This window comes from Empidonax traillii, unplaced genomic scaffold (genome assembly GCF_003031625.1).
Source record: "Empidonax traillii isolate 1590-97213 ecotype Southwest subspecies unplaced genomic scaffold, ASM303162v1 scaffold110:size1153230, whole genome shotgun sequence".
Classification (NCBI taxonomy): domain Eukaryota; kingdom Metazoa; phylum Chordata; class Aves; order Passeriformes; family Tyrannidae; genus Empidonax; species Empidonax traillii.
The window spans coordinates 707,931-780,019 of NW_020955303.1; the positions used below are offsets into that span (position 1 = coordinate 707,931).

Here is a 72,089-nt window from a genome sequence, read left to right on the forward strand (position 1 = left end):
GTACTGTCCAGTAGTCAAATACCCTTTCTCCATGATCTTAATGTAAGTGTTTGACTTTTGCACTTTCACATATTTAGGATACCTAGAGTTACCTCATTAAAACTGTCAAATGTAGTATAAATATATATAAATCCAATCACACAGTATGAAACAGACTGTATGGCTTTGTAGCCTCCTCTGTCACACAAAGACTACATCAACTCCTGCATCAGAGCATCTAATTTCTTGCTTGGTTTTCAAACTACCCCTCCATATGCTTTAGATGAAAAACAAAAACTTCCTTTTCCCATCTTTGCCAGTGTGTACCTTTTTTCTTTATAATTTGAGTAAAAGTAAACTTCTGTTAATAAGAGTTAATGTAGACACTCTGGGCTACAACTGCACTCCCTATAAATGGCTAATGTTTAAGAAATGCAGGAAGATAATGTCAGAGGCAGTTTATCTTATTCATATGGCAGAAAAAAATAATGACTGAAGACTTGATGAGGAAGTCTGTCATGAAATTACCATGTCTTCAAAGTCACTGCATGTATCATAGAATCACAGAATGGTTTGGATTGAAAGGGGCCTTCAATTTGATCTAGTACTGACCCTTTGCTGTGGGCAGGGACATCTTTCACTAAACCAGGTTGCTCAAAGTCCCATCCAGCCTGGCCTTGAACACTTCCAGTGCATCCAAGACTTCTCTGGGTAACCTGTTCCAGTGCCTTATCATCCTCAGTATAAAAATTATTTTCTTATATCTATGTCTTATTAAAAAACAATAATAAAATAGAAAATAAATGCAGACATTTTTTTTTTTTTTTATGCAGAGCATGAATCACAGAATGAATGAATGGCCAGTCTTCGCGAACAAAGAACCGGGGAAGGTCTTTACACCTTCCAGCCTGCGCATTGGATTTTTTAGGTGAGACACAGTGTGCGCGGAACTGAGCCCACCCTTTAATCCTGAGGTTCATCTGCCGGGGCCAAGCATGCTTGGACAGTGGCAGCGAGGTCCTCAGGATGTAGATGGATTGCCTTACAGGGCTAACGAGCTCCATCTGCCCGGGGAGTGGTTCAAATCCTGGTCGGGGCCACTCCCCGGGCAGATGGAGAGAGCCCCTGGTGGTCTAGGGGAAAGGCGCTGCGCTGTCATCGCAGAGACCCGGCAATCACAGAATATGCTGAGTTGGAATGCACCCACAAGGATCATTGAGTCCAACCTTTAGCCTGCACACAATATTCAAGGCAAGGTCCCATCAGTGCAGAGCGGAGCAGGACAATCATCTCCCTTGACCGGCTGGTGATGCTTTGCCTGATGCCCCCCAGACGTGGTTGGCCCTCCTGGTTGCCAGGGCACACAGCCTTTAGTCTGTTCTCCTGATACCCAGAGCTGAGGTTGCATTACAGGTTTGAATTCTTTTAGTCATTATATTTCTCTTCAGCAGATTTATTATTCATTTCATTTTTAATTACAAATGACATTGATATTGCTTTTTCTACCCTTACATTAAGGATTATTTTTTATTTTTGTTCCCTTACGCACAATTTTATCCACTTTTTGTTTGCTTTCATATGTAGCTTTTTGAAATATTTGTCATACAGATGAAGATTATTCATATTTTATCTCTTTTAAAAGAAGAGTCATTTATGTCTTAGTGGCTGTATAACATAAGAAACATTTCACCAAGACTTCTTTTTTCAGAAAATACTTGTTAAAGAGAAATAATTTCTTTTTCTGTTGTTTGGTTGGTTGGTTGGTTTAGGGGATTTTTGTTATTGTTTTGTGGGTTTTTTTTTCTTTTTATGTGTGTGTGTGCAAGAATCTATCTCCCTTGGTGAATATATCAATTACTCAGGACTGAATTTTTACATAAATCATAGTCAATGGTGAAATGCTTAAGGTGTCAATATAGCTTCAAGACCATTCTTTTTTAAAAATAACTAAAATAACCTGAGGATATGTAAAAACCTCAAAACTTCTATGGCATAAAAAAAATTGTCTAGGAACTCAGAAATAAAAGTACCCTGAGTATTGTCAGTGTTTATACAAGAGGAAGAAAAATAAAATAAAGAATTTGCTGCCCACTAATTTAGTGTCAATGTGCCAGAATGAGCAAGAAAATAATCTTCTTAATAGACATACAGTTGCATTACATACACCAGTAAGTGCAGTAAAGCAGACTTAAAAAGGACAGAATGGTTTCAGGAGATTTTTTTTTTCTCTCAAATTTTTCAAAACCCAAATAATTTGTGAGGAAAGATTTATCTTTGTGAAATTTCCATTTCAAGTTTGTTCTTAAATTAGTTGTGAAAGGCTGAAGCATCGCATCTTATCTGTTTGACAAACTGTGATATAGAAACAGTTTTGGTTTTAGATCATATAACTATTTAAAATTATACATTATTTTTAGTGAAGATGGAAAAAATTGAAAGCAATTAATTTACTTTGAAATTAATAAAGTAAATGTTTTCACCTCTCAGAGGGGAAGAGGGAAGCTGTTCCACAAAAAGGTGGAATTGAATAATGACTTGAACCATACTCATTCTATGATGAACAAGATTAAGATTTACTGCTTTAGCTTTAGATTAGACCTAGAGAGTGGAGAACTAAAACAATCTGCAATTCAATAAGCCGATTTCTTTGTGTATTGATATACTGATGTTTTTTAAAAGGGGTAAATGAGAGAAGGTCACAGTTCACTATATACAAGAAATCCATGAGCCATGTAAATACTGACTGAGATGTACACATGCAATTTTTCTTTGTGTGGCTGTTCACCTTGCTCTAGTTATTACTTTTAAACACCTTTTCCACATAGATTTGTACAAACCATATACAAGTTTCCAGGACTTAAGCTTTCTAGCATCTGGATAAATTGTTACAACTGGCAAGTAGAGTAGGAGAAAAAGGACAATGAAATTCCTTACTTAGATTTTTAACAACTGGATATCTGCAACTGAACTAGGCATCTTCATGGTCAAAGAGGAAAAAGCTTGAGTTTCAGGAGGGACATCTCTCTTCTGAAAAGAGATCTCAAAGAGCCATTTAAAAAGTTGTTTTTCTCTCTATTAATTGTTGAAGGAAAACAAACAGCTAATTAATTTTAAAAGTCTCAGATATCTAAAGTTAAGTGAAATTACTATTAACCTAAGAAACCTGAAGTCAAAGTTAGTTATGAAAATTTGGTCCTGACTACAGAGAATAAACTAGTTAACTATATTTAAAAGTTTTCACAGCTACTTCTTTTGTATCTGTTCATATTACCTACCTATTCATACAGTTATAATTACCTCCTTCATATTTTTCGAATATGTTCAGGCTGACCTACCTGAACTCAATTCCAGTGCGCCAGTGAAAATGATACTGGCAAAAATGTGTTCTCTTTGACTACATCTCATATTTTAGTCTTCTGTTGAGGGAAAATAGTTGATACCACATTTATCTAGTTCAAATGCAAGATGCTTTGACCCCAGTGAAAATTTTTCTCAGAAGTGTTCATGAAAGGTAAAATTAGTTACAATACTTCCATAGTTTAATCAGAGATCTTTGTGAGGATACGCAGCTCTTTGGGGGAGGAATGATGAAGGGGAAGCAATACAGTTGATAACAAAAGAATTTCAGAGTAAATGCAATAAAACCAAAACAGTCACAGTTGAAAAATATTTTTGAGAATCACAAAATGCTTACTAAATTTTAACGTAAGAATTACAGATAGTATTTTGTGTTTGGTTTTTTTTTGCACATGTGTTAACTTATTCATTTTTTTCTATAATATTCCTTCACTACTTTGTGATATCTCTCAATATGTCACTGAGTAAATTTTATTTATATATATATAAATAAACAAAAAGAAATAATAGATAGCAGCTCCTGCTCAGTAATGGTTTTTAATATCCTAGGTTTCCTACATCATACAGTTTTTACTGTTTGATATAATGAAACAGTTTCATTATAACAAACAAGAAATAATATCTTTGTTTTATCTAATTACCATATTTTTCATAGAACAAGCTGAAATTTGTTTGAGATAGGAAAGATATTTAAGTTTCTATTCACTAATAGTTCTTCTTTCATTATTTTATAAGACTTATGTTTGAGCAAATATGTATTCCCATACAGTTTGGAGTATTATAAATTATTTCTATGAATAAGTGTGCTGGCTTCAGTTGGCATAGAGTTAATTTTCTTCACTGTGGCTAATATGGGGCTATGTTTTGGATTTGTGCTAAACATATGCTTGATAATACAGAGATGTTTTTGTTATTACTCAGCAGTGCCTATGCAGAGCCAAGGTCTTTTCTGCTTTTCATGCTGCCACACTGGTAGGGAAGTTGGGGTTGCATGGGAGGCTGAGAGGACACAGCCAGGACAGGTGATCCAACTGACCAAAGGGATATTCCATACCGTATTATATCGTGCTCAGTATATAAAGTAGGGGTGAGGAGGAGGAAGGGGGGGATGTTTTAAGTGAGAATCAGGTATGAAATAGTGTAAAAGTAAGAATGCCACACAAATGTAAGAACACAACATTCAACTTCAATTAAAACACAAAATAATATTTTAAAAATGAAGAAACCACATAATTAAGTTATTTGAAATTGTCGTGCCATAGGAAACTTGGCAGGTATCAGTTATGACCCTTGAAAAGAAGACAAATAAATTTTGAAATATCAATATTGTCCATGAAATGAAGACCATGTGTAAAGATTCTCCAGTTGTATACTTCTACTTGGAAACTTGGAAACACTCTAGCATTTTTCATCAGTAAAAAGAGGTGAATTAAAAATATGTAATGGAAGACATGACTGTGGTGATTAATCCCCAAAAGTCTTTCACTCTTATCTGTTTTTTTCCACACATTTTGAACAAATAGAAAATATTCAATTATCTGCTGATAGTCTTGTCATAAGATATCAGAAGGTTAATTTGCATCTAAATGTTTAACAGGATATTCATTGAAAACTGAGTTTCCATATCCACTGGGTCAGCCTTACCAGAAAGTGGGAAGTATGATTTCAGTTTCAGCCAGAAAAATGATAGAAAACAGTTTTACTCTGATCTATGCCGTGTAATTTATAACTTCAGCTTAACTGAAGGGCTAACTTTATAGCACAATAGCTTGAAATTTCTGTATTTCTGATAAAGAAATGGGTGCTGCATGTAACCTACTAGCTGAAACACTCCTTGGAGAGGCTGGCTTTCTCCAAAAGCTCTCTGGGAACTTAAGGATTCATCTAGCACCTAGGATTTAATCTCCGTAGCTAAGTGTTTTACAGTTATATGTGAGGGAAACAGAATGCCATTTCCTCTTTCTACACTGCTTTTTTTGTTTTTAATAATCCACAATTAAACATCACATATTAAAAAAAACCTTTTACTTTTACTTTTTTTAATTAAGAAGTACGAATCATCATGAGCTTATGTGATGGAATGGAAATGAGAAAGAGATATTATAGGAAATATTAGAACAGCTGGAAGCATCAATATAGCATCCGTTCTTGCTATGTTGCTTAAATTAGTTACTACCCACTGTTGAATCAAATCTGAACCAAGTAGTAAGAATGACTAGGGAATTATCACTGAACTAAGATATACTGAACTTACTCCTAATCAAAAGGCCAAGGAAGACACTTCTTTAAGTGAAAGAAAACCAGATGTATTTATAAACTCACATATGAATTCTTCATTTTTTTATTTTTTATTTTTTCTTTTTCCCAGTGGACTTAACAAGCAAATAGAATCAAGAAGTCTACACACATTCCCAAATGATTTTCAAAAAGAAGGCATTTTACCAGAAGGACATTTGGATGCTTACCAAACTAACCAGCAGCTTTTTGTTTTGGCATCCTTCACAAAATGTGGTAAACAATGTCTTTCAAGGATTTTATAACAAGTGTCTGCACCAAATGCGTTAGCAACAGGAATAAAATCAAAACACTCAGACACAAAGCACAAAGCATAAGCCAGGCATTTCTAGGTTTTTTTCAAATACTCCTAAATAAAAGTGGTTTTACATTAGTATCTACTTAGCTTAAAAAAAAAATCAGAATAATGTAAAATTTCAATCTGGCCATTAATTAGGCCCAAATCTAACCATGAAAGATATTACTATGGTCATCATGCCTTATTTGCATGTTCTAATGGCCACGCAAAGTAAAACATTAATTTAACTGCAATAGCAGCTATGTCTGTAAATGATATCATAAATTACAGTTGTCTGCATTTAGAAAGCCTAACTTGATGCATCTTTTTGCACTTGTCGGGAACATGGAGACAGTTTAATTGTTAAGGTTACCATGAAGAAAAGCTGTATTCTCAAGCAGTCATCATATTTTTCTGCATAATTTCTGAAGACTTGTGAATTTTATTAGTCATCTCAACTTTGTGCAAGTCGAGACTTCTTAATTTTCTGCAAGGTGCTAGTCCAGCAACATACCTTGCTTGTCAAGTAAAGATTGTCATGGTCTTCATAGCAGTTTTTGTAAAAAACTAATATCTTCTTATCATATTGTGTACCTCCCTGATGGTAATATTGTTACCATTAAAATACAGCCAGTGAAGATATTGTCCAAAGGAAGAAACAGAATTGTCCTAAAGGAAATTCTATGCCAAACCATGCATAAATCAAATATCATCACATAATTCTGAAAAAATGTATATACCTGTAATACACACCTATATCCCAGAAAACAGACTTAAAAGATGACAATACAACTAAAAAAAAAAAAATCTCTAAAGACTGAAGATAGTTTTTAACAGGAGGGAATTTCTCTTTTGCAACTACATTTCACCAGATCCACATAAAAGGCATGACCACATGGTAAACAACAATGAAATCCATTTTATAGGCTACTATTCCAGTGCATTGCTTTACAATTTAGTTAATAAGATCATCAAAATACACTTTATACACTTCAAAATACGTCAATGAGTGATTCAAACAGGCTATTTACAGGAGCATTCATTCAAGTAAGTTTGTAGTGCCCCAAAAGTAGGTAATAAGAACACTGATTTTCATATAAGATATATGAAATATGAATGTATCCCTATCAGGGAGGAGAAACACTTTTATTTTACTAATTAAAAAGGCGTATTTTGAAAGTTGAAAAGAAGTTAAACTTTTTTTAAAACTCTCCATATGTCAGAGTGCTCCTCAGTTGCAGCATGGAAGTATTTCCTACAGAATATTCTCAAAGGGTTTTTTAAGCAGAGGGAGAAATTAGTAACTTTGTTTTAGGTCTGTAATGGGGAGTGGTACACTTGGAGAGTGGTTTTGAAGCAACCAATATTGTCATTGCCTATGGCCCTGAAGTGAAAACACTGGCCAAATGCATTGATAGAAGAAGAGAGGTAAAGACAAATAGGTCAGGGGAAACGGAGTAGGCAGAACTGTGGTTTTCAAAAGAACTTTATTGGCTTCCCATGGAGTTATCCTTCAGGTGCTTTCTTTTACCTCTGTGTATACTAACCGTGTATCACCAAGGAGTTGCCTTGAAAAGCTGCAGCTACTGGGTAATTTGAGACCCTTCTCTGGCTTATTTGAACCACGGGATTGGTGAGCAGAGCCAGAACTAAGCAGTTGGCTCCAGTTTCTGATTTTCAGCTCAGCTTTCTTGCAGTTCATCAAATCCTCATCTCAGACTTGAACTCAAATTGCAAATATTATAAAAGTCTAAAAGGACAAATGAATTGTAGTTGACTTGTGGTTTTTTTCCTATTTTTTCTTCTTTCTTTGAAGAACAGCAGGGATGTTCACTGTTGTAAAAAAGTTGTATGAAGCCATTAAAAATGCCATTGCTGAAAATTAAATTATTTTTCCATATATTGCTGTATTTAGAGTATATAAATGCTAAACACATTCTTAATTCTGGTTTCTCTGGGCAAGCAGAACCTCAATTATTCTCCATTTTTGAGGTATAGTAAAAGAACTAGATGGAAATCAGCATTTAGCTTTTTTTCAGATGTAGAAGAGATATTGTGACTTGCTGTTCAAGAACTTAGCTGCTTTACCATTTATCGTGCTAATTATCTGAGCCACCTAATACAGGTTTAGCTGTGGAAGTCAGAAATCTAGCAGGTTTGTGCATAGACAAGGAAGCAAAAACAGGAGGTAGACATGTATTTGTTCAGGATGGGGGACCACAGTTCCTTTTTGAGCTCCACTCACTCAGAAACCAAAATACCGTGACACTGATAAAGTAGCAGATGATTAAAGTGTGTTTTCTCTTCTCCTCCCTACCCCTTAATCCCATTGTGAATGAATTATGCCTCATAGGGAGGAGATTCAGATTTAAATCAAGATTTTATTTGCTTGCATATATTTTAATCTTCAGTGAGATGGTCTGACATGTTTTTATTCTAAAAAGCTTATATAAGTTGTACAACACTAATTTATTTTTTCATAAATGTTTTCCCAGGGTGGTTCAGGAACCCATCCAGGTAGATAGGGAGTGTTGCACTAAGCATTACGTAAAAATGACAAGACCTTGATGCCTGAGTCTCTCTGGGCTGAAAACATCTATTACTGTGGCAAAGGCTTTCTAGATCAAGATATGTCAGGTGAAGCAGAAACCATTCAAAATGATTTACTGTCATCTGAAAAGCCAGTTTTCGGATCTAAGCTACTCTTCTATAAGTTCCTTTGAGGGATGAAGGGAAAATGTGTTTCTAAACCTATTTTACCCACTCAAAGAAAGCAAAATCTGTAGCATCATAGTCAGCACAGCTCTGTGCGATGGTGAGGCCTGCAGTTTATCAGCTCTGCTCACATGAATAAGTATCACTTCAGTCAATGGGAATTTTTATAAAGGCAATCTGCAGGTTTGGAGATAAATCAAGCAGCTAAAAGAGGCATTAAAAATCTGCAAGGATGGCACAAGGATACAAGCAGTTTAGAACATATTTAACTAGTTTATAAAAGAACAGAGCTTGAAGTTGGCATGGTTTTAATGTGATGAATGCTACAAGCCTCTCTCTTATACTATCACCTCAGAGAGATGGACAGGGAGATTTAAAAAATGGAGTTGAAAATGAAAAGCTTTAGATTTTTTTATTTGGTTTTTAAGTCTGCTCTTGTCATTTATGAGATGGCAGGCAAAGCATAGGGGGTTATTAAAATATAAGCAAGTCTCTTGTTCTTTTGAAATGGAGTCAGATTTTGACAGCAGTGTCACTGTTGGAAACGAATAAGAACTGTGATATTTTTACAGGTATAAACAGCAAAAATAAAGCACCCAAAATAAAACCAATGAGTCACTGTTTATTCCAGTGAAAATATTTAAAATTATATTTAATTGTAATGTGCCACATGAGTACCAAATCTGCACCAGTTTTTATGTGCACAGTTTATTTAATATTATGATTTCTGGTTTGTTTAGCAAAAAAAGGAGCTGATCAAAGGAGTTATTCTCAGCATGTTCTTACATTTTAACTAGAAAGAAAATATAAATCTTGAAGGTGAGTGGAACTTTATTTTCCACATTAAACTTCATCTGGTTGGGAACTGTGACCAGAGCCAAAGTGTAGCAATTGAGTAGACCACAGGGAGTTTTAGGGGTGAGTCTCTTTCCAAAGCTTGATGGTGTAAATGTTCCAACTGCCTAAAGGCATTAGAGAATGCTGGCATGAAGAGCAGTTAACCACAATTATTGTTTAGTATTGCACACCTGACAGCTTTGTTAAATGTAGTAGAGCAATAAAATAGGCTAGTGAGCCAAGTAAATTCCCAGTGCAGCTCTGCAGCCTTTTGACAATTGAACCATGATTATATTCTCCCAGTTGCCATATTAAAAAAAATTAAAATATATATATATATTTAAAAGGAAGCTTCTAAAAAGTTAGCTATGAACTATGCTGGTAAGCCATGTCTAAAAAATCTCAGAACTGATTTCCAAACAGTTCCAAACAGCAAAAAAACCCCACAGCAGTTTAGACAGATGAGCAATTCACAGTGTGAGCAGTGAATGTTGTTTAATTTGCCATTAGTGAGCCTTTCCACACTGTCTTCCTCATGGACAAACTGATGTGAAGATTAGGTAAGCAAAAAGTGCAGTTGACTGAAAGGTGGTTGAACAACTGGACTTAAAGGGCTGTGACTGGTGGCACAAAGTTAGAGGTCAGTCACTAGTTGCATAACCAGGGATCCATACTGAGATCACTGTTGAATAACACCTTCATTAATTACCTAGGTGCTGCTACAGGGTGCACCTTCAGCAATTTTGCAAATGAAACAAAACTGAAAGGAGTGGTTAATACATGAGAGGGTTCAGAAGGACCTCAGCAGGCTGGAGAACTGATATGACAGGAGCTTTATGAAGTTCAACATGTGGAAAAACCTAGTCCTGAACCCAGGGAGGATTAATCCAGTGCACTAGTATAGGCTGGGAGTGGAAAGGAGCTCTGCAATTAAGGACCTGAAGATCCTGGTAGACAAGGGGTTGAACATGAGCCAGAACTACAAGGAGAAGTTGAGAGAACTGGGATTGTTCAGCCTGGAAAAGAGAAGGCTTCAGGATGACCTGATTGTGTCCTTCCAGTACCTACGGGAGCCTATAGACACATGGAAAGGGACTATTTACAAGAGCATGTAGTCACAGGACAAGGAGGAATGGCTTCAAACTGACAGTAGGTTTAGATTAAATTCAGGAAGAATTTCTTTACTGTGAGAGTGGTGAGGCACTGGAACAAGTTGCCCACAGAAGTTGTGGATGTCCCATACCTGGAAGTGTTCAAGGCCAAGTTGTATGGGAGTCTAAGCAACCTGGTCTAATGAAAAGTGTTCCTACCCATGGCAGGAGTGTTGGAACTAGATGATCTCTGAGATCCCTTTCGATCCAAACCATTCTATGATACTATGATGCTATGAATTACGTTGTCAAGGCAAAGGCCAGCAATATTTTCCAGTGCACCGGAAAGAGTGTTGGCAGCAGGTCAGAGGAGGTGATCCTTCCCATCTGCTTGAGAGTTTGCTCAGAGAATCTTGGGAGTCTGCATCTTTGGAAATATTAAAACTACGGATATGGTCTTGAAAAACCTGCTCTACGTGACCCTGCTTTTAACAAAGGGTCAAAGCAGAGAATCTCCAGAGGTCCTTGCTAACCTCAACATTTCTGTGATCATGTGTCCAGTGACAGACAAACCCTTTATTCTAGCACATTTTTCCCCTGTAACCAGCATGCCTTTAAATATGTTTACAGTATGTTCAGGTCAGAGGGTTTTTTTTCAGTATTCATAGGGTTTTTTCAACCACAATGGCTCAGTCTTCACCAAGACTTTTGAAGAATAATAAGCACTGTAAAATTAGTCTTTTAAAAGGTATGGATGAGTATTTCCTTTTGGTATTAGTATTAAGTGTTGTCTAGGAATTGGAAACATCACTATTCTACTCCTTTATAGTACAGCTCTAGTTAACAGATGCATGTCCAGACTTAAAAGCCCAGGGGTTATTCTTGCACAGAATATTGTGCAATCACATTGAATAGGACAATAAAGAGGTAAGATTCCTCACAAATGCTGTCAGATTTCAGAGACAGTATTTTCTGTCTTTGATATCCTGCAAGGAATCAATTCAGATCAGGTTTGCTGAGGACAAATTCCAGATAGGTGATAGAAATTAGTGAAGAACCAATAAAAGGATGAAGAGGTGTTGAGTGTTATTTCAGAAGTATTACTCTAAGGCAAATGGATTTACTTGAGAAGATGTGAAGTTTTCTGTTCCTACAATCATCAGATAAAATAAAACCTGAAGAATCTATATACTCTTTGATTCTTGTGCTTGAGAAAGCAAAATAAAATCCCTCATAAATGTTAATTTATTTAAAAAAAAAACCCACTTTTACTGGTTTAGATAATTTAGTTTCTCCATGCGTGGTCCAAAGTTGAATATGTAAGTATTTTTTCTACAATAAAGCCAGTCACAAAGGAAAGAAAGATGTAAAATATTTTATGTCATTATAGTATGGATATTTTTGTATGTGTCTGTGGGCAAATATGGTGTTTCTGAGTCATATATGTATTATTTCAGATTTTCTATGCCTACCTGATAGAAAGATAAACATCTGGTTATATAGACTCCTTACTTTAGCACAAAATAAATTATTGTGATGCTTTAAAAATACTGTAAAATTAATTTTTGGAAATTTAGGTATTCATTAAAACACTGGAAAACAAGAAACATTTCCCTTGATATTAGATAATATTTATCCTACGAAAATTTAAAAAAATAAAATTGGATTCTATAATACTCTATTGTTAAGTCTGGGACCTTATTTTACATAAAGTGAGAACATATAAGGATTCAAATCTTTTTCCAGAATAAATTGAAGTAAAACTTCAGTCAAAAATATGTATAACCTGACTGGCTGCTTCAAGAATTTTATGAAAATTGGGATGATCATTAGTGCCCCTAGGTTATAAGTTATGTGTAACAAAACAAATTAATTGTCTTGAGGGACTGACAGAGAAAAGAAAGCTAAATTTACAGGAGCTATTCCCTGCACATCATAGAAATTGGATTCTGTGGGATTACTAGACAAATAATTGATAAAAGATGAAAGCAGTTGTCAGACACACATGACAACAAGGCATTTAAATAAGAGCCTAGGCTTCTATTTGGACCATGTTTTCTTCTCTCCTCTAAAATGAATTATGACATATACCGGGAATATTCCGTTAGTTAAGTGGGCTGCTTGTCTTATGTCATAGTATGAAGGAAAACAAAAGATTTATTTCATTTCTACCCCTTTCATTTCAAGTTTGGTCAGTGACTGCCAAAATAACAGATTTGTGCTCTCAAGAAAATCGGACATGTTCGGAAGTGCAGCTATTCTTTATTATCTTTCATCTTCTATATTACCTCTTCCCATTCCCAAATTTCCTACTTTTCTTCCTTGTGTTCACAGCTTGACCCAAGTAACTTGTCCTGGGTTACACAAAAATTCTGGTATTCACTGTTCTTTTTCTTTTTTTTTTTTTTTCTCCAAATATAGCTTTTTGACTTTTTGGTGTTTTGCCTTCTTGTCTTCATCCTGTGAGTGGGGATTGGGAAGTTTCTCCTCATCAGTTACTTTAACCCAGTTTTATCAGTATTGTTACCAGCATTCTTCTTGGTAAAGAGTTATTTTTTCACCTACACCTGGACATATTTTGTCTCTTTCTCTGTATTGAAGAAACACGGGGTATTAAATTCAAGGGGAGAGACTTCTGTCTGAGGTCTCTGCCCCTCCAGATTGTCTCAAACCAAGACAAAACTGCAGCCTTTGCCTACTCCTTCCACCACATTAAATTTCAGTAACAGCATGCATGAGGTACACGACATTATATTTCTAAAAGTGGTGAGAATAAATACTGCCTAGGTATATATACTCTCTTATTTTTCAGGTTCTCCTCCCCATCCCCACACTATCTGTATTTCTTTCCTTCCCTCAGAGAAGAGGTATTAGTGATAATAGTTATTATTTTAATCTTTCACAGTAACAAGAGGGAGGATCATATCCACAACTGTTACAATACTAGGAAGCTCTTGGTCAGGAAAGCTCCAGAGGTCTGAGCAGCAGGTCCCAGGAACCTTTCCTGTTCCTCAGCTGTGTTTTCCTCTCAGGGAAACAGAGAACTCCCTAGGAGACTACATTTCATATTGGAGGTAGTGTCAGAAGTTAATGCCAAGGTTTTCTCTTCCTCCGCCATCATTTTTGGATGCTGCAGTCTTTAAGCTGCATGAAATCCCTGTTCAGTTTTATATCTCTCACAACACAGCTCAGTGTGGACATTATTGCATAAAGGAATGGTAGGAACAGACAGATGTGCCCTAAATTTTCACATAGTCACCAACACTCAGAAATGCCTATACTGCTCTGAGTCAGATGAAATCTGAGGAATGTCCTCCCCTTTCTTCCTCCCCACAGCTGCTTCTGGCCTTCAGGGAATGGCATGTAAGCCTCATTCAGGCTCCTTTCCAGCAGCCACTCAGCTGCTGCTTCCCCTGCTCCCTAATGAATGTTTTTCTCAGTTTCTACAGCAGCCAATTCCAATCTCATCCCTGAACAGCTGAGTGAAAGTCACAACAGGGAAAAGCTGGCCAGCAGCTGCTGGCACCAAGGCCATCCAGGCAATAGGACATGGAGAAAGACGGAAAATACTCTCTCGGTTCAGGGCAGCTGCTCCTTGCTGGCATGAAGCATAGTAGGACCAGGGCATGTTGTACACTCTGTGATGGTTCTGGGAAGCTGGTTCTTTCCAAGCCAAACTAATCCTTTTATAGATGTTAACAGTGTTGAAGTTTGGGTTTTTTTCAGTCTGTGAATAAAGTTGAAGGATGTTGACTTTATTCCAGCATTCAAGACTGTGTTTCAGTCATCTAGAAGCAAAACCTCCAACCTCTTTACAATGGAAAAATCATTCTTTAATGAACTCCCAACCCTATAACTCCCTATCCCCATATTCTAACTTATTTGTTGCATGTATTCCAAATATTGTGATAAACATCTTAAAACCTCCCCCTTGAGCAGGGTCGGCCTATATTCTCAGTTTTTATGTTAGAGCCAGATGTTCTAATCAAAAAATCTTCTGTCAGGGCTGTTAGACTCGGGCAGTTTCTGAGTTATTCCTTATCTTGTTTGCATACACTTTTGCACATCTATATGGGGATAAAAATCATTTCAATGTAACCATTTGGTCAAAATGGAAAACATTTTGAAAAGGAAAGTAAAATCCTTTATATATATACAGCTATTCAATATTCATGTAACAATGTAAAACAAGGTAAAAGAAATACTAGAAAATCACAGAATGGTTGGGGCTGAAAGGGACCTCTGGAGATCATCTAGTCCAATCCCTGCTTCTAAAACAGATCTGCCTGGAACAGATTGAACAAGTTCATATCCAGGCAGGTTTTGAGTATCTCCAGAGAAGGAGATTCCGCCACCTCTCTGGGCAGCCTAGGTTCTGTCACCATCAAAATAAAGTTTTTCCTCCTATTCAGATAGATCCTTCTGTGTTTCAGTTTGTACCCAATGTCCCTTGTTCTGCCATTGGTCACCACTGAAAAGAGCCTGGCTCCATCATCTTGACACTTGCCCTGAAAATATTTGTATGCATTGAACTTGCTGTCCACCATCACTTGTCTATAAGGACTCTGTAGTCCTGCTCCACAGAGCTGCTTTTCCAGCAGATCAACCCCTAACCTGTGCTGGTGTTAAGGGTTATTCTTCTCAGGTGCAGGACCCTGCATTTGCCTTTGTTGAACTTCTTTGCACCTCTCTGCCCAACTGTCCAGCCTGTCCAGGTCTGTCTGAATGGCAGCACAGTCTTTTGGTCTATCAGCCACTTCTCCCAGTATTGCATCATCAGCAAACTGGCTGAAGGTCTACTTCATCCCGGTCATCAATGAATAAGCTGGACAAGACTGGACCCAATACTGACCCTGGGGAACACCACTGGCAACAGACCTCCAACTAGACTCTGCACCAGTGATCACAACTCTCTGAGCTCTGCCATTCAGCCAGTTCTCCATCCACCTCACTGTCCACTCATCCAACCCACACTCCCTGAGCTTGCCTGTGAAGATGTTATGGGAGAGTGCCAACTGCAGTGCATGTGGTGGGAGAAGCTCTGAGGATCAGTCCAAAGCCTTGTTTGACATCTCCATCAGTGACTGCTGAGAGGGAGAATCAAATCAAATAATAATAAATTAATGGACAACACTGAATAGGGAGTTTTGAATACCAATGAAGGGAGAAAGGCACACAAAAAAAAGAGTGTTGTTGGTACTGTGCTGTGAATTCTGCTGGCTCTGAGGCAAAATGTGCCTTGCTCAGCCTTGGTTTTTCCTGCAAAATGTTGCACAGAGAAGGTGTGAAAGAGGACAAAAAAGCTATAAGAAATAATATAGAAAGGGACAACTACATACAAAAAAAGGCAGTATATATTGAAGGGAAACAGTTCATAGACAAAATCTTAAAAAGTAAAAAATCCTCTGAACAGCTCAGGTGCAAGATCTCTTGATTGGATGTGGAGGAATGGGTGAAAGTTGTGTATTAATATATTTTGCCCTCTCTCTCTCTCACTCCACTATCCATCAGGTGAAATGGAGGTCACTGATCATGAAAGTGTCTTCAGAGAAATACAAATAAATAATAATTAGTTTTTCTGTATTGTTGATTATGGATAATACAGGAGGTAGGAGAGTGATAAAGGGATGGGCACATAATGGTTGTGTAAGAAATCTTAGATGGCTACATCATACGAGAGTGTGTCTTGGTTTAAAGACAAATATTAGGGCAGGAACTCCAATAAAATGAACTTCCTTCCCTTTTATTCTCCCCCTAATATAGAGAGACTAAGAAAATGCCAGGAAGTTAACAGTGAAACACTAACAATTTACTGCCATGGAAAAATAGTAGTGAAAACAACAATACTAACAGAACAGTTCAAATAACAACAGAGAGAGAGAAACGCTTCTTGTCTCCTCATCCCTCCAATCCCTGGGGCAAAACAAGAAACAAAATAGTGGAGGCTCCTACTCTGGACCACACATTTGGGGAGAACAAAGGAGATGACAAACAAATTTCCATGGTCATATGCCCTCCCCCCAGAGGCTCCAAGCTGCAGTGAGGCCATGGCAGTGGCTGGAGTTTGGGTGATCCCCCGGGCTGCTTCACTGCCAGCACGGTGTGGTGAGGCAGAGGATCCCAGCTTTGCTGCTGTTCCGGAGAGACAGGAATGGTTACTCGTGGCACCTGAGACCCCGGAGCAACTCCAAGCTGTGGCAAACCCCTCCATACAACCCCCTGCAACAGGTGGGTGGAGCGGCCCCTTCAGATGTCATAATGGTGTGAATATTCATCCCTATAGCTCCTTCCCTTTGCTTGTAGCCATAATAGACTGGGACCTGCACTGGCAGGAACCTAAATAAACTGTGAATTACAAAAGCATATTGATTACAAATCAGCAGTGTATTCACTGCAATTTAGGACAGCATTGGCTTTGTTTCTCCCTACTGCAGCCAAACTCAACAGGACTAGTACCATCTGATTTGTTAGGGCTTAATCAATGCCTGCGTAGTCAATTGGAGTCAGCAACTTTCAGCAACTTTGGAGGAAGTCATTTAATGAAGTCACAAGCAGAGAAAACTGAGCCTCCAGACAAAAATTCCTTATCCATTGAATGCTATACAACTCCCCCTTGTACATAGATAATTTCCCTCATATTTGTGCTAAGAATGTGGCAGTTTTCACATTTATCAGCCAGCCTAGTTTGCCTTTCCATGGTAATATCATAATGTCAACTACTTTATCAGTCTATAAGATTATGAAGTTATCTACCTCTGAAGTCATTGCACTAAGGCACCTAAGAAAAGGGTCAGTTTTAATTCCTCTATAATTTCCCATATTGTAATTGTGATCATAACCATAGTAATCACTCCTCATTTCTTTTAATATAAAAGTTTTTACATTCATTGTAACTTGATTCCATAACTAAATTCTTCTATAAAAACAAAGTCCTAGAATTATATTAATTTCTCAATGTCTAATGCAGTTACTTCTATTTCCAATTCCTAGTTTAGCTTTCCAAAACTGTTCTGTTGAAGAAAAAAAATCCGCAAACTGAATGCCATTTATTAGTAAAATAGAAGCTATCTAGATCATTTGTTGCTTCTGATTTTTGAATATGAAAACTAGGACATTAAAAATATAGCAAATGGGCTGAAGATCTCAAGGGATCCTGTTTGAACAAAGAAGGATAAGTGTGAAAACTGGCCTTTACAAAGATGACTGGTCTGATGCTCATAAAAGTGATTAATGTTGCATCTCCAAAAGAAGTAGAAATAACTTTCTCCTGGACATCCTCAAAAAAGCCTCATGGCCAACTCAGCTGCTCATGCAGCTGAGCTTTTCACTTTCTCCCTTAACGTTAGACTTTCAGACTTTTGCCTATAATTAATCACTTGACTGTAGAACAGAGAATTCAGGTCACCAAAATGTGATTTCATGGTTAGTGGTTTACCACATATGTGGCTGAGTTATGGTTAGCTAGTGTGTCAGGAAATAAAAGGAGAATAAATTCCCTGTGGTTCCCAATGCAAAATGGTTTAACATGAAGGAATTACAGTGACACCCAAAAGATAAAAAAAAAAGCCTAGAGAAGTTAGAAACAGTGCAGAGAAGAGCTGAAATAGACTTCATCAAATTTTTCACTAGGCATGCTCTATCTTACCAAAAAGTGTCCTTTTCGAAAACTCCAGTTTTTGTGGGGTAGGAAAAGACATTAACTTTTCAAGACAGGAAAGAAAATACAAAAATTGATTTTGCACAGGGAAGAATCAACATTAGTCCTCTGAGACTACTTTCCCGTAAGGCTGTTGGATAAAAAAATCCTACATTTGCAGTTGTTCTGCAAATCTAGTAGCTGAAGAATAATTCTGACATTGCTTTGAGTTCAGCAGAAATAGCTCCAATCTGCAGAATTAGTAGCAAACAAATACTCCCACTAAAGTAATTATTTTTATTATATCTTATTATATCTTATTTTTAAATGAAAAACACTTTCAAGGAAAAATGTATAATTGCCTATTTTCCTGGTTAATTATGAAAATAAATTTTAAGTGGTTCAGGAAAGGATAAAAAAAAATTTCCTACTTTGTTCCTACCTTTTAAACAATTAAATATTTTCATAAGCTATTAATTTATTAGATTGATTTTTCGATTTTTAAAAAAATAACAAACGGAGTGAAAGAGAAAATTACAACATTATTACTCAATGTTTCTTTTATGTTCATTTGGCTGTAAGATTTTGAACTAAGCTTTCATGATCTGATGAATTTTTAGCTGAACTCTGCAGAATATTTTTAGCCTTTTATAGAACAGAAAATCTGTTTCAGAGAAAAGATATTGTTTGAGACTATGGGAACTGAATAATCTTTAACTAGTTCAAACTTCAACTTGCCTTTGATTAAACAGACTTCAGCAACAATAAACTTGACTTTTCTAAGTTTATCCATATAACTATATATATCCTTTTTTCTAAGACTATTGAAAGTGAATCTATAAAAGAAAGAATTTATAATATCAGATTATTCATTTTATTAAAAACCCAGCACACAGTGCTATGACTGCATTTCAAGGTGCTAGCATTCTCCACTGAGAGGCTTGCACCACAAGTGCATGAGCTCCTCTGTTTAATTTTATAAACATGTTTGAACTAAATAAATCAGTAAAATTATAAGCTGCAACTTTACCCTACTTAAAAAAAAAAAAAAAAAAAAGGTTTAAATACCCTAGAACAAATAAAACATACAAGTGTAACTTCATCCGCACATATACTCTCACCCCCTCAAGAAAAGTAGGAAGATAATTTTCTTTGGCTACCAGCCAAAATGCCTAACCAAAATTCATCATGTTCAAGACATAAAGCAACAAATCTTTATTATTTCTGAAAAATATGTGATACAACAAAAATAGTCGACCTAAGGGGGAAAAAAAGAACAGCGAACTTCAATTTTATTCATTCTCACTGCATTGAAAAATGAAAATGGGTAGATTCTTATTGGAATAATAATACTCTACTTTTGAACAAGTACAATTTTAGATGGTTTGACCAGCTGATTTATAAATTCAATTTCTAAACCAATATCCTTTAAATTGTGAATAATATGAAATTCATGACTAAAAGGAAAGATTCTCACTCTAACTACATTGGATTAAAGTGCAGCATTTGTCAAAAAGTGAGTCATCAACAGAGAGGAGAAACACAGAGCCTACATTAAAAAAAAAAAATAAATCTTGTGCTCTGTGGTTTAAACCACTCTCTAGTCACAGAAGGCAGAATCCTATGCCTTTTTGAGTGATCTGATAATGGCTATTGTCATTAGTAAAATCAGTGTTCTGAACGAGCTGGATTTGGGATTTGATTCTTATGATAATTCCTAGTTTGTCTGTTTGCTTTTTTTTTTGCTTCCACATGTATGCAATTTTTTCTGCATGCAGCCAAGACCTATGCAGATAGACATTAAATGAGACAATTCAAAATACTCATTTTAATCCACAAAGAGAAGTTCAGAGCCCTACGGACAGAATATGAGTCTCTAATATGTATGACACCACTGTCATTTAGTGATTAAAACTGTACACTTATTCAAGGTTGCAGAATCTTCCTACCTGTCTTCCATGAAGATAGATAGGTGAATGGAGGGATGGGGACACAAAAGAGAGTGATCAATAAGAACTAGATTAACAAGATGCTGCTTTTAAATTCTTCAGGCATGTATACTTATATATTCATTCACACAACTGAAGTCACGAACCCAGGAAATTCTTATTACTCCCCATACCTTATTGCCAAAAGCTTTACTACCAACGTGTTCACTATAACCCTAACATTTCCACTTGATCTTTTTATCATTGCTGAGATTTGGTGCAAGGGAAGAGCTGAATATTGCCATGTATGACTGTGTGTTCAGATGAACAGAGATGTGACTTCTGTTTGCCTTTGGAAACTTAAATCACCTGAGAAGGCTTTATCTCTGAAAAGGTAAAATAGTTTTAGGGGGTTTATAAATGTGCCTGTGGCCAATTCATGGACTTGAAATGTACCTTTAGCACCATTTCACTGGACAGTATGTTTCTGACTTCAATTAGTGTTAGAATAGAAGGTTTGGACTTGAACACTCTCCATTTAAGCCTTACGTGATGTAACTGAAAAAGTGCACTGAAGCTTTTCCTCCATTAGTGAAGAGAACAAGTGGTGTTCCTTGTACTACACAGGAAATAAACCACATTCCTGTGGCACTCTCCACTCTCTTCATCTCAGAATAGATACAAGAGCGCCTAGAGACTGTGCCCATCGAAACTCTATCACAATGTAAGGCAAGATCATTTTATCTTTGATTTTTTTCTGATCTTGCTTGTTTTTTGACTTTTAGTTGGGTAAAGTGACATTTTAAGTGATGTGGTAGGTTTCCTTTCTTTCGGAAATAAATACTTTGAGGCTTACAAATGTATAATAATACTGTAAAGGAGTAAGGATTTTTAATATGCTACACATAAAGTTGAATTTAAGATTCCATTTCAGACTATTTATTCAAGTACATAAAATTACTCTTTTAATACAACTTCTTACAAAAATACTTTTTGTTTCATGTTCAGAAGAAAATCAGATACAGTGTTAGAGGGTTATAAGTTTTCAAAGTCTGTGGAAATAGGATGCTTTTTTCAGCCTTGAAGCTCAGCAGAAATACTTGCTACATGAAGTCTCAGATTCACTTCTTTACAAAGTGTCTTTTACTTCAATTCCTAAAGAATGCTCCAGAAATAATAATAATAAAAAGCAGCTAGCCCTGGTAGGCCTTAGGCACTCCTCAAGCCAAATAACCTGGACGGAGGAGATTAAAAGTGGTCGGTTATTAGGAAGTTCACAGGAAACAAGAATTGCTGAAATGAATGTAGCCCAAAGCACTGTTAAACTTTAATGCTTTATGTGTGCATACAGCCTAAGACAAGATTAAAACTCCTGAGACTGACTTTTAGGTAACCAGCACAGACAACCTAGCACAGCAGACTGTGGGTTCAAAGTCAGCTTTAGAAGCTGGGAAAATAGCTCTTTGCTGAGGTCAGCTGTGCCATGGGAACACAGCTATTAGTATTTCGCACAATCAGGTTAAAGCTGTCTTAGATACACCTAGACAAGTCATAATCAATTCTTTAGTATGTAATAAATAAACCATTAATCTGAAATACATCTCATAAGAGAGGAATAACATTATCTAACTTTAAATGATTCTATTGTTCAGCTTTGCATTTATATCAGCTACTTGATGTTGCCTTTGTAGTCAAGTCTAGACAAATAGGATATAATTAATCCAGATTATTTTAGAAGTCTGCTTTAGAATGAAGTGAATCACAACACTGAAAATGCCTGTTGCTTTCTATTTGCCAGGGAGCACATGAATTCTGGCTCACGTCCTCATCAGCTATGTCTGCATGTAGTTCAGTGACTCCCATCTACAATATCCAGCATCTGTGAACAGCCAGATGATAAAAGAGAGAAAACACAGAAGTAGTAAAATACAGACCATGACATATTTTTCATCTCTCGACATGACCAGGTATTTCAGGAATACATTTTGACATATACATTTTGCTTTTACTCCTGAAGAAGTATACAGGGAATATGCACCCAGATTTAATTACGATGCATTCTAACATAATTATCATTTACAATGTTATTTTTATATTTAGTTGAAAATTCAATGTCTCATCTGACCTAACCATCTTGATGTCCTCTTTGATCAAAAGAGACAAATAAGTGCATTTGGAAGTTACTCCCACAAATGTTAGACATTCCTTTAAAGGTCTCTGCCATCTGTACAGAGGCTAGTCAAATAACTCATATCAGTATATTACGCTATCATTTAGATAGCTATAATTATTTCTTCAATGTTTTTTGTGTTGGTTTTCTTGTTGTTGTTTGTTTGTTTGTTTGTTTTGTGGTTTTTTGGGTTTTTGTGTGTGTGTGTGTTGTTGTTGTTGCTGTTGTTGTTTTTCATTTGTTTTGGGGTGTTGGTGTTTGTTTGTAAGGTATTTTGTTTGGTTTTATTGGGGTTTTTTATAATATCTAGTTTTATCTTCTCAGAATAACAGAATCACTTAGGTTGGAAAAGAGCTCTAAAATCACTGAGTCCAACCTTTGACCAATCATCACCTCCCTGGGCAGTTTATTCCAATATTTAACATTCATTTCCATGAGGAAATTCCTCCTGACATCCAAACTGGACCTCTCCTTGTGCAGCTTGAGGCCGTTTCCTGCCATGCTGTCACTAGTTGCCTGGGAGAAGCCTCACTTGGCTAAAATCTCCTTTCAGGTGTTTGTAGAGAATGATAAGGTCTCCAACTTTTTGGGTTGGGACCATGCAACTTCCTTAAGCACACGGAGCGATAAAATTTTACTTGCTTACAGCATTCCTTCATGAGTTTTATAGCTTTATCAACCTTACTTATTTAAATATGTGGACTGTATAATGTACCTCTAAACCTTTTCTTTTCACTGTTGATTATATAAGAATTTGAGCTCTCACAATCCTTTAGAATAGTGTATTAGCACCTGGGCACTGAAAAAAAAGAGTATCTGATCATTAATGTTCCAATGTTCAAGTACCTAGGAAGCCTGTGGAGAACTCTGACTGTGCTCTTCTCGTTTTTCTTGAAGCTGATCACTGTCTATAGATGAAGAATAAAAAAGAAGCAGTTAACAGTTCAACATTAACAGTGTCAATGAGCATATAAATGCTTAAACTTTAGTGACTGTGAAGATCAAAGGACATTAAATAGGAAAAAAACAACCTATATCAAAGTTATAACCTTAAATATCCTATAAGAGTTCAACAGCAAGAAACCTAATGTCTGAAACATCTGAGTCAATCTATTTTTGGTGCTATACAAGATCTTTACAAATTACTATTCATGGTATTCATCAACACTGGGGTTTTTTTACATTAATTTTAGCTATAAGTATATTAATTACCAGTAGGCAATTACAAAGAACATAACTCTGCCTTAAAACATTATGCTTATGAGAAATAACCAGAAAGAATTGGAAAGTTTGCATAAAAAGAGTTTTCCTCAAACATGTGCCAAATATTTAGATAAATTAATTTATTCTGATGAAACTTCATTTGACTAGAAGGACCTGAAAGAAATACTGTAAAATATCAAAATATTCTCCTTTCATGTTTATGGAATGAAATATTTCTGTCTGAGAAATAGAAACTGTTACTTTAGGAATACATAATTTTTCTGGTTTATTTTAAACACTTACTTTAGAACCAGATGAGTAAAGCTTCAGAGAGACCTGCTTTTTGCCACTAATTACAGAAACATGACAAATGAAAGAGATGTATATGTTTCTGGTTGGCTAGGTTAATCACTCTCTTATTTTGGGTGTTCTAGGATACTAAGTTGGGGGGGCGGGTTATGTTACATTGAGAATCATAGAATCATAGAATCAACTGGGTTGGAAAAGACCTCTGAGATCATCAAGTTCAATCCTTGATCCAACACTGCCATGGTTACTAGACCATGGCACTAAGTGCCACATCCATTTCATCTTAAAAACCATCAGGGACAGTGAATCCACTACCTCCCTGGACAGCCCATTCCAATGTCTGATCACTCTCTCTGAAAAAGTTTTTTTCCTAATATTCAACCTAACCCTCCCCTGGCAGAGCTTAAGCCTGTGCCCTCTTGTCCTACTGCTGATTGCCTGGGAGAAAAGACCAACCCCACCTGGCTACAACCTCTTCTCACATAGTTCTAGAGATTGATGAGGTCACCCCTGAGCCTTCTCTTCTCCAGACTAAACAACCCCAGCTACCTCAGCCTCTCCTCACAGGACTTGTGCTCAAATCCCTTCATCAGCCTTGTTGCCTTTCTTTGGAACTTTTCCAACACCTCAATATCCTTCCTGAACTGAGGGGCCCAGAACTGGACACAGTACTCAAGGTGTGGCCTCACCAGTGCTGAGTACAACAGAAGAATCACTTCCCTGGTCCTGCTGGCCACACTGTTCCTGTGATTCCATGATTCTGTGAAAACCTTTCACAAAATGCAATGTCTAATTGTTGTGAGTTCATTGCTTTCCAGACATTGGTCCTGCATTCACTGAAATTCTTCAGGTTATATTGGGCTCCGTAGAATTGAAAGTGCTAAGTACAATATGATATGGAGCTTTCCACACTTGATTTTGGATTTTAATGTAGGAAGTCACTTAATCATGTATGAAATGAAAGAACCACCCACCAAGTCTCACTAAAGTTAACATTCCCACTTGCAAATATTGAGTTACACATAAGGGCTAAGGTTATGATCTTCACCTAAGATAAATCAGTGTGGCTGAAAAGAACTAGGCCAGTTCACTCATCTAACAATCTGCCAGCTTTTTTACTGAAGATACGAGCTCAACTTAATACATTTTACTTTGAGAATCATTCCATTCCTCTTTTCTAGGAATTAGTTAATACATTTGAAAGTTTTTGCTATTTTTTATTTATTTCAGTTAATTGTATTTTTTTTCAATTGTATTTTTTATTCACCCTTTGTACGTATAATATCCCATAATAAATGTTTACTTAAAAAAAATAAAAGAAGCATGTACATTGGCACTTTTCACAACATTCTCTTTGAGTGTTGTGCTTACTTGGTATATACAATGGGTAGATTGGATCTGATCCTAACACACAGCATGTGTCATTTAGGCCATAATGTAGGATTTTGACCTGGATAATCCTAACACATAGATGCAAGAGTATCATTAGATGGGAATTGATTTACCACTCAGCTGTTGGTTGTGCTTCCATGTCCACACCATCACTTCTCCTCCACCTTCTTTCCCAATGTGAAGTGAAAGGCATTATTATACCCACCTGATAGTTTAGTTAATAAAAGGTGCTAAGCTGAATCATTTGGTTTAGGATGGAAAGAGGAAAAAAATCACAAGCAGTACTGCTCTTGACGTACCAATTAACGTAGTTTGTCCCAGCCATATGTGCCATCTTTTTTTAAAACCCCAAGTCAAATAGGTTAGCTTAATAACTGTTCGTTACAGCTAGTTGATGGGAGTTTTGCATGGAGAGAAGAAGAAAGGTTCACCATCACCCCTCTTAGGTAGCAGGACAGGACCAAGAGCGTTATCTTTTACACTGTTGTGCTCTGACAGATCAGTTTTCCCTGATACTCGGTAGTTGCAGGACTTGAGGACCCAAATGAAAGTCTGGGTCAAGGACATTAAATATGTGAATGAACAGTGAACTTAAGTACAGATTCAGGCTTAAATACCTGATTGTTGTCTGTTAATGACAAATAAGAAGAAAATGGTAAACTAAAAATACCTCTCAGCAACTTTTTTTTGAGTATACTATTCAGATTGCAAATAACTTGCTCAGTTTATACTACAGGAGGGTAGATGGTTTGGCAAACTGCCAGACAATGGAGAAACGCTTTTCATTCATAAAGTTCTATCCTGATTTTTCCCCTCTGACTTTCCCTTAACTAGTGATCTTCAGACCATTGCTCCCAAACCAATTCCTCAAGTTGTTGCAGAAAATGTCTGAAAGTTATTTAGCGATATATTTCCAAATTCACTCATATGTTCCTACAGCCCAGAGAAATGTATGGGTATATTTGCATGAACAGTGAGAACAATAATCCAAAAACTAGAATGTCAGGAGAGAGAAAGTAAATCTCATGGAATTACTTTGATTTATTCTATGCCAAGAAGTGAAAAACAAACCTCACAGAACTGGAGCTAATTCAAACACGAGTTTCATTGCTACACGAAGCTGATGAATGTTGTTTTCTCTGTGTATCATGATTTATAGACAGTGAGCATATATACATTTTGAATGTTGAATTTACATTGTGGAAAAATAATCTTAAACTATCGTAGCTGGGAAAAGAAATAAAGTAAGGTTACAATCTGGCAAAATTACTGTGAAACAATAATGTCTATGTAATGTAGCAACCAGAAAGCAAAATCTGCAGTTTACTCTATGTACTACCAGATTTTAAGAGCACCTAGACAAAAATTTTCACACATGAGAGGGAGAAGGAAAGGGATTACTTTCAGTGCTCAGTGTTGACATCAAATACTTATCCTGCCTTTTACACATTGCCATCTTTCAGACTTGATTTTTCTCGCAGTTTTCATGACAGCAAGAATTTGTGCACATGCAATTCCATGGCACATTGAGCCATCAACAAGCCTTATTTTGATCGATTTACAAGAACTGATATTGCTATAGGAGCACTAAAGGCAGTGTGGAAGAGTTTAAATGAAAATTGTACTTCAGAAACCAGAAAAACTGCTCCCCAGTGTCCAGTATCTTTTATGAGCCTCCTCAAATAGGCAGTAGGACTGTTAACAGACCATGATGGCATAAGAAACATGTTGTATAATACAATTATTTTATGTTAAAGCAAGTATATAATTAATTTTATACACTGTTAATTGATAGTGCATTAGTTTTTATGGGAAATGGAAGTGATGAGAACAATTATATGCCATTCTGTTGTATGCTAACTTCTGCTAAGCACACAGGGAAACTCATAAATAAAAGCTCTCAATTACAGTAAAAGTGCCAATACATCTTTGGCAAAGGCTGTGAAATGTAAAATCTCTTTTCAGGTCATCTGCTTTTATCATATATAAGAAAAAAATCCTATGTTCATTCTGAAGTTCTTGAAATACTCTCATAGTTATCATAAATAACTAGTCTCTCAGTTTTGAGCTGGGAAAGAATATATTGTTAACAAGGTCGTGTGTTTAAAAGGAGGTCTTTGCGGTAAATCAGACTGGTATTACATATGGACAAAACCTTTTTAAAGTGGATTTTGTGACAGCAAGTCTCTTGAAACAGTCTATAGTCTAGTAAAATGATTGATTGATTGATTGATTGATTGATTTGAAACAACACCCTTTGAAGTACCAACTTGCCTTTCACATTTAAGTTTTAATAACCAAGTACAACCTTTATATAATAAGTGAAATAAATTAATATGTAGAAAAACATTCAAATTACAGCCAGCTGCTGTTATAGCTACATAAACCAATCTTGCAGCTCTTTAAAGGAAATCTTTTTAAAATATAGTCTGTGATCTCATGTCTTCTCTTTATTCAGGACTGCAAAAAGTTGGAGCACTAGGACATGAACTCTCCCTGGTTATGCAACAACTTGTCCTTATCTCAAGTTACCAGAATTTACATGTGTCCTTTCATGTGGTAGAATCTCTTCAGCTTAGCGTACTTGTTGATTTTACACACTATGATTGTTTTCGTTTAAATGTATGGGACGTAGGACTGCAGAAACTGAACACATTTTGCAGTTGAATACATTTAGCCTGCTCTCCCATAAAAAGTAGGAAAATGCTATGGTAGTCCTCTAAAACGCAAAGAAATTCAATAGAGAGAGGAGGAAAGCCTAAAGAAGGACTTTAAGTATAGCTTTGCCATGCAGAGGTGACGTATGATTCAGTCAGTCCTATCACTGCACTCCTGGCACCTTATTCAGAGATGGTTATGGGAAGACCCTCTTGCACTGCCTTGGCACTCACCATTGGAGATGTGTAAAAATCTAACATGAGAGAGAGAGTCAGAAAAAATTGTAAGTATGAATCTTTAACATATAATGCAGTAAATATAGTATTAATCAAGATCAGGACAAGATTATGACAAGAAGGCACGGGCTTAAGCTCTGCCAGGGGAGGTTTAGGTTGGATATTACAAAGAAGTTCTTTACAGAGAGAGTGATCAGGCATTGGAATGGCCTGCCCAGAGAGGTGGTGGATTCACTGTCCCTGGTGTTTTTTAAATTGAGGTTGGATGTGACACTGAGTGCCATGATCTAGTAATCACAGTGGGGTTGGATCAAGGGTTGGACTTGATGATCTCAGAGGTCTTTTCCAACCCAGTTAATTCTATGATTCTATGACTCTATGATTCCATGATCATCTAAACCTGAAAAAGCATTTGCTGGTTAACCTCTCCCTTCCCTTTCTTAGGGGCATGGATCTTTCCTTACTGTTACTTTACCATAAAATTTTCTTTCTTCACAAACTTACTTCCATTTCTGCCTGTCTCTTACACCGCAGTACTGTGTTTCATTATTGCGTTTCAGTGAAAAAGCCCTCTATTTCAGCTTTGTTATATTGAAAGCAGTAAAGGCTTGATAAGGCCTGTATTCAAGGGTAGTTGAGGTGTTCAAATTTGCACACTACAACCACGAGAATTACTTGGGAGGTGTTTTTTTCCCCTTATTTGTCTTCCTAATAAAAATATAGAGGCTGTTTTATAGGTTAAGGAAAAAGTAAGATGCCTTTTCTGGGGTGACATAGCAGCTAAACTGGGATTTTCAGGGTTACAGCTTCTGAGTTAAGCACTTCATATCAATCTTAGTGCCAGTTCACCAGTCTGATTTTTTTCTTTTTTAAATCTTGCCCTAGGAGAGATTATAATGTACAACTTTTGAGAAAGTTAGTGTAATTATTGATGGGCATAAATTGCTAATTTTCCCTGACATAATCTTGTTGCTCAACATCAAAGGCAGCAAATAAATGAAAAAGTTGAAAAAAAGAGATGAATGAGCATGTCACTGCATCAATCTTGTTTGCAGCCAACTGAGCTCCACACAGAAAGGAAAATTCATTTTAGGATTTGGCTTATGTAACTCATGTATTCACACAGATCCCACATAAGAACTTGCAATTTGCTGCTTCATCTGATTTGGAATTTTGGAAATGATAATATGTTCCTGACTCTTCCTGTCAGATCTTAATTGTATGGTTGTTAGAGAGATAAATGTTAATTATGAATGCTGTCTGTTGTCCTCGTTTCCCTCTTTCCCTCATCCTATTCTGATTAATCAAATTTTCACTCTAATTATTGTGCTACCATTTGACACTGCTTCACCAGTAAAAAAAAAAAAAGAAACAAAACCAAACTCACACCTTTCCCAAATAAATCAGACTTAGCCTGTCTTAGTAAATTAAGAGTATCAATTAAAAATGTAGTCACTTTGAAAACTGCTTACAGTTTCAGCTATTGTTGCCCTATTTTCTAGTTTTGAAGTGATACAGGTACAGTTTCCTATTTTATTTTCCTTTTTTTCCATGGGAGAAGTTTGAATCTCACCTTCCCACACTGAATACACCAAATATAGCTCAACCATCTGTATGTGCCAGCAGGTGTAGTCAGCTGTAAGACCACCCAGTACGAATGGCCTGCCTTATAAAACATTCATGTCATTGCTGCAACTGAGCTCTCGCAAGCTAAGATGTTAACAGGCCTTCAGACAGTCTTGTAAATCATTTAGCTGCACATTTTAATGAAGTAAAAACCCATCAGTCAGAGTGGCTGCAAGCTCTGTTTTCAAGAATAAGGCCGTACCATTTGCTGCATATTTGCTGTGTCAAGGAAAAGACTGAACCAAATCTACAGCTGGGATGGGAAGACTGAGTTTTCATACAAGCAGCCAAGTAAGAGCTGACAGGCAGCAAAGCACAGCTTTCTAAAGCACACCCCACTGGTAACTGACAATGTGAGCCTTCCTGAGCAAATGAAGTGGGTAAATTGGTATCAAATGTACTTTTTTGAAGTCTGAATTCATGTGCCTGGTTTCATTCTAAAATTAAATCTCTCACACTGACTTCTGTTTAGCAAATCTTTTTATTTTTTTGCTGCTTCACTGCTGCTACCTGTCAAATGCCAGCTACGACCCAGTGTCCTCCAGTACGAGTATTGTGTCTTCTGCAGCAAATCACCTGCTTCAGCTGAGGCAAAAAGCAAAACCTGATATTTACTGTTGTTAGTTAGTTCACCTTTTATTACATGGGACTTCCATTTAAAGAAGACATTTTCCTTCACTTCGTTGTAGGCTTTTGGCAGAGAGGTGACAAGCTCTTCCCTGTGTATGTAATTAATCTTGATGGGGGAAGGCAGCACACAGTAAACAGTGATATGTGTCGGTCCCCACTCCCTTTCATCTGGGATTAATGCCTGACTTCAAGGTTTATGCTGAAAAAGAACATACACATATAGCTAGGATTTCCAAACGTAACCCCCTAAAGCACCAAAATATTTTTAGAACATATTCTCTACCATCCCTCTGCTGTTAGTGACTGTGTCACAGCACAGTTATAGGAGAGGCTGGCTGGGTGCTGACTTGTTGAATTAAGGGGAAAATCTGACGTTTCAGTAACTTCTCTAGAGCATCAGTCCAGCATCTCAGCCCCAGAACTGTGTTCCCCTCCTGAAGAAAATGTCTTAAATGTTCGCATGCTTTCATGGTGTTGTGAGTTTTGTCTTCAACTATGGTGTTAAAATTTATTAAATTCCACACAGTTCAGTGTTTTTGCACTGAAGCTGGCTTTTAACACTGTCTCACACATTTGCTTGCCAGCCTCTCAGTAACACAACCTAGCTTTCTGTGTTTTGTCAGAGTCCCTAATTAACCTCCCCTCGCTGAAGTCTGACAATATGTGTGATACCTTGTAACTGCAGAGAAGATATGATGAGTTGCTTGTTGCACAATTCATCATAAAAATACTGACTGGTGGCAATTGGGCCTGCCTAAGGGTTGTTGTTTTACTTTAGATTGGTGCCAAGGGACTCAAGACCATGAATAAACAACTGCTCTATGAAGTGATGCTACTGGCACAGTTCTGACTGTTTCATCACCAAGTACTCTACGCAGGATAAATGTAGTGAAACATTCAAATCCTGCACGTATTTATGCTTTAACCTTTCTATGTGCTTCCACAGGTGAGATAGTGAGGGATAATGAGGAACAGTTTTCAAAGAAGGAAGAAAATTACAGTGTTGAGTCAGAAGAAGCTTTTAAAAATATAGATATGTGCATTGGGCAGGATTAATAAATAGTGAGGCATTTCTGGATTTTCACCCAGCAAACTGAGAAAATATTCTTACTTGATGTTGGGTAGTATCTAGGTCTGAAATTAACTGACCTATTTTAGTTCTAGTCTTTTCACTACCCTAATCCTATAATAGTTTTAAATAATTTCAGTATCATGCACCTGAATGATGTAAACTCTAATTTAAACACCTTTCTTGTGCATACGCTCTCTTATCCTTTCTATAGTTTTTCTTCTTCCTTCTTTGGCATCTTGTATTCAGCTTTGCAGTTCACCATTTTTCTGTCTCCTCTGCTGACAAATCTTGACTTTTCTGTCCTTATCAAATGAAACCTGTACTCCATTTTTCCACTGCTATTTTCTGTTCTTCCCTTTCTTCCACGGACAGTTCTGTACTACCTCAATTAGAATCTCCCAGTACCAAAGTAGGTAAAACAGCATTTAAGGACTGCACAGCAAAATGTGCTGTCACCTAAATACTTATATGGTCCTGAGATGTTAAAAAAACAAAGTAGGGTTGTGAACTGAAAGCAAATAGCTTTCATTTAAAACTGGAAAAAAACTTCAGCAGAAACTTTTCCCTTGATTTTTCTTGCACCCTGAAATCTTAAAAATAACATTTCCATAGCAAGGTACAATTTCATGTGTATATAAATATGTGTTTTGTGCAAATATTAGTGAAGATGAAACTTCAAATCCCAGTGTGAAATAATAAATGAAAAAGAGTGGTTACAGTTTATAGTTGTAAGACTGGAAGCAGATGGCCAACCATGTGGTATATTTCACATTGCTCAATGCAGCACCCTTCCTACCAACATTTGTTTTGGCAACAGCAAAAATGACACATTAATAATATTTGTAATATTTCACAAGATGTGAAAGCAAAGGTGTCACTTGATTGTGAGGACAAAACTGTCTTTCACTGGTAGTCATAGAGATCTTATATTCAGGGATTGTATCTAAACTGTGGTTTCAAAGTTTGAAGGAAAAAATTAAGCTAGTTCTATGCATCTTCCAGTAGCGTTTCCTGCCCTGACCAACTGAATCAGCTGCTTCAGTTATACGAAACATACCTTTTGTTTTGCTCTAAACTCTCCAAATGTATCACAGAATAAATGGTTTCTATATGCTGCTTATGGATTCTATATGTTGCTTACCCAGGAGTGGGAAGCAGAAGCAGGAAATCAAAAATCAACAAACTGACAAACGGAACTAAACTGGGATCTAAGGATAAGAATTTGTCAGTCGTAATTTGTCGTGTTCCCTGCTAAAACAAAACAGAAGAAAGGCAAAAGGTGCTTCTAGCATAGAGCAAGGATGTACTACATATTAAAATTGGTGTTACCTATAATTGCTATATATAAGCTCTTCAATTTGAAATGTTTCATGCATTAAAAAGTCAATAGCTTTGTCATAGGATGAAACCTACCCAAAGCACCACTCAGACAAAATGAAGTCTATGCCTGCCAACTCCAACTGATTTGGTGATTCTGGTGTGAACTGGAAAGATAAAGTATCACATATAATTATCATAAGGGAGGTTTACCAAAAAGTCCTTCTAGATGGGGTATGAACTACATCTGCCCTCCTGTAATGGTTTTGATATGCATTGGAATCAGAGACAAGTTGTTAAACACAACAGGTATTGGTAACACATTTTGGGGAGAAGCTCAGAAGACTGCTACCTCAGCAGCTACTGCCAATGGACTTTAGAAAGGGTGCAAGTCAACCAGACTGGGAATAGGTGACCAACAAGATTATTAGTGAGTGGTCTTGACCATGTAACTTAAAAAACAAGAGCACAAACAACAGTAGTCCCTCAGTGTGGACATGTCCCCAGATGTCCACCACCCTGCAGTAGGCTGAGGAGAGCAATCCTGGGCTAGGACGGTCACGCTTCCCCCACAGCTCAGGTACCCAAGGAGACTGGGTGCTCAAAGATGAGAGGCACACCCAGACCCTGTAACAGGAGCCTTAACTGGTGTGTGACCTGTGTGTGACAGGACAGATCTCCAGAGTGCTACACATATCCACCTTACAAAATGAACTGTAAATTTTATGTCACTGTGTTGACTGGTTCTGCTCCTGCAGTTATTTCCACATCATCCCACATCCACCCCTCTAATGCCAAGCCTAAATAATAACATCGCTGCTGATAAATGTGATTTTGTCAAGAGGGAGGGATTTTTTTATTTTTTTAATCTCCCCTAATCTTTTGCCTGGAGAGTAACAAGGATAAAGACAAGAGAATCCAGATTCAGTTTTTAATGTATTGCCATCCCGACAGAGAGCTCAGTGCTGGAAACGGGGCCACTAGTTTCTCCTAACCTAGCATTCAGTGTTGTATGCTACATATTTCCACACAGGAGAGAGGATTCAGGTTTTAGTGAAACTTCTACAATATCTGTTCAGTAAAACTCCATAAAAATCTTCCTCACATCTTTAGTGACAGAATTTGCTTTGAAGTGGAAGGATGACACAGCTTTCAGTCTTTGTTTAGTTCCACACGTTTCCTGAAGCTCCAAAGATGAGTTATGCCATTTGAGAGTTCACTGAAATGCACTGGAGTGAAAGGAAAGACTCCAGTTAAAATGATCTGAAGTTTGGAATTTGTACTCCAAGAAATTTAGTCTCTTAAAACAGGCTTTTGTTTTGTATTGGAACAAAATGGAAAGATTCTTCCTTCATATTTAATTACTAATAAGCAACTATGCAATTTCTTCAGACTTCCCATGTTTTTTCCTCCTTTCCCTTCATATTTTTTCTCCTTCTTCAGCTGCTTACTACAAGCCACCAATGGTTATATTATGTTATACATTATTTGTTGCTTTAACAAATTCTAATAATAAAATCCCTGGGAAAGAAGCTTTGTCATTTTATGTCATTTTGAGTTCTAGGAAGCAGATGGTGGACCTGTCAGATTGTCACTTCCTCTGAATCACTGATGATGTCTCTTTAGAGTGAGGGTCATTAAAAAAAGAGTTTGCTACTTACAGGAGATGATTTTACTGTGACTGTAGGATAATGGCTTTTTTTTTTGGTACTCACGGCAAGAGATAACACATAATAAAAAAAAAAATCTGGATAAGATTTTTTTCATTTATTTGAAATCTTTTTTCTTGCTATTGAGCACTGAAACATGCTTTGCAGTTTTCTCCTTTCACTTACAAGTGAAGTAACCTTATTTATTCTTTTATTTGTAAACTGTTTCAGAAGAAATCTCCCAGTGTCATCTAAAGGTCATGGGAAGTAGTCAAATTAATGCAATCTGCTGAAACTTTCAAAATAATTAGCATCAACACTTTACCCATTACATTGTAACGTATTAACATATTAAATCTAAATTAGATGTCAATATAACTTCAAATTTAATTAGTATGAGGTCTTCATCTGATTTCATTGATAGCTTCTTGCTATATAAGTAGTAATAACATTCTACCATTCTTCCTTATTAACATAAACAAATTAAATTCAGCTTTCAGAAAACAGTCTTATCACTTAGATCATAGGGAAAAGCCACAAAAATTATAATCTAATCATATTGACATCCAAAATAAACTATTGTTTGAAATTCAAATATTAAAGCCTATGCTTATGATAACTTCCATAGGGATACTATGATGTAATCATTTTCAATACAATGTTGCTATTATGCACTTGCTTTACTTGGTTGTTACCTGAGAAAAAATTTACCACATGAATATATATTTGATTTATAGGAATATTTTTATTTGTTCATGTAAACTCTTGCCGTTTTTTTTTTCTTAATTGAAGCCCAATTTGGTTTTACAATCAACTTCCAAGTCAACTGCCAATAGGAAGGAATCAAAAACATATCACACAATGTAGCTCATTCAAACATTTAACAATGGTGTAAAGAGAGAAGGTTTCAAAATATATATTTCAAAATTCTCACTATTATCTTCCATTCTCCATTCTGTGTGTCTGACAGGATCTTGCATGTTGCTTGCTCTTTATAATGTGTACTATAATTCATCCAATTGTTAGGAACAGTTACTTTTTGTGAGTATTCCAAATATGAGGAAATTAGAATTTTTCTGACTTTTCTTTCAGAACTTTGACCAGTTTTAGGATGATGGTTTACATGAACAAATTTCAATCATAAGGGTACAGTCTGTTCTATTATTAAAAGCAAATGAACAAACAAATAAAAACCCAAAACCAAACCAAAAACCAAATACAATCCAAAAAACACCAAACTCCATGCTGTCAGAACAGGATTGTTAGGAACGAACAATACTTCTCTCTATATCTCAATCTTGAAAATACAATAGGATAAATTATCTTTTAAAAAAGAGCAAGGTAGTTGGGATTGTGGGGAACTGTCTAAGTAACATGTATATGAATTTAAATTCCATTCCCCAGTAGTCAGTTCTGTAAATAAGGAGACCTTGGGTAATTTTTCTTGCTAAGACTTAAATTTAGCTCACTAATCTGCTTCAATATGCAAGATACTGTAATAATGAAATGTCCTGCTCGTGAAAGTTTCTGTTAGTGCTGGAGAAGCTGGAGGAAGCAGCTAAGATAGTTTTTTGGAGGTGAGTAATCCATATGTGTTTAAAGTTTCTGCTACCAAAATGTTACAAACAGCACTTGGTAGCAGAAACTTTAAACACGCTTCAATAATTATTTGAAGGTATTACCTCTGAACTAAACCAAAATAAAGCATAAAACCCCTGAAGTAATTTTTAAGCGTGAAATCCTATTAAATGAATTACAGTAATTCGCCTGTGGATAAAACCTATTGTTCTACCACAACTCACTAAGTCATTTTGTTGTAAGTCAGGGGAACACATCTGTCTGGTGAATTGCAGCGAACACAGAACCTCTGATGTAACAACCCAAAAGTGACAGACTCTCAGATATGACTCTGGATTGCACAGATAAAGAGGCTGATTGCACAGTGAGAAGGAGAGAGGAGTCCGGATGAAGAAATAGTGCAAAATGCAGGATTGCTGCTGTTCTCTGATTTTTTTTTTTTTATAAAGAGAAAACCTTTGTCTTTTGTTCCTAATCTTGAAGCCCTTGGTCTTACCAAATTAAAAGAACCCTCTTCAACAAGATCATACACCCAACCTCCCACAGCAGCTGTGATTCTACATCAGTCCAGCATAAAACTGCATTACATCTCCAGGTCAGTTATCTGCCTTCTACAAAGTAATACAGTAGTAATATTTAAACCAATTTTGTCTTCAGCCTTCAGTTACGTAGAAATTGACAACCATGTATGATCAGATCACTAATAGGGCCTATAATATTTTAAGTAAGTATTCACTAAGCAGATATGCTGACCTGAGAGGGCCACTAAGAAATCCACTAGCCATGAATATGTTTATCCCTTTTGGCCTCCTAAACATCCCGTGGTAATGAATATACAGTGCACCTGAACCAGCTATCCAATCTCTTACCCCAACTGTACAATTCAGGATGCAATTCACCTCAATCTGAACTAGAATTTCTGAAACAAATTCGTATTTCACTCCACTGGTTATGGAGGATCATTAAACCTAGGAAATATCCCTAAATCCAGATTTATTTTTGTGAGATCCTGAGGCATCTCACTTGGCACAAAGCACTTTTGAGGCTCTGGTCATCATGTGATAGAGGAGGATTGCAATACTGAGAAGTTCATCTTCAAGGTGGGCATAAATGAATCCATCTTAAATGAACATACATCAACTCTTCCTAATCTTTTTGTTTCCACAGCAGCCTGCAACACTACAGATCCCCAAAAATTAATTAGGAAAAAAAAATCAGACAATAAACTGAACAAAATCAAAAGTCCCTTACTTAAAACTTCTTCCTCTTTTTATGAGAGCTTGTGCCATAATTATTTCACTTGATACCCTCACTGCCTGCATATAGATTTAGAATATATATATGTTCTAAGTGTTTTTCAGTAGAGTGACCAGAACTGCATGACATTATATTAACCTTTGGCATCACAGGGATTTATGCAGTAAAATAAAACCACTTGTTTTGGTTCCATTTATTTTTTAGTGATTTAAAATACCTCTGCTATTTTCAAGTGTTAGTGTTCAGAGAACAGATGCTTTCAGGTAAGTATTCACAGTGGTTGAGAGACCTTGTTCCCAAGAGATAATAGTCATTCTAGAGACTGATGATGTATAAACATAGTTTAGGTTGTTAAGGTTGGTTTTCCCCCACCTGCACATTACTTTGCATTTCTGACAGTGTTACATCCATCATTTTATTGCTAGTGATTCTATATTGGAAGTTTTAGCTATGACTGTCCTGAACATTTCGTATCATCCAGAGACTCGACAGTTCACTGCAATTTTCAAACTGATTAAGGGGAATAGAAAGAAAATTAATAAACCCAGCCTCTTCCTACAACTGTTAAAGGGCAATTGGTTCACTGGCAACAATCACTTTATAAAAAAGAATCATTCTACCTCTTTGTTGCTGTTTTATGAAGCTCCTTCAAGCCTTGCCACACAGGTACTTTATATGGTCTGTTTCTCCCTCCTTTCTAAAAGAGGAGGTAATTTCTCTGTAGGTCAGAGGGTCTATACAAGAACCAATTCGCATCACCAAACAGTTTAGATGTAGCCCTACTTCAATCTGTTATTTCCATCTCTCTAGAATTCTTACAGGAATTCAGCTGTATTTGGACTCTTGTAAGAAATTATCTATAGCCCAGAGAGGTAATATAACATCTCTCCTTGTACACATTTTAAGTCTTGTTTGTTTTCTTAACATGCACAATTCCATTAAACATATTCTAGGATTCCCAAAGGATTTCCAAATCAATGTTGCTTTAGTATCAAATATTCACTTGTTTTTGCACAACTTTATATATATACAGGCAAATTTCAAGAAAATGTTAGAGGTCTTTCATTTTTATTTATAAATTATGATATTAATAATCATGAAGAGTGGCATCTGGATGACTGTAAACATATACTTCTTCTTATTGGTACTACTGAGGTAGCTAATCCAAAATTAAGCACACACTTTTTCTCAAAAAGTAATAGATCACATAAAACCTCTGTGTTCTGTGCCTGAAGTAATACATGCTATAAAGCAACATTTGCAATATATTTAGAAAAATTGAAGCAAATAAGCACTCACTAAGCATAAAAGTTTAAAAGAAAGAAGAAAAAAACAATGTAAAAGGATGTTTGGGCCCTGAAATTAGATACAGAGAGTCTGCAGAATTAAAATTAATTACATCAACCTTGGGATAAATACTGCTGCTACCTAGACTCAGCGATAGAAATTGCTCTGTGCTCAGACAATGATCTTAAGAAAAAAACAGTCATAATCCATGTTGTCAGAGGTACAGTTTGAGCGATGAAGAGAGAAAATGGAAAGATCATTTGTTCACAGCAAAAGTGTCCTCCACTAACAAATTTGTAATACAATGTTTTCTGTGAGTCAGTGAAATCCTACTAAAAAAGACAGCTTTTTCATTGTCAGATATCTTTATCTTCCCAGTGGATAAGGATTTTAGATGATTCTTATTCAGAGACTTAGGAGATCCTGAAATGTCTTTGAAATCTAAATAAGGAGATTATATGAATCAGCAAGGGTCTTAATGCTTGTTTTAATTCATGATAATCATCAAATTGCTAATAGTGAAGCACACAGGAGTAAAAAATCTTTAAAAAAAGGTGTACCATCTGTATTTGAAGAAGTTTTTGTGTACTACCACCATATGAAAATTATGAAATACCTATCCTAAATATGTATTTCTAAGAATTGATAAATATAATTTAAAAGTTCCACTTGTCCCCTTTCTGGCCAAAGAGTCATTTTATACCATTCTGAGACACTTCAGCTGAAGGCTGATCATCTCAAATACTATGGCATGTTCCTCTGGACAGCTGGTGATGGAAAGCATATCCCTCTCTTTCTGAGGTTTTGTTCTTGAAATCCTAAATATTATTCCCATTCCTAGACAAATCACATGTATGCTAATTAATCAACTTCTATTTTGTCTCAGACATGAGCCAGTCTCTCTTCAGTCTCTGTTTCTTTATCAAGTAAGGAAAAGTAAAAGAAAAAATTTCGCTATTGGAGTTAAATGATACATTTTTCCTTCCTATTGTCTTAAAATAGTCTTACCTTAAGATTTAGACTCATGGGTTTTTCTCACATTGAACCAGAGGAGCTAATCGCTCCTTAAACTGCTTCCAAATTATTTTATACCTACTACCTGTCAGACCTCTCCCTTCTGAAGCCTCCCATCGCCTCTTTCATTTTCCTTCTCAGCTTTCCTGTTTCCTTCAGCTACTTTTTTTGATGTGATATCTTTGGTGACTTTAAGATCTTCATGACCTCCTACAACATATTTTTACAATTGCCTTTTGAAATCTGATGGCCAATCTGGAATCTGCATATTGTTTGGGAGGTCTATGTCTTTAAAGAATCCTGGAGGAAACAACCCATTATTCAAAATACGAATTTAACATCCTACTTCCCCATGAAGGAACTTGCTTGTATGCCTATATATCCAGATATTCTGAAGCTAGAGAAGCAGAAATATGAAAAATGGTGATGTTCAGTAAAATGAAATCTATTTCACAGTATCTGAATTACAAACACAAATACCATTTAGACCATTTAAGAAACTGTTCATTATTAGAATACAGCACTTTTAATTTGTTACCTGAAGAAATGACCATCCCTTCTGGTTATTTGTTTTAACCTTCTCTGTTACCTTCAAATGCACTTTCTGACATGCTGATGATAATTAGAAATACTGATGTTACTCTCTGCTCATTGTCTCCAAAATCCACACTCATAGAGAGATGTAAATTTTTGCCAAACAATTCTGATTAATACTGTACTCTTATCTATATGGTGTCCATAATCAAGAGCCAGAGTATGCTTGAACTGGAAAATATGCTACTTTCTGTTCCCTTCCCTTGTCTAAATGCTTTTAGGGGATTGAAAATTCTCATCAAATAAAGAAAAAAAGCTTCAGGGATGCTTTAATCTGTTTCCACAGATAATAGCTGGCATGAAATTGCTATTCCAGACAGTATCACAGGAGTAAATTTACAAGCAATAAAGAAATATCCCAAGGAATTCAGGACCACACATTATTAGTATATAAATTACACAAATGAAATAAGCATACTATTTCTGGACCTACAAAAGCCTTTTGTTTTCAGTACTATCACATTTAAAATTAAATTTAGTGAACAAAAAGATAATCTTTATATAAAGATTAATACTTTTTTTGCTACTTTGTGTAATGCAAAACATACAGGAGTCTTAACCACTCAAAAATTAAATATTTTCAAGTGCTTTCATGTAGTAATGGCCTGGGCCTTCTGGGTGCATGCAATATGCAGTCTTCTTAAATTATTTGCATACGTCAGACTGTAGCAATAAGCTATTTAGATGGGAAAATCCCTGTATTTTCAAAGAGTGGATGAAGAAATTGGTTCAGTTCAGAAGTCCATCAAGATTAAGATGCCTCTTCCATACACCCTTCATAGAAGGGTGGTTGGAACATCTGTTCTCCAAATTTTCTTTAAAAAAGGGGTTTCATCAACCCAGAAAGATTAAAACCAAAGGATCCTGGGAAGGCCAAGCCTATCTTTTTTCCACTCCTAAAGAAGTATTCAAAAGGGAACAGAATCTTGAATTAGATGAAAAAATAGCTGATCCTTGATTTGAGTTACTTGGTTTGAGGTCAATTGATTCAACTCTCATTGAATAGAACTGAATATGTGATATTTTATAGAAAGATTAGAGAATGAGTTAGATATTATATATCATTCTTTTATTCTGTCTGTATTCTACACATATAGCCTCCTGTGTCTAGATGTGACTCTTTCCCTTGGTAGATCTGACAGAAAAGAGTCTGCTTTTATAAACAACATTAGTAAGGTAAACTCTGCTCCACTGCCTCCAGAGTTTTCTTAGAGTTGCATAGCAAAGTATTTCCCAGTGTCACAAAATACTTTCTGCATTCTGAGCCCTGGAGTGAGCACATCAAATCAATAATTGCTTAAGCATATGCTTAATTAGGCTAAAAAGCATACTCATTTTGAAACTGCTGCATGAATTCTTTAAAAAATAGTTTGGTGATTTTTAGAGCATTACATCCCTCCTGTGTCTTCCATACCGTGTTTTCTGAGGCACAAAAAAAATCTTCATTTTAGGGTTAACCCTTTCATCTGTGTCCAAACATATTCATTATTTGGATCCCAGCATTTTTTTTTCAGTGTCGTAAGGACACAGTTAGGGTTTTTCTTGTTCTGTGCTTATGTAGCACCTGATAGGCAACAGGAGATGAAAAGTTCTGAGTTTTGGCCTTTGAATCCATCACAGTAAGTCTTAAAAGAGACAAAGAGAGTGTACAGGGATTACCTACTTGCCACAACTTGCAATACAAGAAGAAGCTATCAAATGAAGCCAACAGATTCTGAACACCAAAAGGAAGTGGATCCTCTAGCAAAGGCTTTCATGTAGTGGTTCTGACCTGACTTCACACTTTTTAGGACATTTCCAGACACTAAGGAAAAAAAAAAATTGGTCAGTTGTATCTACAAACACATTCCACAATATACTTGAAAGAAATCCCCCTAGAGACACTATTCCTAAAACATGATCTGAATTATGTATGTCAATTTTTTTTCTTCTTTTGTCCCAGGGTCTGAAAAACAAAGAAAAAACCTGAATTTCTCTCTAATTCTGTATTATATTATTGTGTGACAGAGAGTTCAACTTCATATGACCTGATTCATCAAATCACTTCAGTTTTTTTCTAGTGCATAACTCTTATTTTTGGAGGGTTGTAAGAGTAAGGACCAGAATTTTTTCTTCTTACAACTACTTTTATTTTAGGGTTGCTACCATAATTACTTGCTCTTGACCTGTGGCCTAAAGCTTATGGTTATCACAGCTTTATTGACCAGCCTCAGTGCTAGCAACTAGGAAGGTGCCAGGGGATACCGAGTGGAATAGTCCACATGCTACTAACCATCTTGAAGCAATCTTCAGGTGGTTGTTGAACAAGAGTGTTGTATCCAGCTCTTCATACGTGACTTTTACAGTTTCTAACTTGTGACCATTCTACCATGTTGGGTCAAATGTTTTTTTGTGAAATTATTAAAGCAATTGATGATCTTGCTTTTGCTTTCTCAGTCTGGCTTGCGGTCTGACTCAGAGGCTGGATTTGCTGAGCCATCTCAGTGTCCTTGCAGAAACCATTTGTTTCCCCAGATAGTTTCTCAAATGATTGTATCACATCTTGTAACAAAATACACTTATATTGATGAAGCAAATTGTTAGTTCTTCCAATTGCTCTGAAATTCATTATTAACTAACTTTCCATTAGAGACAATTAAATAAAAGGCAATCATCTTGTATCTGGTAATTTTACTCTGAGAGCTATGAGGAATATGCTGCTTATATGTATTATATATTTATGTCTTCATGCTTATACTTAAACTTTGAATATATGTATTGATAAAAACGAAGTTGTGTACTAAGCCAACCTCAGATGGAGACTCTTGAAACAATGACTCCCATTATTGACTTTTATATTTTTCTGTTAAATCTACTTTGAAATTTGGCTCCAACTTGAGCAGGATTTTGGGCTACATGGCTTCCAGAGCCGTTTTCCAACTTAAATCATTATGTATTGTCTTTATAGAGCTTCTGGACAAGAGTGTCATGAATCACCATCGTAAATAAAGCATCATAGAAGACATAAACCATCTTCCACTGTTCATGGCAGACTGGTGAGAGGGGAAATAAATATCCCCAGTAAAAATATATTGATAGCAGGAAGTGTCAACACTGCCAGCAGCCTGAACCTTGTCATTTTTTTCGGGGCTTTTTTACACAGACTTTTTTTTTTTTTACCTTTTCAAAGCTTTCTCCTCAGTTGTTGTTCTGGTTGAATGGTCTTGTGATTAGACTTACTTCACTTAATTCTTCACTTTAAATCATTTTCTAACATCTGAGGAAAAATCCTAGCCTTGTATGTTGTGCCTTGGAGGAACCAAATTGTAACAGCTCTCAAGAAAGGATAGAATGTCTTTGAAGAAGGTATAAGTTATAATCATAATTGATATTCCATTCTTAGCTGATTAAAAAAAAGTGGAACGTAAGGAATTTCACAGTGTACTTCACCTCAAACCACGAAATCTGATGAATGCAGCAGCACACTAATCAGAACTGGACAAAATGTTTTTCATCTGAAAATGCCAATTCATCAAGTACTAAGTTCTTCTAGAAACTCCTCAGTTTTTGAAGAAACTTTATTTCAGAAAGGGAAATCCCTTTTGCTGAAAGCCCATCACTAAAATAGAATAAAAATATATATCATCCTTTCTTTTTCTCATATTTTCCTTCTTGTATAAACTTAAAATGCTGCTAAAATCTAGCAAATAGTGGATATCAGTTTGAACATGACTTCAATTATGACTATAGAAAGAATTAAAAAGAAAATATTTTATATAAATACATATATATACAAGGAAGACAAATTGAATGCAGTAATTCATTTTACATAATATGCACTCAGAAAGACCACATATCAAACTGTCAGATGTGAATGTCACACAATAAATTTACCCATTCATGCAAAAACATAAAGCCCAAAAGTTAATTCCTTTTTCCCTTGATATGAAGTAAAACCTAAATTTGATGTCCTAAATTTGATCTCCTTAAATGCAGCTGTCTCTAGTCCTGAGACACATCAGACTTTGCTTGCACGCCAGCACTACACACAATGCAGAAGCAATGGCAACACACTTGCAGTGCAATTAGGACGTTTTGCAGTATCATTATACATTTGAGCAAAATATTGCAACATTCACTGGTCAGATTTTTTTGATTTAAACAAAATGAGGGAAAGATGCAAACCACATTAAAATATTTTGAAGTGTTTGAAACCTTGTTTTTCCTTACTTTCAGATATTTGGAGTCTTTTTTCCCTTATCTGAGATGTTACCTACTGTACTGCTGATTAAGCATAGCATTTCTTTTGCTGTCAGCATTTCTATGTATAATAAACCAGGAACATACCGTGATGAACAACCTGGAAAGAATCTCTAACTCTTTCCTGATTAGCAAAAAGATCTTTTTGTTGCTTTTATGTCTCTGAAGTTTACCATGTACGTCCTGCAGCCAGCAGGGAGCTTTACATTTTTATTTTAGATGGCATCAGACCAGAATTTTCTGAAATGTTTACCCTAATCAACAGGAGCATATGCATTCTGCTTACCTGTTGAATAGGTAGAGGACTTCTAAAGGTGAGATTGACTTCAGATCTGGACATCAGTTACTACATTGTCCACACCAGTGAGCATCACTGATAGCACCAGTTCTGCTTTTACTTCTCTCACATGCTTTCTTTCAATAAACTGTTTTGTACAGAATCATTGAATTTCAGTGGGGAATGTCAACTAGTTCTAATTTTATTCTGAAAATTTATTAACAAGTTTTTTCTAATTTTATTTAATGAATATGCACAGAGGTAAGGAATCCTTGGAAAAAATTAGTATAATTTCCAAATAAAAGCTATGCTGTGTGGAATCACACTGTGAAAACTTAGAATATTACTGTTTCCTTAATAAATATACATCAATCTTTCAAATATTTTTTTTAAATTATAGAAAAGACAACTTTAATGAAAAATCTGTTTGTTGATAGTTTTAATTCTTCTTTTCAACTCTTGGACAGTTTCAGTTCTTCTTTTCTTCTCCATTGTGTCAAGCAAAGTTCTCTATCACACAGGAAGCTGAGCCAAGTGTTGTGCTTATTTTCACAAGGAGGTAAATCAATACAGCCCATTTGCTTCACTGGAATTATATTGATTTGTACCAACTGAGGATCTAAATCAGTGAAATTATGTACTGATTAGTGGTTGTCCTCAGCCATCTCCATTCAGGACCTCTCTTTCACAGTTGAGTATAGCTGATCTTCTCTGTCATTTAGTAACATAAAAGATATAAATTAACCAGGGTATCTTGACATTTATTCACAGCCTGAAGGTTAAACCTAGGTGTTGCCAATATTAGTAGTTAGGAGAAGAGTCAGCCCCCGGTGGTCCAGGGGAAAATTCACTGCACTGTCACTGCAGAGACCCGGGTTCGATTCCCGGTCGGGGCCACTCCCCGGGCAGATGGAGCTCGTTAGCCCGTAAGGCAATCCATCTACGTCCTGAGGACCTCGCTGCCACCGTCCAAGCGTGCTTGGCCCCGGCAGATGAACCTCAGGATTAAAGGGTGGGCTCAGTTCCGCGCACACTGTGTCTCACCTAAAAAAATCCAATGCGCAGGCTGGAAGGTGGAAAGACCTTCCCCGGTTCTTCGTTCGCGAAGAGACTGGCCATTACATTACAGTCCATAGATCACTTCAAAGATTTTTTGGTCTTAGTAGAAAGGCCACAAGGTAACTTTAGGAGAAGTAGTCATTCACCTAACATGTAATGCTTAAGCTGGTTAAAATAACTGTCTAGTTTTTCTGTTTAATTATACATTTATATATGTTAAGTGATTGAAACAATCACAAAGAAAATGAAATTTTTATATTTATAAATTTTATGTGTGACTGTACTCAATGAAAAATAATCTCTATTTTTGTACAAGATGGTATCTCATATTAAAGAATTATAAATTAAAGCTAACTAATTTTTTATTTCTTTTTCCCCCTGGCCTTGGAAAAACTATTATCCTTGTTAAATATTATTTATATCCTTTACTGATTTGCAGAAAATATCAGATAAGTGTAAATTTTTCTTCTTAAGTTCTTTTTAGTGGTAAATTCCCAAAGTAGGGTCTACTTCAGAAAATTCACATATTTCCTGGGTAAAAAACCTGTTCAAGTCGCAGGAAATTGCATGGGAATATGATGCATCACAGGTGAAAGGCAATACAATTATTTTTCGCTGCTTTACTTAGATACAATTGAAATTGATATTGTGGATGACAACTTCCCTTACAAAATGCAAAGCACTTAATGTTGCTATTTTAGAATGAAACATATTTCATTGTCTTGGTGACATAGCAGTGATCACTACTGAAACTGGAAGAGTCCAAGAAGTCATACCTTGTTCAGAAAAACAATTTCCAACTTCATTTGGCCTCTGACCCTAATGTAAAAATAAAGCAGTTATGTGCATTGAGTAATGTTCAATACAAGAGTGGTGGGATGACCTTGGCAGTGTGCTAGACGCCCACTAAACCTTTTTGGCACTCCCCTCCTCAGCAGGTCAGGGAGAGAAAATAAGATGAAGAAGCTCATGAGTTAAGACAAGAAAAGGAAGACCACTCACCAAGTACTGCAATGGGCAAATCAGACTTGATTTGGAGAACTTAATTTGATTAACTGTTGGCAATTAATAACAGAGTGCTGGAGTCACAGACAAAAGAGATGAAAGCTTCTCCATACCCTCCATCAAAAGTCTCTGCCCCAAATTTCTTAAGCGTTTTTGGGTGTATATTTATTCTCTTTTCCTTTCTCCATGGATAACCATGTAGTTATGTTCTCTTTTTGTCACCAAGTTCCATGCTTTAGACCCTACTAATCTTTCAGAAATCAATTTATCCCAAATTAAAAAATTTTTAAGCAAAACTACCATGGTTCATGATTTTGTTTCTTCTTCTCTGTCATAATATTCAGACATTCAGCAGACAAGAACACATCCTCCTCCCTTACCATGCAAAAAAAGTAATCTTTGGGTTTTTTCCTGCTTCATTCTCCTTGAACAAACAGCTGCTTTCCATATGAATTGGTTACATGTATGAATCAGCCACAACTCAGTTAGGAAATACAGTAAGTAATTATAATCATGTACTAAAATTTGTTCCTGCTTCTTTCATGACTTTTTGCTCTAGAACTCATACATCTGAAATATTAAGTTGATTTGATTCACCATTTTCTCTGTTGCATTTAATTTAGAAGCTGATTTTTAGTACCTATCTACACCCTCCAGGCCGTGGTTACACATCTCTGTGGGCTCCATGATGGCTGCTGCCTATGTAGTAAAAGTTTCTCTTGAAGATTTTCACTGTATTAGTGACCAGGACCATCCCTTTCTTGGTTCTGTTCCTCATCTCCTAGCTCCAGTTTCTGGTCTCCTTACTTCTGTCCCTGGTCTCCAGCTCCACACAACAAACTTTTTTCTTTTTTACACAAAGCTATTCTGAAGACAAGCATTCTTTTTTTTTTTTTTTTTTTTTTTTTTCCCTGCATGTGGTTCTACTTCGATCTTTGAAATAGAATTTTATTTGCTTTGTGAAGATGAAATGTTATCTAAGAAACTGGTACTCTTTCTCTGAATCCTGAATGACAACATTAACATCTACATATAAGGGTTTTAAACACAATATGTTTGAGATTTAAAGTTCCATAATCCAGCCTGAAAAAAAAAAATCTTTACTTCTATTTCAGTATAGAATTCAGTTAAAATGTAGAAAGTCCCAAAAGCTTGTATCTGCACATTTTCATATATTTAAAACAGAAAAAGAAATTTCTTTTCCCGCTTGCCTGTCTTTGTGTCACCGAACTACAATCATGACTATATGTAGACGTCTTGTCATGTGAATAGATCAGTTATTCTATACCAGCGAAAAAGAAGAAGAAAGCAAGAGATCTTCAGTAGTATATAAAGTAAGACAAATTTAAGTGGATGTAAATCCCATAAAATGACAGTTTTTAAACCTAAAAGGATTAAGACTGCATAAATTGAATAGTGTCATCAAGTATACTGGTAATGTTTTCTATATATGAACTAATTTATCCATGTCTATCAGTTCCTAACTTGGTTCAAGAAATTAATGGGAGAATCCTGGATAGCAGACTGTAATTAACAAATTGTGATAATTCAGGCTTTATTAGGACAAAGCTGCCTGAAATTACTCATTAGGAACATGAATTTGTGAAGTAAGTTTTTCCAAAATATCATCCAATCAATGGAAAGCCTCAATAATTTGTGAAATATTAAGCATTGACATAAATTTGATTAGAGGATTCAAGACAATAATTCCTTTGATATTAAATTTTTTACAGTATGTGTTGATTAAATTATAATAATATTTTTCATTACACAATTTTTCAATGTCTTCAGCTCCCCAAGAAATTTAAGGAAATTAGGAAATTAATGCATAATGCAAGCCTCTTTAGAGACCATATAATTAGTCTGAGAAGCTGCATCTATGCTAACATGACATTATAGAACAGTTCCAAGTCCTTAGTCAAAAACTTAAAAAACTATTAGGGAAAAATTGGACAACTAAAGAAATAAATGTGAGTAAAATTAAATTTGTACATTCCTCTAAAGGAAGCCACCTATACACCTAAAATAATTGTTCCTTTTGGTGGATGTTTGGTGGGTGTGTGAAAGGAAGCTGTTTTGAAAAGGTTAGCTTAACCTTGAATAGAAAGTGATAATTTAAAATTAGTTCTTTGATGTTTCGATAAGAATCCATTGGAAAGAAAAATAGTATTGCAGTTCAAAAGGCTGGTGACAGGAAATATTTGGCTGTTCATTCTGAAAATTGACACAATTACTGACACATATTGAATAGCAGCAAGCTCTTCAAAATTACAGAGGCAAACTTTTCTGAAATAGTCTCAGAATATTTATCGGAGAATTACGATATTTTGTTTTATGTTTTTAACAAATATATGGAATTGAGTTTCTGAGGACATCATCTATGAAGTTCTGCAAGGCGTCCATGGAAAAGAATTAGCTTTAAAAAAAGAAAAAATGTGCCAGGGTAATTCCTACAGAGGCATAATTTATTGAACTTTTATTGCATTTCATGTTTTTAAATAGACTACTAGTTTTATTGTAATCTTTGTGTGAATAGGGAAATAATGAAACATTTAGTGAACTAGCTGTTTTGGAATACATTTTCTGAATCACTTGATATCTGAATTTTCACTTCCTCTTATGGTTTTTAATCCATAATTCTGTTGCTTCCCTGAAAAGATGTAAAAAACAGGGACAATCTTTTTTCTGTTTTTAATACCTATTTTTTTCTTGATTTTAGGTTTCTTTTGCCTCTCTTGAAAGAGAGTTTTGAAAGAAGCTGTCAAATCAATAAAGACTAGTCACAAGCAGAGAATGTTAATCTGCTGGACAAAGGCCAAAATAAAAAAAAAAACCCAGTGTGTGGGTAAAGATTTCTACCGATCAGAGATATTTTATGAGAGGACGAATCTTAAGCATCTGGATACACTGATTGTCCTACAATGCTTAGAAAAGATCCTAAATGACTTGTTAGAAAAAATCTAATTTTTAACTATCTGGAGTTAAGTGATATAACCCACAATAAATAGAAAAGACAAAAAAGAGTGAGGAGACACCTAAGAATCTTTTCTGGAATGTTCTGGTGTTATTTGAAATTATTTTAATGATAGATGCCTAAAAATGGAGGCTGCATTTAATTTGCAGAACACATAAACTGTAGAAAGCTGCCAGTCTAACAAGGAAGAGGGTTATAATTAAATTAAGATTATAAACCAAATAAGTATTTAGGTAAAAAAATAAATATTTGGTTCAGTAAGAGCAAATACAAATTCCTCCTAATTTTGTAGAAATCATCAACAGAAGATAAAGAATGACAAGCAAGTCTATTGTATACAGAAAAAAAAACACCTGAAAGGAATAGACTGTGAACTGCACAACAGTTAGTAGCACAACACAACCCTTAAAGGCAGACACCAATCCAGGCCATAGAATCAGAGCGCTTTCTGAAAGACCTATGCAGTCATTGCTCTTTGCTGCTTGATCTGATAAGGCATCCAGTGACTGGGTGTTGAGCATGGTAGCACAAAGAATCTGGAGTAACTGAAGAAAGTTCACAGAAGGTAGGAATAGGTATAACATGAGCTATGAGGAAATGTTGAGATAATTCAGTTTGCTTAAACCTGAGAACAAAAAATCTCAGGGATAATCTTACAATTATTTAAAACTTTGGAAAATAGAGTTTTGTAGTACAAACAGAAAAAAAAAAAAAAAAAAGAAGAGTAACTTACAAAAACTATTAAAGCAAGAGAGATTCACACTGCATTTCTCAAAAGAAAACCAGACACACATTGCTTTGAGATAAAAGGAAATTTTCATCATAATAGATTTTCAGGAACAGATTGGGCAAATGAGATTTGTCCCATTATTTCAGGGTTTGTGAGTAGGCCAGTGGGCCTTAAGGTACTCCTTCCAGGTCTGCAGACTTTGACTGTTTCCCTATTCTTTGTAGGTGTCATCAAAAGTTATAGCAGGAAATTTTATTCTACTGTGACTACATCTCACCAAGCTCTGATTAAAAACCATAGGACAGATTCATAGCTGGAATAAATTAAAACACCTTCCCAGAAGCAACAGAAACTAAAGTATTCTCTGATAAAATAGTATATTACACAAACATGACTGATGTAAAGGTGTATGTGCTCAATATTTTAGCAGTTTTGGTCTAATGAAAACCTATTTAAATCCCTGTTTTACCTGTAAACTTTTCCCATAGTGTTTCTTGCCTAAAGTGAAAGAACAGTTTATAATTGACATAGAATATTTTTTAAATTACATTTGGAATATCTATAAATAATTACACTGCATAAGCAAACAAACCTTTTTTCCTTGCACCTTTTCTAGCAGAATTAAGAAATCACAGCACATTTTCATCACTTTCTCTTCAGACTGTTTCTATTTATATTTGCACATTATTTTGAGCTTTCAATTTAATCACTACCCAAAAGAGTTTGAACTTAGGAATCTACAAATTCAGATGATCAGCAATGAAATACCCATTCTTCACTTTACATTTCAGATTCAAGCAGGTTCACATGTAAAAAAAGGTTATTAACAAGTGAGTTGTCATTATAGGTTAATCATCCAGTAAATGCCACATAAATAACACTGTCTTTGGTTCTTAGGCTACAAGGGATGTTGCACTACAGTAGATAGGTGCTGAATTGCATTAGCAAGCAAATGGTAAGGAAACAAAATGAGAGAAAAGGATTTATTTTTACTTGGGAAGTCTGCAGTGTACAGCATGCCTAAATTTAGGTTAACTCCAAAACTCCTTTTATAGTCCATGGAGAAAGATGGACCCTTTCACAGTGTGACTTAAGGTAGATGAGTTGAATCACTCTTGAAGAATAAATTTCTCTCCATGATCTTCAAAGGGAATCCAGGCTAGGTGGAAAGATTTTGAATCTCAGTTTTCAACAATGTGAGGTAAGCTAAGATGAATTTGTATTTTGTGCCTGTATCCTGAAAAATATCTGAATCTACAGTGGTGCCTTTACAATGAATTTAAAAAGAAAAATCTTGACTTGGAAAGCAGAACTATTTTAAAGTGTGTCAGTGCTTCTGTATAAAATGGAAGAAAACTAATACTTGGAATTCTGTATTTCCTAGGAATTCCTCTGTAATTATGACACATACAGAAGAAAAGCTATTCTCTCCATCTGTCAGTTCATACATACTTTCTTGATAATTTTGTGTGTACCACTTACAGTCATTCAAATAAACGTTTTCATTTTTATCTAATCTGAAGAACGTTTTGATTTAATAGTTATTTTCCTCACAGCAATGTAGTTTCTGTACTGATTCAAATTTAATGGAATTCAAAAGCTAGAATCATAAAATTCGTTTGGTCTAGATCATGTCTGTGGATGAGAAAAAAAAAAGTCTATGTCTAGTTCTTATTAAGGAATGTAAATAACAGAGGTGTGAAAAGATAGAGAGTAAAGCTGAAAACATGTTTCAGAGAGGGTCTCATCTATTCTTCTCCCGGAGGTCACCAACCTTTTTTGCACAACAGATTCAACATAGTTCCTCCCAATATCCCTATTACATAGTTCTCTAGAAGATTAGCTCTCTGTTTAAGAGATTAAATGGGAGCTTAAGCAGTTTTGAAATCCAACTGTGGAGTTTTAAATATGGAAACTTTATTATTAGTAAGAAAAAGAAGGAAAAAGGAGGAAAAAAAAAAGAGGAAATATTAATTGCTTAAGCAAGTAGCTGGGTTTTATTTAGTAATATTAATAATATAAACAGTAGTAACAATATTAGCAGCCAGGTCCCATTAACAAAGGCAGTGTCATCAATCTAAAATTTTCTGTGCTCATTCATTCATGCTTGGTCCAAGAATCCACTCTGTGCAAAACCTATCTAAGCAAACATGATACGTAACAAAAATCTTTATTGTACCCAGAAAGAAAGGTATGTTTTCCTACATGTATCACACATGTATTACCATCAAAATGTGGTAACAGCATGGGTCTTGGAGCCAACCTATAGGCAAAAAAAAAAAAAAAAAAAAAAAGCGAAGTACAATGCTGAAGTTAGTAGAAAAATTTAGGATTTGTATTGCTTTACATGAAACTAGAATCTGTTTCATCATGTGTGTGTCTTTCCCAAACAGGAAAATATGATTTTGACAGTAAACTGAAACTGGAGACAAAACCCGAGAAAAATGGAAGAATCTTTTATTTTAAATCCCAACAGTGTCAAGAAAGCACAACACTGAAGCATGTTCAACTATCTTGCCTCTTCTTTAGCAAAACAATTAACCTTTATTTAGGAAAATGTCTTCTCCATGTACCCTGAGAGACTTTGGAACAAATGGAATATGAAAACCACCCAGTTCTGCCTACTCTGTTATAAATATTCTACAATCGCTGATGGTTTCTCATCTGAATTTCTAGAATCCAAATGAACACAAGGAATATCACAGAAGAACAGAATCACCTTCCAAAGCAGTGCTGTTTAAAATATGTTCATTTTTTCTCAGAGTGAATCATGTTTCAGAAGGGCCTGGGCTCCTGCTGCCTTTTTTTAATTTCTCAGGGGGTCTTCACACTTAGGGGTGATAAAAAAGGAAGAAGGTTTTAGATTAAGAAAACAAGAAAGTATTTTATCTTCTGGCATAGGATAAGGGAAAAAGTTAAGCCAGCTACAGTACATAACTTACTTTCCATTCCATATTTGCAATGAAAATTGAAAAGAAATTGTGTATTTCTTACAAGTAATGAGTGGGAACATCTTTTGATATTTAAGTACAATTTTTATTATCACAAAAATATCTCCTTATCACAAAAATATCTTTCCTTTAATGAAATTCAACAGGCCTATATTTTAGCTCAGTTTTTTTCTGCTTTGTATATGTATTATAATAATGAATGTCAGATTATTGAATACAAAGATATAAAATATCAGATGCTCTGTTTAAAAAGCTGCTACTAGCTGAAAGGAGACTTTTGTATCAACAAAATAATGTAGTCCTTTCTCCTCATTTTCATGAAGATTAATTTTCCTCTCTGAGGATAGCTGCCTTTTGCGTCATGCATGATGTCCTAAGACTTGAATGAACATAGCAAACTTTATTGAGCTATTATATTTTCTTTCTGTTGTTTTGTCACACTTTTACTATTCTCACCTGCCCTGATTTTCACCATATTTGTGACTGTGAGATGATTAGTTAGATGTGGCTCTCCTTCATAAAAAAAATAGTTTCATTGTTCTTTGGTTCATCAGTTTCTCTCTCCTTTGTATTTTTAGTATCCGTAAGGAAAATTTCACAACCATGGAGAGCAATAAACAAAATTCCTGTTTGCATCTGCCTTTTGTGGCAAGTAAAACAGTTTCTCTCTCTTTAAATGATGTTCAATTTCATGATATAACATACACACAGTCTGGGTCTCTTTTCTTTCTTTTTAATGGATCTATCTACATCATTGTTTTCACTGTCTTTAGGCCAATCAACAATGACTCCTATTTATTCCCAAATATCTACTACTTTACTGGTCTGGATTTTGTTAAATCATTATCATATTCCATGAAACTACTCTGGTTTCAGTCACTTGCTTCAATAGTTTGAAACTGATGTCTCAAGTTTTCTATTAAATTTTAATCATTACTGTAATATGTTTTGGCATCTCTTTAATAAGGCCTGTACTATTTAAAATAGTCTTCAGTGTTGATATCTTTGTCTTTTCAATGTAACATACAATCAAAAAGCCCAATGACTGTCAGAGGGAAGACTGGAAAGGTAGTTACAATTTAGTTGTAGTTTATGCTTTTTGCTATAGATACAATTTGAAAAAAGAGTCATCTAATATTGCTACATATTTAATTATTACGAGTCAGAGAAAAACATCACTGAGAAACAAAACCTACATCATACTAGACTAGTAATTTCTATGCCATTTTTGAGACAGGAAATGAAGCATTGTTCTCTGGAATTAGTGTATTGGAATGTAGATTCTTTGATATTCTTGTTATGGATTTAGGCAGGGGTAGAAATTCAACTTTGATTACATGTTTTAATTACAACTGAATCAAAACATGAAACACGCACTCATAAATCCACAACTACAAAATAAGACAATTACATACAGCAAGCAATCTGGAAATAGATAATTGATTGCATATAAGAAATTGCAATGTACCATTGCTTGATAAATCTTAATGCTGAAGATAGAAGAAAAGATATAAAAAAAGGAGTGAAGATGAGAACAAAACTTCAGAAAACAGAAAGTTTCAAGGAAAAGGAGACCATCAGTGATAACACACTAAGAATACAGCTTGCAATCACATCATATAGAGGGCATTGGTATTGAAAACACATTTATAATCTGAATGTGGATTTAATGATAATCCATGAGGTATTCTTGCATTTTATACAGCCTTGCTGGAAAATTATCTGAAAAATTATATTAAATTGCCATTACCTTAGTATAAAGTCTAAAACTAAACCAAATCAAACTAAAAGAAAAACTACATCAAAAAACAGACAAAGTTATGTAAGGAACAGAATATCAGAGGCAGCAGTAAAGGCTATATAAACTTCTTTATATCCCAGGAAATAAAAAAATCACTGGAGGTTTAATTACCCACCTGTCTCATCCTTCTCTCTTACATAGTACTTCCAAGGAAGCAATTGTATTGCATCCAAGGACCCTGTAAATCTTTATTATAGTCTATCAGTATTTTCCAAAAAAAATATAAGTGAAAGATAAAGATGCTAGGAAGACTTCCATGGTACTGTTTTGTAAATCTTGGAAAAGGCTGTTTCAAATAATACCAACAGAGCTGGTATCTCTCCCATTACAAGTCCACTCAGAGCTTCTTTAGAGCCCCACAAAAAATCAGTATATTTGCTGTGGTTCTTTGGTTGCTTGTATTACATTCTTGGGATTCTTCCCCTTCAGAAACTGAACACTGTTTAGAGTCCAACCAGTCTTTAATAGAGACCATGATTTACCACATGCTTTACAGGATTCTGTATCAAATAGTTAGCAAGCAAACTGTCAGTAAACCATTTCTGAATTTAGTGCACTGTATTAAAAATTCAATGACTATTTTTTTGTCCATCGTTTCTTGTAGCTGGTAGTTGTTCACCATATGTGATTTATCATGAAATTTCATATTATTCATAGTAGATTTCACATAGTCTCATAAGGTCAGAATCTATTTGTGTTGCAAATTGTAGAACACAGAAGAAAGACAACTTTTGCCCTGAACAAATTGTTATAGGTAAGAAGTCCAACACAGGAAGATGATTGAAAAGTTTGAGTATAAGTTTAGATAAATCTAATATCAACAACTGAAAAAACCCTAACTCATATTAGCATTGCTTTTTATCAACATCTTTTTTTAATGATGAAGTTGCTTATACTTATCCTAGGTATAAACTCTTCATATTAACTATTAGTCCACAGTTACATATTCCTGTGTTACAACTAGAGGTAACAAAGATGCCTACAATTTATTTAGGCTGCATTTCAGAAGCCTGCTCAGCCTTTAATAGAAAACAGAAAACTCTTTGCATCCTTGCTGTATAATTGTTCTCTACCAGTCATTATGCAGCTGTCCAACACTTTCTTCTTCCTGAAATTTTTTTTGCACTACCTTCCTTTGTTCTTTTTGCACTTTTTTTTTTTTTTTACAGGCTGTAAAACTTTATTTGATAATCGTTGTTTTTATTTCTAGTCATGTTTTCCCTGGAATGTAAGTCCTTATAACAGCAGTGATTTACACTCCATCTGTTCCCATGGCTCATTTACTAGCTTTTGTTTCTGACATTTGTCTATGTCATCTATTTCATCTGCTTGCTCATTTTGTCACCTTTTGTCTCTCTTGATAACATTATTGACACTGTGAAAGTTTCACATGGTTGGATGATGGGATTCAGTTACACTTTTGAACAATGATCAATCTATTGTGATCTATATTAGGCATCTAGCCATGTTCTTGATCTGTTAAAACTGTGTTTTTATCCTGTTATTATATTAGTTAACAATATGATTCAAGTGAGACCTATCTAGAAAGCTCCAAATCTAGTTTATTGTACTATGGTAATAAAACATATTGATTTCAGGGATTAATTGAATTAAATTGAATTGAATTGAATTGAATTGAATTAAATGAGTTCATTGGTCTTTCTCAAATGATGTGGAATTCCATGCTTTTATGGTCCATCCCAGAAGACAGGGATATACTTATTGCATAAGTCATTGCACACTAATTTAGTTTATATCAATGAGGAGACTGGGCTTTCTAGCCTGTTAATATAATTTTCACTCACACCAGCTTCTAGAAGACAGGGAGATCTCGCTATATAAATTTGGTTTCTTAAAATTACAGAGGTCAACACACTGGTGTTTGGGCATTACAGATTTTAATTATTATTGTTTCTGACATTCCTTATTGGTCTCCTTACTCAGATGAGCTCATTGACTGAAAGTCTGGCTAATAACATACTGTTCACCCTTAAATAGCCCAAAAAGTTTCAAAGCCCACTGAATCAAGATGTTCCTTATAGAAGAGACAATTTTGGCTGAAGAAGGGATTTTTGGTCTTGCAGGGATAGTTCAAGCTGTTTCAGGAGATTAGACATCCTTCAACTACTGTTTTTAATACAAAGTATTTCCAGACATTCAAGAATTATACAGTCATTAATATTTTCAGATGTATAATATTCCTTGATAACCAAATATCCATCAATACTTGAGTTTTCAGCAGACAGTATTCAGCATTAGTGCACAGCATGATTTGAAACTATAGCCGGGAATTATAGCAAAGAACTAGGAATCTACTATCACAGCATCCTCACTTTCCCTTTCTTTAAAATCAATAAAAGTTATTTTTATCTTTTTACTACTTAAACAACAAAAAAGAACCTCACAATTTTTTTCTCCTGTATTTACTCTGAGCATAAAACAGTTAATCTTTTACTCACTCACAGTATAACACCTGTTCTTAGGACAACAGATGACAGCTTCTTTCCCATGCTAACATGTTTGCTTGTCATTACCCAACATGAGCACAAATTGCAAAGTAAATGTTACATGATAAGGATATGAACTAGTTGCTCCTAGACTATTTTAATTACTGGATGACTTGAAATTTGTATATCTAGGGCTGAGAATGCCTACAAAAACTACTAATAAAAAAGAGTAGTTCGTTGAGGTTAAAGAACACATGTATGTGATATTCAAATTATATCCATTAGGAAAATTATCAAATATGTCAAGTATTTTAAAAGGCAGAAAATTAGATTAAACTGGTTTGGTTTTAGAAAAGAAGAGGCAAAATAAATTTCTCAATAACAGAATTCACCCAATTGCCTGTTATTCTTCCTATCTGACTTTAGGAAGACAGGATTAGTAGGTTTCGATTTGATTGCTAAATCCAAACACCTTCTATAGTAGCTAGTTTTACAGGTCTGTTTACGAACTTATGAAGTTAAGAACATTTCTAGATCTTACAATTACATGAAGTTTCTGTGGTACATATTTAGAAGTAAAACCTAAAAATCCAGATATTTGTTGTAGAAAATTTCTTAGACTACTGTTTACTGCTTAAACTACCACTGACTATTCCAGGCTGAAAATCATTTTGGAGCAGGAGGTACCAATACTAGACAGATGCATCATAGTACATTTGTAGTACCATATAATCACTGTGCACAAATATTTTTCAGATGAGAGCAGGCTACAGAATATGATCAAAATCAAGTCCATGCAGCCAAGAAGAGTGTCTAAGTTTGGTCATTATAGTGAAAGTCACAATCCCAAGTGAGGTGCTCACAGTAGCATGAAGCCTGGAATCCCGTTAGTTTCAGAATTGAATATGCAAGTCTAGATGTATGAAAGAAAACATGCATCTTGAATCTCCTGCACAACATTAGGTACACATTTAGCAGCCATAAGACAGGTGAAGGAGATGAGAAGAAAAATAATGCCTAGATCTGCATGCAAGACTTCAAATAGATGTATTTTGTCAAATAGCACTGCAATGCAAAACAAATCTCTCTTTTTATATTCAGAGACACACTCTTCCTTATTTAATTTAACACTCTTAGTTGCATAGCAGCCTATATCAAATAAGAGGGAGAAAAACATCCCTTACATCCCAGCCTAACTTACCTCTTGGGCTTTAGAGTATTTTTCTGGGAGGTGAGAATATGTGCTGGACCATTCTGTTGTTGAAAGTGTTTGTCCAGGCTTCCACTTTTTTAAAAACAGTGAAACAAGTAAAACTACTGATAAAATCAGAGAACATAGCTACCACCACTTTCCTTCTCTGATTTAATTAAATGCCTTTGACTTATGCATGTAAACATTCAGAGGGAACCCACGGCCCGAATCCATGTACTTTTTCTAAGTCAAATCAGTTTAAACTTGGTGTAATTGTGTTAATGTCATCTTATTCATCAGAAGAAAGTCAAACAATAAGTCACATTCTGATTCCTGGATTTGGAAGACAGGGAGCATTATAAACTCTGTTTTGAACAAGTCCTTCTTTATGTAGTTGATCTACAACTGGAAATCATTCTTGCAAGATTTGCAGTTCAGCGTCATCTGTCAGGCACACAAACCAATATTCCCCTGTTAATTGATGTCATTCATGTAGAAACATACTCTCTATTCAGACTGAATAGGTACACTACCCATCAAATGATGATTTGTGAAGTTACAATCATTATATTTGAAACTTTAAATAAAGAAGACAATAATTACCAGGTGAAAAAGAGCTACAGATATAAATAAAAAACCACAAGGCCATTTATGTCTACAAGAAGTACCATAGGCCTTGAAAGCTGAAGTAAAAGGAGGTAATTGGCTTTGAAGAAAACATTTTATAATCTGACAGAATTGTTTCTTCCACCAGGATGGTAGAAGGCAAGTCTTTCAAGTTATCACAGAATCATAGAATCACAGAATATGCTGAGCTGGAAAAGACCCACAAGGATCATTGAGTCCAGTTCTTGTCCCTGCACAGGACCATCCCCAAGAGTCACACCATGTGCCCCAGAGTATGATCCAAATCTTTCTTGAAATCTGTGAGGCTTGGTGCTGTGGCCACTTCCCTGGGGAAACTGTTCCAGTACCCAACCACCCTCTCAGTAAAGAACCTTTCCTAAACCTCTCCTGTCACAACTTCAGAACATTCCCTCAGGTTCTGTCTTTGGTCACCACAGAGCAGAGAGCAGAGTCTGCCTCTCCTCCTCACGAGGAAGCTGTAGACTGCAATGAGGTCTCCTCTCAGTCTCCTCTTCTCCAGGCTGAACAGACCAAGTGACCTCAGATGCTCCTCATACAGCTTCCCCTCAAGGCCCTTCACCATCTTCATTGCCCTCCTTTGGACACTTTCCAATAGCCTAATGTCTTATATTGCGGTACCCAAAACTGCACACAATATTCAAGGTGAGGTCGTATCAGTGCAGAGCAGAGATGGAACAATCCCCTCCCTTGACCACCTGGTGATGCTTTGCCTGTTGCCCTCCAGGACACAGTTGGCCCTCTTAGCTGCAAGGGCGCTGCTGACTCATATTCAAATTGCCATTGACCAGGACATCCAGGTCCCTTTCCGTGGCACTGCTTTCCAGCATCTCATTCCCCAATTTGCATGAACATCCAGGGTTGCCCCATCCCAGATGCAGAATCCAGCACTTCCCCTTGTTGAACTTCATACGGTTGGTGACTGTCCAGTCTCCTAAATTTGTCAAAAGGTCTCTCTGCAGGGCCTCCCTGCCTTCGAGGGAGTTAATAGCTCCTCCCAGTTTTGTATCATCTGCAAACTTGCTTCCCTTCCAGTCCTGGATCCAAGTCATTTGCGAAGATGTTGAAGAGCACAGGGCCTAAGATGGAGCCCTGAAGAAACCAACTAATGACAGGTCGCCAGTTTAATGTTCCCCCATTCACTGTTACCTTCTGTGTTCAACTTGTGAACCAATTGCACACCCACCACATGTTGTGTTTATCCAGCTGTGTGTTGGACAGTTTGTCCACAAAGATCCTGGGAGAGACAGTATTAAAAGCTTTACTGAAATCAAAAAGATTACATCAACTAGCTTCCCTTTATCAACTAGATGGATTACCTTATAGTAAAAGGAAATCAGGTTGGATAAGTAGGACTTTCCTCTCATGAAGCCATGCTGATTGTGACCAAAGATTGTATTGTCTTTCAGGTGTTTTCAATTCCTCTCAGAATTTTCTCCATAACTTTACCAGGCACTGAAGAGAGACTGACAGGTCTGTAGTTTCTGGGGTCCTCCTTCTTGCCCTTCTTGAAAATTGGGATGGTGTTCACCAGCTCCCAGTCAACTGGGACCTCTCTGGATTCCCAAGACCACTCAAAAATCATTGAGGAAGATTTTGCAACAACATCAGCCAGCTCTTTGAGGATCCTTGGATGAATCTCATCAGGCCCCATAGATTCGTAGGGATCCAGCTGGAGCAACAGAGCCCACACAATTTCAGGGCCAGTTGGTAGGTGATCATTCTTGCAGTCATGGTCCTCCAGCTCACGGCACTGAGATCCCCTTGGTCTGTCATCCATGTTGAAGACAGAGGCAAAGAAAGCATTAAACACTTCTGCCTTGTCTCTGTCCCTGTTTGTGAGGTGACCATCCTCATGCTGTAACAGGCCATTGATATTTCTATACTGCCTATTGCCATTAACATATTTGAAAAAAAACTTTTATTTTCCCCCACATTTCCTGCCAGCTTCAACTCCAGTTGAGCTTTGGCTACATGAATGTTCTCACTATATGGCAAACAGCATCTCTCCATATTCTTCCTGTGTTATTTGACCTTGCTTCCACCAGGCATACACCTTCCCTTTTTGCCTTATTTCCAAGAGAAGATCCCTGCTCAGACAAGCCAGCCTTCTGCCTCACCTGCTTTACTTCCAACATTTGGGAATTGCCTGCTCCTATGTCCTTAGGAGGTGATGTTTGAAAAGTAACCAGCACTGACGGAACCCAGCACCTTTTGGGATGTTCCCAGGGGATCTTACTTATTAATTCCCTGAGCAGTGCAAAGTTTGCTCTCCTCATGTCCAGAGTTGAGGTTTTGCTGGCACTTTTCCTCTTGTCAACAGAGATTTTAAACTTGATCACTTTGTGATTGCTGTGGTCAAAACAGCCACACTCACCAGACCCATTCTGCTGACGATCTTTCCAAGTAATTTCCCTTAGGACCTGTTCCATAAAGTTGTCATCCAAGATTTTTAGTAATCTTCTGGCCTGGGTTGTACCAACTGTGTAATGCTCCCAGTTTATGTCTGGTAAGTTGAAGTCCCCCATAAGGACAAGGGCAGTTGACTTGGAAGTGTCCCTTAACTCCTCAAAGAATAATTTGTTGGCATCATTGTCCTGGCTGGGAGGTTTATAGCAAACACTCACCATGACATCCACATTATTTTTTTGTCCCTTGATTCTTACCTAGAGTCTCAATTATGTCATTGCCAGTTGTGAGCTCCAAACATTCTAACCCTTCTGTTACATAGAGAGCCACCCCTCCACCTCTTCAGCCCTGCCTATACCTTCTAAAGAGCCTGTAACTGTCCAACAGAGCACTCCAGTCATAGGAATTACCCCAACAGATTTCACTTATGCCAATGATGTCAGATCTCTGGTACTAGGTCAAAGCTTTAAGCTCCTATTTTTTGTTCATCATGTTGAAATATATGGAACACTTTTAAAAACAGGAAGGAGCTAGATGGAGAATAACCACACTAAGCCACAAGCAACATTTTCTACTGAAGAATCAGTGTTCCACACATACACCATAGTTAAGTGCTCAAGGTTGTTAAACTAATTATGATGATAATGGATTCTATATTTGTAAATATTTGTTAAAAAAAAAGAAAGAAAGAAGGAAAAACAGAGTGAAATTTTGCTGCCTTCCAAAGGAATAAATGCAGGATACATAGAGTTTATTTAGAAATTCAGAAAATTTAGTAAGACAGAACAATATTTCAGAATATGCAAAAGACTGAAATCTTGGGAAAACTACTGACTTTACCACAGACAGTACATGCTGTTTCAGCTTATTTTGTGATTCTGGTAAACTATATAATCTTATAGCATATTTTTTCCTTTTCTGTAAAAATAGAAATAATAGATCCATCCTGTCTATTTGGATTTGGTGCTCAGAGTGGTACAAGGTTTGTCCTATTGCATGCTTAACAGCGCATCTAACAATATCTGGCTACTGATACTGTTACTGCAATATGACCAACAATATATTAATTATTAGTAATCATTATCCTCCATGTCTCTTAGAAAGGAGAAGTTCTGTATAGCTCATAGAACTAAGCAGTTAAGGCATACAACTTGATAAACTCCTTTCCACTCCCTTTAAGAGGAGATGAAATGAATTAAAGGAGCACAATTTCCAGGGATTCTGACCTAAGCTTTCTTTGCCACAAGGCATGAACTGCAATGTGGTAAAGGTACCGGTGTAGCAATAATGACAACAAGAAGGCTGACCTCTGGTTGGATAAAAATAATCCTATTTAAGTCTGTATTGCACTCAGTAACATATGTCTGAGGTATTAAAGTGCTGGTTTAAGTTTGCTCACATGGAATTGCCCCGCTGCATAAAATTTGCTTTCCTATGTACCTTATATAATTATGTCAAGTTTGATTTTCTGCCTCACACTCATGATTTCAGGTTTCATTATAGGTATTCAGTTTCTGCTCCATTGAATAATCAAAGCTAAGAAAAACTGAGATAAAAGATTTAGTACTAGATGAAAGAAGATGCAAATGTGAAGCTAACAAGCTTTGAAATGTTGACACTGGACAGACTGCTAAAAGAATTCCTAAAGGTGTTTCTGATAAAACAGAGCAACTCCTTTTACTATTTTATGGTCTGCCACCATGACAATATTGGAGTTTCTTAACATTTTAATACATGTACTACAACAATATTGATTGGTTATTGAACAAATTTTATTACACAAAAATCATTAGCTGGAAAACTCAGGACAAAATGCATAAAGAGATTTGCTGCTGGCACACAAGAGTCTATGACACAACAGGTCAATTGGAGTTCTCCAAAGGCACTACTAAGGATCATAGTCACTGTGCTTGCTGTCCTTTCTGCTTGCTATATATATTGGTCAGCAGGACTAGATGCTGTTCTGGAAAGAGGACAGTACCTGTAACTGTACATCCCTTGCAGGTCTCCAATTACTGTTTTTATGACCCATCTACCTGTTTAATGAAGTGCATTCTGGAAATCGGGGAGAACTGAGAGGATCTCTATTTTACCTTGGTGAGCAGACCTGAGAGAGTAGCCCTAATAAAAATCATGATTGACCATTTGCATTGCACATCTCCTTACAGAATCACAGAATCATTTAGGCTGGCAAAGACCTCCAAGGTCACAGAATCACAGAATCACACAAACCCAGAAAGCTTTGGATTGGAAGGGACGTTAGAGACCATGTAGTTCCAATCAACTGCCTCAGGTAAGGATATGTTCCTCTCGACCAAGTTACTGAAGAACCTCCAGCGTGGTCTTGAACACCTTCAGGGATGGGGAGTCCACAACCTCTCTGGATAACCTCTGTCAGAGCCTCACAACCCTTATAGGAAAGAATTTTGTTTTAATATCTAATCTAGCCATGCCTGCTGTCTGTTTGAGGCCATTTCCACTTGTCCTGCCATTCTATGCCCTCGTGAAAAGTTCCTCTCCAATAGGGATTCAGATGAGCAGCTGATAGCCCAGGAATACCATTCCTGCAGCTTCATTGCCCACATCTAACCTCTACCCAATTACCACCCTGTCAACTAGACCATACCACTAAGTACCATGTCCAGTCGTTTCTTGAACATATCCAGGCATGGATCCAGGCATCACCTCCCTTGGCAGTCTATTCCAGTGTTAAAAACTCTTTCCACAAAGAAATTCTTCAATTCAATTATTCTTCTACAGGTATGGAAGACTAGATCCTCTCAATCATGTATTTGATTCAGAAACTTGATGCTGAGATAGACATCTGCTTCATGGCAGTCAGATAAATCTTACAGATAAGACTAAGTGACCATAAGTGTTTCTAAGCTTCTATAAAATCCACACCTCTTTCTGGCTACCCAGACAGTGAGTGGTACTAAAATCTGTTGATTACAAGGAGCCTTGGGTTTTTTTAGGCATTATGTTAATATGAATTCAGACTGCGAAAAACTACTTGTAATCAGGCTTTACCAGATTGCATTTTATTGAATTGTTTTGGAAAACAATATGAGAGAAAAAATGAAAAGAAGTAGAGAAAGGAAACATTTCACTTTGTCTCACCTCATCAAGATCTGGATATACCAGCACTGCTAGGGAGAGAGGACAAAGGAAGAAAACTACATATACCAGTAAAGACATTAGAGATATCTCTGAGTGCCAACATGTTTGAAACTGTTTTCTACAGTTTCTGATCTACAGGACTGATCATGGTAGCTGTAGATTCCTGGAACTGCATGGATATAAATTAAATCATAGGACAAAGGGCAGGCTGAGAAAGAGTTGGCACCATGATACATTTACTCACCTCCAGAAGGTTTTGCTACTACCAGACTTGAAATGTTAAATTTAAGAGCAGCTGTGAGGTAATGGAGTCTCTGTTAGCAGCTACCTTTATCGAGGTAGTGAGGAAAAATTCTGTCTAATATTATACTTTAGTAAATCTTTCCACAGTGGTGTTTCTTACATGTGAGGCAATACATTAATTTTGGTCTGAAAGAGCTAATGTTAGTAAAGGTTGCTATCATAATGGCTATGCTTGATTTTTCTGTGTATTCTACAGTGATAATGATGTGATTGCAAAATTCTAAGACTGGGATAATTTAGTAATGAAGAAGAAATCCCATTAGGTATACTTTCCCATCTGTAGTTCTTTTATAAATGTCTATATTGCAAGAAAACCACTTGTAAAGCATATTTTATGTTATTAATGACTGGCTATATTTCTGTAAAGCAGTACGCCAAGAAAGCAAAGTGAGGAAACAAAATAAAACCATTCACTGGAAAAAGCCTATACCTTCCTCCAGCTGTCTTTAGCGTACAGTTTCAGAAATGAAATTGGGTTTCAGGGACTCAAATTGTTAATTATTTGTCTATATCTTCATTTATTATTCTATCAGACCATCAAAACCAGGATTTGTTTTGTGTTTATTTTTCTATTCAGATATTGTCTTCAAATGAGCATCCTATTTCAGTATTGTTGATTTAAATGTATATAGTTCCTTTGAATATGTAAATCCAGGAAGGTTTTTAAACAAGCAAACCCTTATGATTTAGAAACAATGGGATTTTATTTGCTCTCTAGTATTCTTTAAAAGTTTTGTGAACCTAAGGAACTTTTTTTCAGACTTGAGGCTAAACTGATTTTTTTCCCAAATCCATTTAACTAAAATATAATAAAGTCCTGTCGAATGACCTAACTGGAAATTACAGTCTGGAATTTTTTAATGAGCCACAGTCAAGATAGACTGGATTCTATGTCCTTGAAAATGTAAAATTTCTGTCGAAGTTAGTATAAATTTAGAGTGGTTTTTAGAGTATTAAAGCAAAAGCCTTGAAGCAATGTTGCCCTCTTGGGCAACCTGTTCCAGTATCTCAACACCATCTCTTCCTAATATCTAGCTTAAATTTCCCCTCTTTCTATTTGTATCCATTACTCCTTGTCCTATCACTGCAGTTCCTGACAAAGAGTCCCTCTCTTGCTTCCCTATAGGCCCCCTTCAGATACTTAGAGGAACTACTCTATTGTATGCAGGTATCTGTTGAGGACACCTGCATCTGGTCAGCTGAATGAATACATTTTGGCTTCATTGGGTTGATGGTGTATTGACTCTCATGACTCACTTGGCTCCCGCACATACTCCTGTCTGTGTACCCTAGACATCAGTGCTTTAAGATGCAGCCTGAATTTCACTCCTATTGTCACAAAGTGATCTCACACTGTGAAGGAGCCATGGGATAGGCAGTGCAGATTACAAGTGAAATTTTATTTAATTGTAATTTGGCAACTTGGTTAGCCTATTTAGGATTAGAGTACAATGGCAGTGCCAAATGCAATTTCAGCTCATACAGAAGTATTCTGAACCAGATAAATCTGATTGCAGGAGATGTGCTGTTAAAGCAGAGAAAAACCTGACTGCTTTCCTGGCTTGGCCTGGAGCGGCCTCTCTGTAATTTACATTTTCACAGTTATCTTACTTCACATGGGAGAAGAGAAAAAAGAACACGAGGAGACACAAAGGGGCATTGTCCCTACTACTCAGTTGTTAGTTGACTCAGATGTTTCTAATATTTCACTAGAAATACCAGAAGTATAGAAGCTGCACCTTTGCCATATTTGACAAGGAACTTCATTTCTTCTCGGAAATGGTTTAGTTTAGCTGCTTTTGACCAATTGTTTAGGATAATTGCAAACAGTATACTGAAGCAGTTTGGAGACAGTTTTATTGCTAATCAGAAAATATTCCTAGTTTGTAACACCTTTCTTACTGCTCTTTTTGATTTTGTAATACTAATCCTCTCTTTTTTATTGTCTGCTAAATTAAAATACTTTTTTCCTCCTACTTTTCATCCCTCTCACATAAATACATTTGACCATGAACAAAGGTGTGCTTATCCAAACTTACTAAGCCTTTTAAAAAATTCATTCAATTGAATTAACATTGGAACTTCAATTAAATCTTGCTCTTAGAAAATTTTACCCAGTACTATAGTCCAGTGATTCTAATGATGATACAAAACCCTTTGTTTAATTTTGAATTATGACAATATTACTTTTAATATTAATTTTAATATTAATGTTAATATTCTCATAGCAGTGCCAGCACTGAATATGTTCTCCTAAATCTTCTATTCCTTTTTGGGTTTATTTATTCATGATACCTTCATATTTTTCCTTTGTTTGGTATAGGTTTTATTTTAAATAATTTTTATCTACTTGATTTTGTTTTATGTGCAGAAAAAGATTCTGGTTTCAGATTTAAATTGACTGAAAAGTCTTTACCTACTGCTATGTTCTTCAATAAATGCAATTAAATTATTGGATAGTCAAAATTCTCCATCTGATAACACTGTAACAATGTTCATATTAATATTGTCAGATAAATTACTTGAAAGATAAAATAATAATAATTTTACAGAGTAGTTTTAGCAAAAATAAACAGTTCAGCATGCAATACATTTGTATCTGTCTGAATAAGTTATCAGCACCAGTTTCTTGTTAGTCTGTTGGAACTTGCAGATTCAGGGAATCAACTTTGAAAAAAACCCAAAAAATACAAACATACACAGCAGATCTTTTCTAACTTATTTTGTTTCTACTCCATGTGTTTGAAAAAACTCACTATTACATTTTTTTCTTCAGCTAAATTGCCTAGACTGGTTAGATTTTTTAGACCATAAATTCTTTACACCATAAATTCTTTATTTCTTGATTAATAGTAAGGGACTTTTACTTCTTAATACATAAGAATCATGTATTAATTCTGAGCTGAGTATATATCCCTGAGAACATTCTTTTCATTAATTATAAACACTAAGTAGACAGTAAAGTACACATTCAGCAGTCCAATTAGGAATTTCCTTTATTTGATGTCAGTAAACTTTTACTAAAAGCAATCACTATTTAATAGTCAGTTCTATTAATATATTTTTCATCTTCTAGACAGACTACACTGATGAAGTATGCTTGGGCATGAAGCAATTAGAATAGGAAATTCCAGTTTACAAGGGACTACTGAGCATGCCTTCTCATTACAATTACTGAAATATTTAATTTGTCTTCCATTTTTTTGGACTGGTTTCACATGTTTAATGTACCTGGTTCAACGAAAATTAAAATCTTATTTATTTTCCTCAGAACATTAGATAACCTGTCTTTCACTTATCTAATACTTCCAAAGAACAAATAGAAAACAAAAATTTTACTTCTTTAGTAGTTTAAATCTGTTTGCAGTAATGGACAATTAATCTGTTCAACCAACAGGACTGAGTCATCAGTCTAAGACTGTGGAAAAGAAAAGACAACTATTAGAAATTACATTGTCTTGTGCTTCTGGACAAAAATGTATTTACTCATAGGACAATTCTGGCAAGAATGCATCAGATTTCTAGTCCAAACTCCTGCACAAAGTACAGCTATGAGATCAGACAAGATTTCTCAGGCTTTAATTCAGATCTTGAAAATCTCCAACAATTGAGAGACTGCACCAGCACTCTGGACAGCCTGCTGCATTGCCTGAGTGTTCTCATTAGGAAGAGGTTTCTCCTTTTGGCAGTCTGAACCTTTCTTATTTCAATTTATGTCTATTGTCTCTCATCCTTCTTCCATGCCTCACTCTTCCATGCCACACAGATGCTGGCTCTGGTTTCTTGACAACCTTCCCACAGGTGGGCTGTTGTGGGGTCCACAAGGTGTCATCTTTACTCCAGGTTGAACATGCTCAACTTCTTCAACCCTGTCTCACAGGGCAAGTGCTTCAGCTCCCAAACTTCACTGTGGTTTTGTGCTGAACTTTCTCCCATTTATTGCAAAATCATAAAATTGATTGGGTTGAGTTGGAAGAGACCTTCAAAGATCATCTAGTTTCAGCCCCCTGCTGTGGGCAGAGATATCTTAGCAGAGGGCCCAATACCTTGGCTGGACCCAGTCCATAGGGAGGTGGCTGCTTCTCTGGGGCATGGGTTAGGGATATTACGAGGAAACTTTCTAGCTTCTTGGTCCTTCTTGGTCCTCAGACTACTACCCCTTACTGGTCTTTCACGTAAGAGGTGATGAAGTGGCAACATGTAGTCTCAGGACAGTCAAAAAGGACTTCAGGGACTTGAGATGCTTGATAATGGAATCTGAGGAACAAGTTATATTCTCCTCTATACTTCTAGTTGAAGGCAGAAACACTGGAAGAGAGTCTGAGCCTGTTAATGCAAAGCTCCATGACTGGTGTCACCATTAAAATTTTGGGGGTTTTGACAATGGAATGTACTATGCAGCACCAGGCATGCTGGCATCAGATGGGACTCTCCTTTCCAAGTGGGGGGAAGAGAGTCTTTTCTTGGGAACTAGCAGGGCTCATTGGCCTGAGGTTTAAACTAGATGTGATGGAGGAGGGGGATAATATTAGGCTTGTCCCTAGAAACCTGTGGGATGAGAGGCAAAGTTAGAGGGACAAGGTGCTAGTGATGGTCCTCTGCCAGTGACTCGGAACTGTGAAAGCCACACTGGAGCACACTTGCAATCTTATGGAAACAAGCCAGAGATTTTTGAGGTAACAGAAGCCAACAAGGAAACACCAGAGAAATATCTCAAAGGAATTAAGGGGTTTTCCTCCAGGAAAGTAGCATGGCCGACAGCCCAGCTGAGATGCCTTTACACCAGTTCACATAGCATCGGCAACAGGAGGAGCTGGAAGCCACCATAATGCTGGATTGTTATAACTTTATTGCCATTACTGAAGCTTGGTGGGATGAGTCCTCTGACTGAATTGCAACTATCAATGAGTACAGGCTATTCGCAAGAGACAGGGGAAGAAGGAGAAGTGGAGGGGTACATCAAGAGGTGGATTGAATGTGAACAATTGTCTCTGAGGAATAGCCATGAGCAGATTGATAGCCTGCAAGAATCAGAGATCAAGTTAACAAAGGGAAACAGGTTTCTCAAAGCCTCATCTAACCCAACCTTGAACACTTCCAGTGATGGTATACTCACAGCTTCTCTGGACAACCCTACCACCACCATGTTTTAGCAAACATGACAAAACTAGATATGCAATAGTGCTGAAACAGCAGAGCAGAATGGAGTAAGATAACCAGCAGGGAATAAGAAAAAGAAGTCACCACTGTGTAAGCTTTAGTCTAAAAAAGTAAGTAATTCTCATTTTCAGGAAAAGAAAAAAAAGCTGTGATTGCCCTATACATTTTCAGAGCTGATCATGACATAGATCCTATTCCTAACTGAGAAAGATCACTGAGACATTTATAAAAGTGAAGCTACTGTTAAGACATAAGTTCTCTTACCTTTTGTAACTGTATAGTGTAAAAATAGCATTGTTCTTGTTAAAAACTGTATTTTGCATCAGACAAAGTAGCAGGGTATCTAAAACAGCAACAATCTCGCTTTCCTTTAGTATCTCCACCAAGTGCATTATAGGTAAATAGCAAATACAGCTAAGTAGGGAAGCGCGTGAGGCTCAAAACATGAATTTAACTCAAGTTTCTGGGGAAAAAAAGTGAAGTGCCAAACAAACACCTTGGAAATTTGTATCATCAGCATAAAAACTGTCTATTGCCTGGTCTCAGTTTTGCAGTTGGATATAATCTGCTATTCGTGTAGTTCAAGACAACACAGAAGTACAGGGTTCTTATAGTATAAAAATCTGTTGTGAATAACTAGTAAGTGTGTCTTGCCATTGCTTGTTTTGGTTTTGTATATGTAAATAAATAACTCTTATTTTTGTTGACTTACCAAAAAATTTTAAGTTGTATGTGAGTTAGGGTTTAACTGCTACTCTTTTTGACACACACAACATTTCCCTTAGTAATGAACAATTGTTTATCACTATTGAACAAATGTTTTTGTTTGACACAAACGTCAATAATTCCTTTAGTTTTCAAGATTTAAAAACAAATTTTAAAATGGAAAGTCTATTTAGAAAATTGTAAATTCTGAGAAGGTAATGTGCACTAATCATCTCCTAGTGCTTTCTTGGGATATGCCAAATTGTTTAGTTAGTTCCTAAATCCAGAGAGAAAACAAATGTTTAATGGCAATATTTAGAAGTTTTCCTCAGTTTCTGATTGATATTGTCTTTTCTTCTTTGTCAGTTCCAAATATTCCAATAAATAGGAATCCTGCTGTGACAGATGATTATTTTTTTTTTAAATTTCATGCAAAAAATGCAGATGGTTTCACCCTGAAAAAAACACGACTTCTAGATATAGGCCATGGTTGATAGATTCCCTCTTCATATGCAATGGAAGAGTTAAAGTGCAAAAATGGTTGAAGTGGGAGATAACAGTTTATCTGCTCTTGACTGAAAATTGCGAAGATCTAAGGAATAAGTAGTAACATAAGAAGGGGGACAGAAACAAGAAAATTGAACAAAAAATAAATTTTAACAGTAATTTAATAAAATTTAACTTTCATGATAATTTGCTTACTGTGCTTTAGAAAGTATGCAGAAATTATTTAATACAAAAACTGAACTGGAATAGAATGATATAGCTAATTTTGAGGAGAATCTCTGTACTACATACTGTTAATTCTATACTGCAAAAGTAGATTTTAACTGATTTTTATCCTGGATCAGTTTCTTTTCCTCTTCTCCAAATATGTTTAATTTCTTTTGAATACTGCGAAATTAACTCCCACTGCTCAAGACTGCAGTAAAAACATGTCATTCCAAACCATAGTATGTCTCTTC

General features: G+C 36.0%; 1 long non-coding RNA gene across 1 annotated transcript; it reads right to left on the reverse strand.

Annotated features, from left to right (window-relative positions):
* Positions 1 to 24,304: 24,304 nt before the first annotated feature.
* On the reverse strand, positions 24,305 to 40,774 carry LOC114056992. The gene is made up of 3 exons (XR_003571109.1): positions 40,765 to 40,774; positions 39,853 to 39,855; positions 24,305 to 24,399 (listed from the first exon to the last, which is right to left on the reverse strand). It is a non-coding gene; the product is annotated as an uncharacterized LOC114056992 (long non-coding RNA).
* Positions 40,775 to 72,089: the final 31,315 nt, after the last annotated feature.